Source organism: Tamandua tetradactyla, chromosome 6 (genome assembly GCF_023851605.1).
Source record: "Tamandua tetradactyla isolate mTamTet1 chromosome 6, mTamTet1.pri, whole genome shotgun sequence".
NCBI lineage: Eukaryota > Metazoa > Chordata > Mammalia > Pilosa > Myrmecophagidae > Tamandua > Tamandua tetradactyla.
The window spans coordinates 69993887-70065675 of NC_135332.1; the positions used below are offsets into that span (position 1 = coordinate 69993887).

The window sequence follows — 71789 nt, forward strand, 5'->3', positions numbered from 1 at the left end:
AGAGCCGGGCATGAGGACCTCTTTCCTTTTGGGGTGGCTCCAGCCATCTTAGAATCTGAGTTCCGTCCTGCTGAGATGCCAACCTTGAGAGGTCGAACCGTTCATCTCCTGCTGCGGGCGGGGTGGGGTAGGACCAGACCCAAGCTGTGCCAGACTGACAAAGCGGTCCTCTCCTCTGGGGTCCCCCAAGGAGAAGTTCCCTGGTAATCGTCAGCAGCCCACCCCCACAGCCCCAGTGGCAGACCCCAGAGCCCTGCCAGCTCTGCCTTCTTGCTCTGCTGAACAGGTTGCCATGGCAACGAGCAAATGTAAGCATCTCCATCACCGTGCCAATCATCCTAAGACTGCCAGAGCCTGGCCCCAAACTCAGCCTTGGGGTGGGAAACTCACCGTGGTGTCCCCCTACAGAGGCAATTAAACAGCAAAGAGAGAAACTGGGAATGGGGGGGGGGCGGGAAAATGGGTCAGAAGAAATTGCATCCAATGGCTGTGTCTTCTGCAAGTCAAATCCTGACCCTGCGGTGAGAATTATTTGCTTGATGGGGGTGAGGGTTTGGGAGAATCCAGACTGTGATGCTCGCCAGATTTTATTTGGGGGGAATCGGTGGTTCCAGGCTGTGGACCTGCCTTTGAGCTTGCAATTATCTGGCCCTGCATGGCTGCTTCCGGCCCAAGTGACCATTTTGCACTGTGGACTCATGGGGTCCAGCCAAGGGAGGGCAGCAGCCTGCAGCCGGGCATCACTTCACTTCTGCACACAATTTGACACCCTCATCCAGGAGGAAATAAACTGAAGGGAGGAAGGGTAGGGCTTTCCTTCCGGTAATCTTCTCCTAATCCACAATTTGTGAAGAAACGTGCTCCGCCCTCTGGTCCCTGGCTTCCTGGCTGCCGGTTCACAGGCATAGCCCGCCCCCTCTGCTCACCTGAAGTCAGCTGCCTGAATCCCATGTGGGCACTGGAGTGATAGAAAATAGTACAGGAGAACAAGGCTTTTGCCTTTGGGTCCCCTGTTTTTGCCAGACACATACTACATAGAAGAGTGGCCTTGACTTGTGTTCTGCTAAGGGGGCGTTGTAGGTCACAGTGTTGGGGTGCCCAGAAGGGAGGGGCAGAGCTGTGCTGTCTGCCGCCAGCTCTTCCAAGCAGCCAGGTCTGCTTTTCTCTTACTTAACTGGCTGCCTCATCAGTCTGGGGTCCCGGTCACACACACTCAGAGAGACTGGATCTGGCAGCTGAAAGGAATTAAAAGGGGGTCCTTTCTCCACCCTTGCAATACTTTTCAGAATTTCCTCCTCTGCCTCCATGCAGTCTTGAGCTCACCAATCTCTCTGACACCTGTCAAGCACAGCAGCCATCCCTCTCTCTCCCTCTCTCTCCTCCTCCTAGGTCTCTCACACCCATCCTGTATCTCTTTCCTCCTTTTTCTGATTGATTCTCCTCCTCAGGAGGGCAGGAACCAGGCTGGCAAAGAAGGATCCTTCCCAGAAGCAGGGGATGGAGGAGAGGCTCTTTCTCTTTGTGGTTAGTGGGGCAGAGCTGGCGGGGAAGGGGGATTCCAGGGGATGATTGGCATCCTGGTGAGATAACATATCTTTCCCCCATCACACCAGATTTCATTTGAAAATTGGATTCTGCAGCCAAATAGGGTCAAAAGCCACAAACCAGTGTAGAGAGGTCTCTGTCTAGACTGGAAGCCGAATTGAGGAGGATAAATTAAGGGAGGTGCAGTAGCTGGGGAGGCAACAATGGGGTTGGAGCCTGGGTCTTTGGACCCTCAAATCTGCGCTCTTTCAACTGCACAGCACCACCTCTGCAGCAAACAGAACAGATGAAGGCAGCTTGTAATAAGTGCATTGAGAAACATGAATGCAAATTTCACGTGGGACTAAAGATATGGACCACACCTTCCTTGGGAAGAATGGAGATCCTCCATGGAAGAGCTCACGTTTGAGATGGCCTTGAATGGTAGGTGAACTCCTACCCCTGGGAGACAAGGCAAGGGTCGAAATACAATTGGGGGGGTCACTCCCAAAGAGATGAGAGCTGCGTTGAGAACAACAGATGGGCAAAATCAGTCGATACTTGAAATAGCCCGAGGACTTGAGTATTTAGAAGCTGGTTCTAAAGCTAAGAAAGAATCATCTTCTAGTTTGATGAACCCATGTCCTCATAGGTTTGGATGTCCATATTTGGCATTGTCCTGTATCAGAGCCTCTCTGTATTAGTTCACGCTGTCACTGGGCAGTCCGAGGCCCTCCGACCTGATTCCCTCAGAGAAAGGGAACCTCCCTCTACAGCAGCCCCGGTGACCAGTGGTGAACACCCCCAAACATTGATGTTGAAGTATATTGCCAAGGAAGGGGACCAGAGGCCCTGGCATGACTGGGGGTGGGGGCCTACCCCCCAACACACACACACAGTGTCCTTCCATGTCACTGTCATGAGGACGAGAGGGCGAGACCTGCTGGCATTGTCTTCGTTTCCTAGTGTTGCCGTAACAAACCACCACAAACAACCTAGGTGCCAGCAGGGCTGTGTTCCCTCCAGAGCCTTTAGGAGGGAAGACCCCATTTCTCACCTCTTCCACCTTCTGGTGCTCAGGCATTCCTGGGCTTAGGGCAGTGTTACTCCAAACTCCGCTGGCATCTTCCCCGGACCTCTCCCTATTCTCCTGCGGTCTCTCCCCTATGTCTCTTATAAGGGCATGTCATTGGATTTAGGTCCACTCAGATAAGCCAGGATGACCCTGTCTTGAGATCTTTAAGTTCATTACACCTGCAAAGGCTCTTTTCCCAAAGAAAATCACATTCTGAGCCTCCAGGTGGACACGGGCAAAGCTTTTGGGGGGACATTCAACCATGGAAGAGGCTGATCTCTGCCCCAGCCTTCCTGAGATGGGGGGCAGGGCTATGTCTACCTACCCTCCGCTGGTGCTCTCACCACCTTGGACGGCCCAGTCTACCCAAGTGTCCCTTCTGCAGGACCCCAGCCCACCGTGCCTGCCCTTTCCAGGCAGCACCCCATTAAAACACCTTGCACCCCGATACAGCCTTCTGTTCTCAGATCCCAGAGAGTAAGCATATTTCTGTAAATTCCAAACAGTGGATCCGATCTGGGACATAAACAGCTGCAGGTTTGAAGCTCAGCTCAGAGCTGTGCAAGCCGTGCATTTAAAGGCCAAATTATTCTCTCCAAGTCTTCCTCTCCCCATCTATAAAAATGGGGATAATAAGACCTCATGCTCTTTTAAATACAAAAGAATAGTTTCTAAAACACATTTCCCTTTACCCCCATCCCAGCAATCTCTCTCTGCTAATAATAGACTTAATTATTTAAATTTAATTTGTTAGCAGCTTGACATTTAATTTGAAAAAACCCGATGAATTATTAACATATAATAAATAATAAAATTTAATATCTATTAACTTGGGTTTAAATATATAAACTATTTAATTTCTTAATTCAATGCCTTTTTTTATTATTAAATAAAGCCGAGAGGAATCACTCAAAAACAGGCATGAACGCATTCTTGTCAAAACCCACATCCCCTGTTTTCTGTTATTGAAAACAGCACAGGAATGGGTGGCCTGAGGTTCTCGTGACTACTGATTGCGTGTAGGGGAAAAACAAAAAAAGGTTTGGTCTTGCTTCCCCAGACCAGACCCAGGAGGAGCTGCGGGACCAGAGGAGGAGGAAAAGTCGCATTTTAGCTATATCATATCACCCACAAATAAATTCTCCCAGGGCAGGCGGCGAAGGCAGCTGCAAAGTGGGTGGCCTCCCCCCAGGGCCAGGGGAGGGGGGCGGCTGTCTTACAGGGAGTTAGGACTGCATAAATAGAGGCACTTCATTTTTTTTATTTGAATATTAATTGGCATTGATATACAGCACGTGTTTAGTTATACCGGCAATTGCTGTTACCAAGGAGGTTTCGGGACGGTGCACTGACTCCTGTAATTCAGATGAAGAGGTTCTTAAAAGCACAAGCACAGCCCCCAGATCTGGTTGGCCCTGCCCTGTGGATGGGTGGCCGTGAACACCTGCCTTTCACAGGTTGTGCTGAAGCTGTGACCCCAGGACTGACCCACGACCTAGTGAGGGAAGCGTGGGGGTGGGTGAGTCCCGGGAGTCCTCTCACCCTCTAATTCTAACCATTGCTTGGCTCAAGGGTTTGAGATGAGCAAGGGAAGGTGTCCACCTGTTTTCTTGCCATTTCGGGATGCTCGGGGATCATATTGCCCTCGGGGGGAGAGGGAAGCAGGTGGACATATGTGCCGGGAACCCCGAGCAGGGCCCATGAGGGCCGTCTGGGCAAGGAGCAGCCTGCAAGGCCGCAGCAAGGTCCCCAGGGAGCCAGGGAGAGGACTGCGGCCAAGCGGAGTGGACTGTGCCAGGATCTCCTCCGGGCAGCCCCCCGACCGGGCCACCCCGAAGGCCACCTCACCAGGTGACTGTCAACCTCCCCCTCCAGGCTGAATGCTCCACGAGGCAGCTGCCTCCACACTCACCTGGACATGCCCAGGCCCACACCCAATACCTGGCCTCTCATAGGTGCTAGCAAAAGCCTGTGGAAAGAACGAGAGGGGTGTGGGAAGAAGGGACACTCAGAAGGAATGGAGAGGCCAGAGCCCAGGAGCCTCCAGAATCTGAATGAAGTAAGAACTCACCAGGAATTGGAACTGTTATAGGAAGGCATAAAAGATAGGAGGAGGGAGCCTCCTGCAAGCTTCTCTGGGTGAGTCTGCTACCCTGTAGCCCCCTGTTATGGGTTAAATTGTGTTTCCCCCCCCCAAAAAAAAAGATATGTTGAAGTCCTAACCCCGTCATGTCAAAATATGGCTTAATTTCTTTGGAAGCGGCATCATTGCAGAGGAAATCAGTTCAGTTAAGATGAAGCCACTCTGGAGTGGAGGAAGGGGACCTAAATCTAATGCCTGGTGTCCTGGGAAGGAGTAGAGAAGAGACACAAAGGGACAAAGAAGAGGAGGCAGATGCAGACGGCAGAGCTGCAGCCACAAACCAAAGAGCACCGAGGGCACAGGCCACTGGCAGCAGCCACGCAGGGGCCTCCCTTCCAGACTTCGACCCCAGACTTCTGGCCCCCAGCATACCCCCGCTATGGCAGTGCTGGGAACCAAAGAACCCCCTACCCAATGTCTCCTTAAGTCTTGGCCGGTGCCCCCAAACCCAGCTTTCCCCTTTCTCCCTCCATGGTGCCCCCACCCAGCTGGCTGGGCACCGGGTGGGCTGAAGGTGAGGGGAGAGAGAGCCGAAGGGCTGCAGGGCTGGCTGGGGAGCTGGTGCAAAGCTGCCTCCCCCCGTGCTAATTCTCTCACCTCCACACCTCCTCCCGCCACCCCAGCGCAGGCTGAAGGATCGAGAGGAGCTTTAAATGGGGGAGAAGGAGCATTTCTGATCTCATTTTCCAGTATTTCAGCTGTGCCATAATCTATTTACCACACAATTTGTGTCACTTTGATAAGCGGCAGCTTCAAGACTGCATTTATTAAAATCAAGAGCGGGGACAGCTTTCAAGTCTCCCAAGAGTTGTAATAAATGTTCAAGATTAGTCCTTACGGTGTTTGCCATGGTTCACATCATAGGCTCCATCTCGGTGACAAATGGCCACGTCCTGGGCAGGCTGCTTCTGGGTGATGGTGGTGAAGGCTTGACACCTGTCCACGTGTGGGTGGGGGAGGGGCAGGTTGTAGGAGGAGCTTTGCCAGGCATGGAAAGAAGAGTCCGAGAGCTGTGTTCTTGCGTCTATGATATTTGGGGATGCACTCTCTTAAAGTGACGCCCTGGTCAGGTGATACCCCAAAACACTGACTGCAAGCCTTAGAAACAAGCCGAGCCTGCAGGCCTGGGGGTCAGAGGTGGCAAGGACAAAAAGGATGTACAGGGGGGCTGTCCTTCCTGAAGGGGGTCCTCAGAGCTGGTGGGACTCTCCCTAGATGCCCTGGGCAAAAATGCTGGGGAACCTGCCCAGCCCCACAGAGGAGAAGCTGAGGGAGTAGGGATAAGTGGTTCCCAGGAAACAGAAAACACAAGGTCTCTGGGTGGGCAAGGCGGTGAGGCAGCTCTACGAGGCGGGCTTTCATTTCGGAGAAGATGCATCTGAATTTTGTCTGTGTTCAGAAGCTGGTGAAAGGAAGTTCTTTATGTTTTACAAAAAGTTTTGGAAACAAGCACTCATCTCCTTTGAGAGAAAAGTCTTAGCAGAGACCTAAAGCTCATGTAGCTCATGTGTTTAACTGCCCTTGTGTGTGTGTGTGTGTGTGACAGAGAGACTCTTAACTGAAAAATCTGCAAGAAATTTGAGCTATCCATTCACAGCTCTCAATGTTTCCCAGCAAAAGATCTTCCCCAAAGGACCAAACAGCAAAGAAAGTATTTTCCTTTATTATCCTTTACTCTAGTTACGTATATATTGAAATGAGATGTATACTTATTTTACGTTTCAGCAAAGAACATGTTTTATTGTTTGATTGTGAAGGAACATTTTCTGAGTGTAGAAATTTTGGAAACTATAGAAAAGAATAAAAAGAAACTCTCTTTTTTAAAGAGTTCCAACAATGGGTGATAGTTACATGGGAGTTGGTTCTTATTATTCTCAATAGTCAGGGGCTATAAAGCCCCACTAACACTTAATAGTGGAAAATGACTACTGCTCTTAGAGGAAATAGGGTTAGGCTTCTGCCTGACTCTGGGCACAACATTTTGTCAACTGATCAATAAGTAACCTTGTTGGATGTGCATTTATGTTCAGAAACACCTTGCTTGTATGTATTTTTGATTCGCTGCTCTGTGGCCATCAGTGCAGTAGCTCACACCTGGACGAAGCTCATCTAGCACACGTGTTTCTCCATGAGGCATGTCACAGCCTCCTTGCACTTAGGAATGCTAGACAGCACTTCAGCACTACACTTGGTGCAAACAGCAACCAACAAACAAGCACAAGAATGTGAAAAACTTAGCATTAAATATACCCAGAAAAGGACACAGCTACCACTTGAGAGCTGGAGCAAGAAGACCGAGTGCTGTCTTACCTGACTGCAGCAGCCAGATACTGTTTGTCTAGGGGGGGCCACCCCCACAGTGGCAGCACTTCGAGGGGTGATTCCTACACAGGCCAAGTCTTGGAGTAGACCCAGGAGTCTGGGAGGTGCAGCTCGTGGCTGCTGCTGCAACTCACAGCTGCCCTTGAAGCCCAGACTCCATGGTCAAAGGTGTGCTGCTGTCCTGTGGTCTGTCCTTGGGCGGCCAGTCCCATTCAAGTTCTGGAGGTAGGTTAGGATCCACTTCAACGCCGAGAACCACAGCAAAATGCAGTGGCCAAGGACTCACCAACAGGCCTCAAATTTACAAGTGGCGAAGGAACAGCTCTGTTCCATCATCCTAGTGGTGCTATCCGTAGACGAAGGACGACCTCAGCCAGCATTGGAACCAGGCCCCACTTGGACCTACTGAGTCAGTAGATCTCTGCATGATGAAGAAGCCGCCCGGTCAGCCTGTGCACACTGAAACTGAGCTTTGAATTGTGGGTTTGGAGAGGTCAAGAGACTTGACCAAAGTCATCCCGCCCACAAGGGGCCAAGCAGGACTGCCTCTGGCATCCTGGCTCTCTCCTGGGAACACAGAGATGTGTAGATGGGGAAGGGGCTGTGTCACCTCCAAGTACCTCAACTCATTCCCACGCCCTCGATTTCTTTTTTAAATAAGCTTTTTATTTTAGGATAGTTGAGGTTAAAACAACAACAATAGCACAGAAAGTTCCCATATACCCCCCACCCGAAGGTACATTTCTCACAGTGAAAGAACCCAAATCATTATATTGTTATGAACTGAAGCCCATGCTTTATTCAAATTTCCTTCATTTTTCTCTAAAGTCCTTTTTCTGTGCCAGGACCCCATCCTGGATACCATTTGATGTTTACTCATCACGCCTCCTTAGGCTCCCCTGGGCTGTGACAGTTTCTCAGACTTTCATTGGGTCTGATGACCTCGGCTGCTTTGAGGAGTGCTGGTCAGTTATCTTGTAGAACATCCCTCAATTTGGGTTTATCTGATGTTTTTCTCATGACTGGTCTGGAGTTGTGGGTTTGGGAGGGAAGAGCACAGAGGTAAAGTATTGTTCTCATCATACGCTATCTAGGGATATATACTGTTGACATGACTTATCACTGTCATGACAAACCTTGAGAAACTATGAAGTAGCTTTTTGCTCCCTTTCCTACTGTACTCTTTGGAAAGGACTCACATTTGAGGAATGAGGAGTTGTGTTCCACCTCCTTGGAAGGGTAGTATCTATAGTAATTATTTAGAGCTCTTCATGGAGGATTTGTCTATACTCCCCTATTCATTTATTTATATCAGTGTGGACTCATGAAAATTTATTTTATACTTTAGGTTATAATCCAATACTACATGATTTATTTTGTTGTTCAAATCATCCAGCTTTGGACATTGAAAGCTCTTTCAGTTGGCTTCTGTGTTTCTTTGGCATACCTCTATCAATATGGGTTTTTTTGTTTTTTGGTTTTTTTTTTTTTTGAGCACTTCCTTACTTTCTGGCACTATAAGATGCTCAAGGCTTTTCTTGAATATTTCCTACCCTTGTCCTAGAATCTCTCCCAGGAGCCCCGGTTCCTTTTATCAGAGAATGGTATTAGAGACTGTGCCAGTTTGAAACTATTATATACCCCAGAAAAGTCGTGTTTTAATCCTAATCCAATCTTCTGAGGGCAGCCATTTATTTTAATCCTGATCCAAAATTGTAGGATGGACTCTTTCGAATAGATATCTCCATGGAGATGCGGCATGCCCAATTGTAGGTGTGGCCTTTTGATTAGATGGAAATGTGACTCCACCCATTCAAGATGGGTCTTGATTAGTTTACTAGCATCCTTGCAAGGAGCAGACATTTTGGAGAAACCTGAGATGCAGGTGCTTGGAGAACAGCTGCTTCAGAACTGACAGAGACACGGATGTTTGGAGGTGCTTGGAGTGCCGACAGAGAGCGGATACCTAGACATGGGCAGAGTCCAGCAGACACTGCCGTCTGTCTTCCCATGAGATGCTAAGCAAGCCAGACTCCAGAGTTGTGTCCTGGAGTAACTAAGTGAAGGCCCACAGATGCTTGGAGAGGAAACCACTGGCATCAGAAGCTGGAAGTAACAGAGTCAGGAACAAGGGACCAGCAGACACCAGCCACAAGCCTTCCCAGATCAGCCTTCTTTGAGCCAAGCTATCTTTCACTGGATGCCTTAGTTTGGACATTTTTATAGTCTTAGAACTGTACCTTGTAATGTAATAAATTCCTTTTATAAGAGCTACTCATTTCTAATATATTGCATTCTGGTAGTTTTAACAAATTAATAAGACACCAAGAGCTGGGGGCTGAGTGTACGCACTGATTGGGTGGCTGTTTCTTTTAGTCCTACTCAGCCAACAAAACCAAAAGGGATGTGTTTATACTAACCACTATTTTTACATGTATCTATAAATATTTCTAAATGTAACTAATTGTATCTACATTAAGCTACATAGGAATCCATACTGATGTCTTCAATTCTACTCCATAGCCACATGGGCTGCTCCAGTCTCAGCCTCTTGCTTGTCTGTAACTTTCCACTCCAACAATGGGAAACCAGCCCCCACCATCCACTGCCCATTCACCTAACTGCCCACTTCCAGTTATGTGTTTAGTCCTGTCAGAATGGTAAGCCTGTGCCCATCTGGCAACAGCTTTATCAGCCAGAGTTCAATACCTGTGAGCAATTCCTTTTGCCTTTAGTCTTGCTGACAGTACTCAATTCCAAAGTTGCTGAGCCAGCATCTTTCCCCCCACCCTGTTCAAGTGAAGTCGTTTCATACATTTATGATACAGTTAGATTATTTTGTCATACATTTATGATACAGTTAGATTATTTTGTCACAGTCTGCATTCCATCCTGGAATCTCCTAACCTCCCAAATGATTTTTTTAATTTGCATACATTAAGGTTCACGCTTTGTGCTGCAAATTTCTGTGGATTTTGACAAATGCATAATGTCATGTATTTACGACTACAATATCATACAGAATAGCTTTATCACCCTAAAAAGACTCTTGTTCTCCCCTTTGTTTTGTTTTTTAATCAGTTATATTGAAGTACAACTTATATACAATCTTGTTTTTTCTTCTTAAATGTACAGTTCAAATCATTTTGGCACATGTCTACATCCACATTTAAATCACCTTCAGAAGTTTCATCATGCCACTTTGTAAATAAATATCCCCTCCCTATCCCAGGCAACCACTGCTCTGTTTGCTGGGCCTACAGTTTTGTCTTTTCCAGAAATTTGTGTAACATGAATAATAGATTACGCTAGCTTTTTGTCTGGCTTATTTCACTTAGTCTAATGCTTTTGAGATTCATCCAAATTGTTGCATGTATCAGTAGTTCTTTCCTTTATCACTACAGAGTAAACTTCCTGAGTATGGATAAACTTCATTCTGTTGCTCTAGTCACTAGACATTAGATATTTGTTTCTAGGTTGGGGCTGGAAATGAGCATTCTTTCATGGGTCTTTGTGTGGGGACATATTTTCATTTACCTTGGGTGAATACCTAGCACTGGGATTGCTGGGTCATATTAGAAGTGTACATTTAGTTCTATAAGAACCTGCCAAACAGTTCTCCAAAGTGGCTGTACCACTTTACACGCAACTAGCAATGTATAAGAGATCCCACTGCTCCACATTCTTACCCACACTTGGAATTGTCAGTCTTTTACTTTTAGCCATTGTAGTAGCTATGTAGTAGTTATTTTCATCTCCCTGATGATAAAGCATGCTAAGATCTTTTCATGTTCTTGTTGATCTTTTTAGGGTATTAGAAAATTTAAATGATGATATATGAGCAAGTCATGAACCAAATATTTTAGAAGTTTCTAGTGTAAACAGTGGAGTTCTTCTCCCGCCTCCCTGTCTGCCTCCTTCCTCTTAATTCTTTGGGGTAGAACCTTTCAGGCTGTGCTTCTCCCCAAGTCAGCATCCAGAGATCTACTTTGTTCTTTGGAACCCCTGTGGCTCCTGCAGGGGCCAATTCTCTACTAAGTCCCCTCAACCTAATGCCCTTCTTGTATCTCCCTCTTGCTCCACCCTCTTGTCCAGCCCATCACCAAGACCTCTTAGGCACCCTTTCTCTCCACCTTCTCTGCCACTATCATCTCTTACATGGACGGTAGCCCCAGCCTCCCAACTCACCTCCCAGCTCCTTCTAACCCATTCTTCATAGAGCAGCCCAAGTGAAGTTTTCAAAATGCATTTTGATCATATCCTTACTCTACACTTAAATCCCTCAATACCCTTGCTGGCTACTCCATAGCTCTGAAGGTAGACTAGATGCCTGTGACACCCAGCATGGTGGTACGGGTTCCTAGAGCACCCTGCTTGCCTACTGCCCACCTTGGCTCTTAGCTCTAGCCGTGCCTGCCTACCGTCAGGTCTGCTCCCTTCTCGGCCTGGGCCCAGGCTGGGAATGCCTCCAGTCCTCCTTGCCTGGCTCACTCCCACCTTTCCTGAGCTCTTGCCCCAACACAGCACTTCCTCAAAGAAGCCTTTCCTACTCCCCCCACCTCCCACCCACTCCCCAACACCTGGAACCCGAGCCCTTCTTCCTGCCCCGTAGCCTTCCCTCCTGACTCCCATCACAGCTGCACTTTCACATGGACCTGGGGATCCTCTGATGCACGTCCAACCCCCTACTACAAAGACAGCCCCCAGGGGAGACCTGCACTTATTTTGCACTCTGACCCCAGCCCCTGAGGGCTGGCATGTACAGCAAGGCTCGGGACTGCTCCAATGGACACTTGGCTCATTCCCAGTTGGAATGGACCTCCCTTTTGCACCCTTCTGACCACTAGTCATCCCTTGCCTCTTATTCCTCCAGGGCTCAGGTTCTGCCGGGACTGCGGCCAGCCTTGGGCAGGTACCACAACAGCCTCACCTGCAAGAGATCTCTTGCAACTCAGAAGTGTGGGAATCATGGTCCAAAGAGGGGCAGAGGGCCACGGGCCAGCCCCATCTTTCTCACTCTGGGACCTATTGGCCAGCTCGCCTTCGGCTTCACTTCCCAGCGCTTCACGCACACCCCACGGGGTCATACTTCTCAATAATGTTCTCATCAGTTAAACCTGCTTTCAGGATCTTGCTTCTGGGACACCTAGGCTAAGACCCCAATTTTTTATTCTCACCCTTGGCTTTTTACCCATTAAGATGCTCAGACGTGGCAGGCCCACTACCCAGCCTTTGTTTCAGGGGCGAAGTACCCCAAGTATTTCCATGGGGGTTTCTCCCTATGAGAATCACTCTAACCACAACTCCTGTATTTCCTTTGAGCCTGTTTTCTGTCCGTGAGCCATTTCTTGCCCCTATTTCTCACCACCCTCTTCTCTCCCCTCTCCTGGCTTTTGAAATTGTCTTTCCGGCCTCCCTGCGGCTGGTGTTTAGACATGCACATCTCCGCACCTGCTTTGCATGAATGTGTGACCTTGGGCAGAGCCGCTCACTGCAGGATGGATGTGTTGTGGCTGCATTTAATCAGCAGGAGCAGCCCGGGCCTGGAGAAACCCAATTCCCCATCCCCTGCTCCGAGTGGTAATGAACTTCTGAGAAATAGCTAATCAATAAATTGAACAAGTAACTTGGCTGCTAAGCCTCTCCATCGGGACCTTAATTACAAGTGCAGAAATAAATTGGGGGGGGGGGGGTAGGTAGCAATAGCAGAGAGGCAGGGTGTGGGGTCTGCCATTAACCCCTGGTTACTTTAGTGAGGGCAGCATTCCGGGGGCGGAATAATGTCCTCCTCTCCCGGGAGGGAGGCTTGGGGGTTAAAAGGCTGGAGTTTGATTTCTAGGAGGAGCTGCTCCAAGCATCTTCTGGTTCTCCTATCCACGCTGAGCTGGGACTGCAGAGGTTTTCCTAGTTGGGCAATCCCGGATGTCTCCGAGGCCATCCTAAGCTCCCTGGGACTCCTGGTTTGGAGGGACCTGCCCCATGCACATTTGGGGCACCCCATGGTGTCTGCGGGAGTGGCACACTGCGCCCCTGGAGGCAGTTCAGAGGAGGGGAGGCTGGCGACTATGGGGCTGAGGATTCCATCCTAATCCCCTCTAGTCCTGACTCTGCAGAGCTGGGCCTCAGTTTCCAAATCTCTATCCTGGGAGTCCCAACACCTGCTTCAAAGACTAATAAGTATGAGATGTCCTAGACCCCCAGGGGGAGCCCACAAATGTGGGTTTATCCTCTGCCACACCCCCTCGGTCATCCACCCTTTCCCCTCTAAGATTGACGCCCCCTGGGAAGTCTTCACAGCAGAGCTGCCACGGAGCCTGCGAGGCGCTGAGACACCACGGCCGCCTCCCCCCCAAGGTGATTCAGGGCGCCCCAGAGCCAAGGCCGCCACCTACCAACCTCCCCCCCACCCCATGCCCCCTCTTCCCACACCCACAGATGCTTTCTAACCGTGCCTTCAGTACTCCCTGTCCCCACAGGCTGGGCAGATGCTGCAGGGTAGGAGCTGGAGTCCTCGCGGCCTTGGCAACCCCAGGCCACCCCCGCCTCTCTTGGTGCCCACGCTGCTGGGCCCTGGGCTGCCAGGGGGCGCAAAAGGGCAGTGCCCTTGGCTAGGCCAGTCGTGAGAGAACGATGGTGAAATTATTTTGAAAACCATAACGCGCCTCGCCTCTCGGCTGTGAGACTGGTGATTGCAGCAGCCACTCCCCCACCCCCACCCCCAGCACCCCCCACTCCCGGCCCCCTCCGAGGTCTCGCGCTCACCATCCGAGAAAGGAGTGCTACCCTGGGCTGAGACCAATGGAGGTGCGGGAGGGGAGGAGTGGGGCACCCTGCCCTCCTCACCCCCTTTCCTCCAGGAGAGCTGTCACCTTCAAGTAAACATTTTATTTTAAGGAATTTTGGACTGTGGTAGAAAAGCTTAAAGTCAGAGAAGCGAAAAGAAAAATAAATTCCATGCAAATCAGTCTAAAGCCCAGCACCTAGCAAAGACTGCTAGCATTGTGAATGTGCTAGTATGATTTTCTCAGGATTTTTCCTGTTCCAAGCTTTATAATATAGGAAGGGGTGTGTGTGTGTGTGTGTGTGTGTGTGTGTGAGTGTGTGTGTGTGTGTGTGTGTGTGTGTGTGTGAGACAGAGAGAGAGAGAGAAGCAGGCAGCAGCAGGAAACAAGATGCATCCACTGTAGTTTGTGGCAAGCTGCCTGCTTGGGGCGGGAATTTTCCATGGCAGTAAATAAATCTCCTCTGAGAGGTGACAGGCTCCAAGAGGACATGAGCGAGGTGCCAGCGTCAGCTCGGTGTTTACTGCACAGATAGAATATTTACAGCTCTGTCTTCAGTGGAAGATGGGCTCTTCCAAACCCCACAAAGGTCACCGGAATGTCAGGAGAATTTATGGGTGTTTTATAGCACATTTGTGCCAGCGAGCAAGGCGCCGGGCTCCTGTCGCTCCGTGGACACCCAAAGACGGAAAAGAGGGAGCAGCTGGCCGGACTGAGGCACCCCCTTCCTACTCATTTATGCCAGTGTGTTTTCTGTTTGTCTGGGCGCGTGTAGAACATATGCTACTCTCGGGCAGGGGAGGGGAGGTTAAAGTGTGTGAAACGGAAGGACAATTAGAAGAACCGTGAATCACCATTCTCCTTTTGCTTCTACCGTGAGAGCTCGTCACGGATGTCCTGGCCTCACCTGTGAGATCCTGCACTGATCAAAGCCGGTTGTGTCCTGGGTTGGTGAGACTCTTGCCCAGTTCCAGAACTGGTACTAGGTAGAAACCCCAGACACAGAACCACCCATCACTGGAAAGGGAGCCAGAGCCCGGAGAATTTTTGTTTGATGTGCTTGCCTTTTAGAACTATTTTTTTTTTAATTATTTGCACGTCATCTCCTGTGCAGCTCAGAGGGGAACTAGGTTTGGCTCAGCTCTGCGGGGGTGTTCCTCAGGAATCCTCTCCAGCCGGTTTCCAGGGAACGCGCTGCGTGTTTTCTAACATCTTCGTAGAGCTCTGCCTGCTCCCTGGCTGAGTTGTGGATTTCTTCAGTACACACTGGACTGAAGCCTCTTGAACTCACTCATGTGTTTATTCGTTCATTTGCCCAACACACTCCTGGGCAGCACAAACGGTCTGAGTTCTCCAGAGTCACCGTAACAAAGCATCACAAACTAGAGGGGCTCAAAACAAGAGAAATGTATTCTCTTGCAGCTCTGAAGGCAGGACGTCCAAAATCGAGGTGTGCGGAGACCGTGCTTCATCTGAAAGAGTGAGGGGTGTGGGCGGGGGCGCAGAGCCTTTCCTGCTTCTTCTAACTTCTGACGTCTGAGGGCTGTCCTTGGAGATTCTTGCCTGTGGCTCCCTCGCTCCAGTCTGTGTGTCTCTCTTCACATGTCGTTCTCCCCCGTGTCTGTCCATGCTTCTCCTCTTCCTTATCAGGACACCAGCACATTAAATAGACGGTCCAAACTCACCAGGTAGGACCTCAAGTGAACTTCACTCAGTCTGGAAGACCCAGCTTCCAAACAGGGTCATGTCCTGGGGGTTAGGACTTGAACATAACTTTTGGGTGGGGGGGGGGGGACACAAGTCAACCCATAACACATAGAAGTCAAGGGTTCGTGAGACTACTTTCAGGGGTCTTATCTTATTCAAAAATAAGACACAGCTCCTGCCTGAGGACTTTATGTCTCAGAAGGTGCTAGAACCCACCTCCATCACTGATTCCAAAGTGGGCAACTGTGTCCTGGAGCCGCAGATGGTGCTTCTCAGGTGGTGCTTCAGAAGCCACGGTGTCAGCTCAGGTGCCCAGCTCTGTCCCAGTGCAATATCCAAATAAGGTCCTCCAGAGGCATTTGCTGACTGGTCCAGGAGTAACCAGGGCCTTGTTTGGATATTTGATGAAATGTGGATATGGACTGTGGCTTAGACAATGAAATTGAATCAAGGTTAAATGTCCTGCTTTTGGTAACTGCACTCTGAGGTTATGAGGCAGGTTAGATAGGGAAGGAGGGAGGGGGAAGTGGCCCTAAACCCCACACAAAAATTTGCTTTTGACACACATTCCCAGCCCCTGCACACCCAGCCCCTGCACACCCAGCCCCTGCATACCCAGCCCCTGCACACCCAGCCCCCCACACCCAGCCCCCACCCACGTTGACTTCTGAAAAGAAACAAGGAAAAAGTGCAGTTCCTCAATCCCTTATTAGCATAGCCAGAGGGGGAAATCCTTATAACTCAATGATCCTGACCTCAGCCTGCTTCTCCTTTAGAAAATGCCCACGCTCATCCCCTTCTAGCGCGTACCTTCACTACGTGTTAAAGTTTTAAGTCGTACCCACTGCCCAGTCTTGGACTTGTACACTCTAGCTAGTCCACAACTTCTTTCCTGTATCTGGGTAAAGACGCTTCACAGCATCAGTCTCTGGTTGGGGTTTAGATTCTCTGAGAATTCCCCTGGCTCTCGGGCATCCAGCTGAGAATTTCTGGGGTTCTCTGACATTGAGCTTATCAAGCTATTTGGCTGTACACACTGACTAGCCTTTGAATTCTTTCCTGAAAATGAATCAAGAACCTTATGATGCCAGCTTTGGTTGTGGTCTCAATTTCTCAGAGAACTTCCAGGGCTGTCCGGCTTAACTTATATAAGAAAATGTCTTTATTCTTAGCAAAATGTACTTTAAGTACGTAGAAGTCAGGTGGTACATTACCTCCAACTTATCCTCAAAAGGTTCAGGAGAAAAAAATATCACACACAGAGTAAGAGAGAGACGGGTGATAAAGCATAAAATAGGAACAACTGGTGAATCTGGGTAAAGGGGACACAGGAGATCCTGGTGCTATTTTTGCAGCTTTTCTTACATTTGAAAATTTATCAAAACATGACAAAGAAATTCAATAAACCGTGCAGCTTGAGGTGCTGGCTTTGAATTTTTGAGCTCCTTTGTCTTGTAAAGTTGATCTGTTTCTTCATGAACTTTCAATAAAACCATTATTAACAGTATTTCAAATGAATACCTCAATCAATCAGGCCACCAAGATTGCTTTTGCTCCTTTGCTGTTTCTCCTGTAAGTACTCAGATAGCAAGAGAAACTCAGACATTTGACTCTGCCTGGCCAGCCAAAGCACTGTCCCAGCCAAGGACTGAATCAACCCTCTCCTCTCCCTCCCTCCTTTCTGTCTGTCCTTCTTTTTCTTTCCTTCTCTTTGTCCTTCCCCCTTCACCCCCTCTTTCCTCATTCCCTACTTTCCTCTCTCTTTCTCTTTAACCTGTCTCCCTTCTCTCCAATTTTCAATTCTTTTCCAACACCAGATTATCAGTATTTTCTGGTTTTGTTCTATTTTTATTTTTTTGGCATAGCTTCCAAGCCAATAATTACTTTGATGTGAAAGAACTTCCACATCCTGATTTCTTGACTTTTTTTGCCTCCAATTTTCCAGATAGAGGTGGAAGAAACAGTCTTGGAAGTGTTCAGTAGGAAAAAATAGCAGACTTGAAATTAAATATTGTAATGATGGAAAACAGTAAGCAGCTCCACTTGACAGCTCTGACAGCTTTTTGTTCTAGAAAACAACATTTATGATGTCAGTACTATAAGAGAGTGTATTTGAATTAAAATAATTACAGCTGATAGCACAACAAAGATTCCTTGTAGTCAATCATTTTTCACAAATACCCTGGGTAGAACTTTCCTGATGGCGGGAAAAGTCTTTGTCAATGGAAGGAAGCAAGTAAGTGCTTGCTGCAAATTCTTCCAGAAACTCAGATGTCCTCCTGGTCAGAATGCTTTGCTTCTAGAAGCAACTCATATGCGGGAGAGAGAAGGCCGCTGGGGATAGTGTCTGTGGATGGAGTGGACAGGTCCCTTCACGTCTGGGGTGCATTGCACCCCTCCTAGGCAGTCACCTTGCCTGAATCGATGCCACCATGCAGCAATTAATGACCCAAGTTCATGCCTTTATCTGCTGTCTCTCTTGAAAGTCTGAATTTGAGGTTCCAAATAATCCAAATTCTGTGGCCGAGACGGTCTGATGTTCAAAACCAACTTCAACCCCATAGGTAGCCCCACTTCCAGTTTCCTCCTGTCCTTTCAGGTCTGAATTTTTTCTAGCATCAAAAAATGCCCCCAAGAGGGCCGCAGCTTTGAACCCAGTTAGGCCTGAGGAAAGTTGCTGTGATTGGAATTGGAAGGTATGAAAATTTCCTGGAGTCTAAAGAGTGGGGGGAGAGAAGGAGCAGGAAGAGGGCCCGGAGAGGGTGGAGGAGAGAAGGCCGAGAAAGGTGGGCTTCCTGCTGCCTGAAGCTGGGCCCTGGCAGGTGGGAGCGCCTCCCTCCTGCCCCCTCGGCTCTGGGCATGCAGCCTCTGAAGGTTACCATGGGTCAGAGCCCTCCACAAAACCCAGCATTCTGCTTCCATGCCCTCCCCGCGACTCCACACTTTGCAATTCAGTTCATGATATCCCTGGTCTCTGGAAAAGCGGCTCTCCTACAATCACAGCTCCCCTTCTCTTCCTCTCTCCTCCCCTTCCTCGCACAAATATTTACTGAGTGTGTCAGGAGCTCTGCCACATACTGGAAGCAATCCCCAGTCCAAGAGTCTGTGCCATGGCATACAAGTAAGTGGCAAGGGCAGAGCCCACAGGCCTAGAGCTCTAGAGCCCTCAGACCTCCAAGGACACCTGGCTGTGTCCTGTGAGTAGACGAGGGGACATCTGTCATCCCCTAGGTGGTGGGGCCTCCCCCAGTGTCCAGCCGGCAAGTGCTGAGTAAATTGTTTGCATTATTCTTGTTATCACAACACCCTGATGCTCATTCTTTCATTGGTCGTAAACTGTACTCCTCGTGCTTTCAGAACCTCCAGCTCTTAGCTCTCAAAACTAAATACTGTTCCTTTGGAGAGCCAAGGAAGTTGCCCAGGAAGACCAATAAAATAGAATAAAAATGAAAACTTCCAAAGATTTTTAAAGGGCAATCTAGGAAAGATGTAGGATGGTGATAATAATGCAAGAGACGATTGTTCAAGACCATTCCACAAGGAGGCACGGGTACTTTGAATCCATAATGAACAACGGAAAAGGAATAAGGGAACTATCAAGTGGAAAATCAAAGCCCAACTTCCACATGTGGAAACGGTCCCATATGAGCCCGTGATTTAGGAGACAGCGAATAAATCAGGGGGAAAGAGCCTCGGCTGGAGCAATTTTGGATTCTAATCAGCTTTTGCCAGTTGTAGTGGAGAAAGCTGGACAGATGCTGATGGTGGGGAGAAGGGAATGAGCCACACATTTCATGATTTTTTTGGACACCCTTCCCTCCCCCCTCCCCCCACTGCTGGGTGTCACTTCCCTCCCCCCCTCCCCCCACTGCTGGGTGTCACTTCCCTCCCCCTCCCCCTCCCCCCACTGCTGGGTGTCACTTCCCTCCCCCCTCCCCCCGCTGCTGGGTGTCAACAGGCATTAGTACATTGGAGGGTGATAGGGAATTTCAGGTTATTTTTGCTGTGTAACAGACTACCCCAAAATTTAGTGGCCTGAAACAACACCTGTATTGTACTTCTGGATTTGGGGTCCAGGACTTGGACAGTGCACAGAATAGGTGGCTTTTCTCTGCTCCACAATGTCTAGCAGAGAAGGCTTGCTAGCTGGGAACACCGCGGCCGCTGGGCTCTTGGCTCCCACAACCACTGGTTGGTGCTGGCTGCTGGCCACAGACCCCTCCCCCCCGCCCCCCATGAGCTCTTCAAATCACTTGAGCTTCCTCACGCCATGGCAGCCTCAGCACAGCCAGACTATTGTGTGGCTGCTCAGGGCTCCACAGGTGAGCATCTGGGTGGAAGGAGACTGCTAAATAGACACTGAAAGACTTGTCAGGACTTTGGAGAGGGATCATATGATGACAGCAGTGGGACAAATTGAGGACGGGCTGGCTAGGAAAAAAAAGGAGAGAAACAGGCACCGACATTAGATCTCAGAAAATTGGGTCTGGAATGTCATGCTGCATGAAATGAGAAAGTAAAGATCAGGACCCTCGGCTCCAACCAAGGAACTTGAGAACTTTTGCTTTTGACAACAGGTAGATCAAGAAGGAAATTAAAAGGAGAGAGAGAGAGATGTTGGGGAGACCCTCAGCAAAAGGCAAGGCCCCCAGCACCTGAACTGAGTCTTACCTCCTCTAGCAGAGAGGGGGGCCCTGACTTTTTATTCAAGGAGGGGCTGGAGTAAAAGCGTTAACTGGACCCTCCCAACCCTCCCAGATCTCTGCTTCGGGTTTACGAGCTACTGAACCCCTGGGTGTCAGAGCTGAGTCTTTCTGGGGGGCACTTTCTGAGCACTCATGGTGCTGGGTGCATCCACATGTCCTTGGGTCTCCCACAAACCCACGAGAGAAGAAATAGCATCCACATCCCACAGATGGGGAAACTGAGGCTCAGAAGAAATAATTACCTTCTCTAGGGCAAATAGCCCATCAGGAATGGAGCTGTGTGGTTCCAAATCTCCCACTGGCATTTGTTTTTTGTTTTATAGCCTTAAAAGATAGATATAGATTAAATATAGACATAGATAGACACACACTTTTTATTTTTAAATAATTTCAAACTTACAAGACAGTTGCAAAAATATTACAAAATCTATAACAGAGAACTCTAACATAGCCACCACTCAGACACCCAGGTTCACCAACTTTTAACATTTTACCACATAATTCTATCTATCTATTTCCCTCTCTAGCTAATCTATTTCTTGAAGATTTGAGAGCTCCTTGAACACTAAATACTTCCATGTACATTTCCTAAGAACAGAGATGCTCCTTATGTAACCACCTGAAAAACAGTTATCAAGTTCGAGACATTTAACATTGATGTAAAGCTCACAGTCTGCATTCCAGTTTTAGCATCTGTCCTAATAATTCTCCTCCACTATTATATCCAGTCCAGGATCACCTATTGCCTTTAATGGTTAATGTCTCTTTAGCTCCCACTTGCTTTTGACCTTATGCTAAATTTTTTATTAGCAGAATCTGGTGTGCCTGGAGCCAGCGTCCCTGGGCTGGAAAGGACAAACCATGGCCTGGCCAGATCTGGAATTGGGAGTCTCGGCACTGCTTCTCCACGGTAACCCACCTGTGAGCAACGAGCGCTCGCTGCTTCCCATACGTCACTGGCTAGAAGAGGCACTTTCTCTCCCTCAGATAATGTCTCTGAAATCAGAACTTGTCTTGTTAGATTGAACTTGGTGAAATGGCTGGTATGGTATGTCAAAATCCCGCAATTACATATGTTTCGTTTCTAATACATTTAAAAATATTTTAAGGACACCTTCACCAATTTGATGTGCCTCTCTTTTCTTTTTTTATGTAGGCAGAAGAGTGATATGTGATAAAATCTGTCTTAAAGAGCTCTTCTGATAATAACTATTAAATAGACATCATAACTAATAAGAAAGCAATGTGTCATGCTTTAATTGGCTCCATTTTTTCTTTGTTTCTTAATGGCACATACAATTAAAGCAGAGCTTGCAACTGAAGGTTTCTCAGATTCAGTGGTAGGCGGCATTTAACATTCATTCGTTCGTGCAGTAGGCATTTGTTGGTGTGAGCTGTGTGCAAGGCTGGGGGCCAGGCCATGCAGAGGATGCAAACTCGAGTTTGACAGAATTTCTGCCCTCGAGCTAAGGTCTCATAGGAGACATAGGCAGATAAATAAAATAATGATGACATAATTGAGAAGCTCCTGAAGTGACAGGCAAAGCACCTCTGAGTGCAGAAAGCATGACAGTCTTCCCAGATGGGCCAGCATTGAAGGGTAGGAATTTAGCAGGTGGGTGCAGTGGGGGGCAGTTGTCCCAAGCCTGAGTGACCACATGGTCAAAGTCCAGATGGCACCCGAGAGAGCGTCGTTTGGAAACTCTGGGCTTGGAGCTCTGCAAACACTCAGCCGCTGACTTGGCCACCTGAAGCACTGGGTCAGCCCCCAGCAGCCCCTGCGGTCCCCAGGGGCCCCAGCCACGTGTCCGCGGCCTCGGGAGCAAGGCTGTGAGATGAAGTCCAGGAGGACAATCTCCTAGGGGCGGGGTGGAAATTCATGCCACCACTTGGCTCTGTGGGCCACTTGCCTGATTGGAGACGGTGTTTGCGGTGTGAGGGCAGGTGCAAGGAAAAGGGGAACGTTGTGGTTTTCTCCCAAGTTTCACCATCCTGGGGAGAGACTTTTAGATTCCACGCTCTGACTCAGGGAACCCAGACTGATTTCCCTTTTCCTCACTGCCGTCCCAGCGCCAAAAATTGTACCCACAGGGACTCCAGGTGAGGTGGAGCAGGGAGCCGTGTGCTGACAATTCAGAAGTAGGTCCACCGCGAGGGATGATTGCCTAGAGCAGCTAAGAAGTCCATCCATCAATCCATCCATCTGTCTGTCCATCCGTCTGTCCATCCATCCATCCACCCATCAAGAAATGCCATTTGAGCAGCCAATATATGCTAGATGCTGTTCTAAGCAAGGATACCCAGCAGGTATCAGGGCAAGCAAAGTCCTTGTTTTCATTCTGTTGAAATTCTGGAGAGAGAAAGCAGGCAAGACACCAACCAAATGAACCATTTTAAATAGTGGTAAGCATGCTGAGAAAAGATAAAACGAGGTCAAGTGGTGGTGAGAGGCCAGGGAAGGGTCTTCTTCAGACCGGTGAATCAGGGTGGCCAACCCCTCTCCTGGGCAAAGCCTGTGGGTCCTGGGGGCTCCTGCAGGTTCTGGTGAGGGCTGTAGGTTTTGTCCTAAACCGAGTGAAAAGCCACTGAGGACTGACTCTGGGTGTGGGGGCATAGGGGTGTGCACTTCCACCCGGGACCTAGCTGAGGAGCGTGTGGGTGTTTACCGGTAGGTGTTTATTCAGAGAACGGTTTAATTATAGCGGTACCGTTCACCGGCTTCCATTAATAATGCAGTACATTCCAGCGGCAGATTAAATTCCATAAAGGTGCAAATTGCCCAGGAAAGCGAAGTCAAGTCGTGGTTGAGGACATTTGTAGGTCTTTTATTAGACAGAAGCTCACGGCAGTGGCAGATGGGCTCTTCCAAACACATGCATATGAGAAAACCAGGAACTGCATCCATTATCTGATCAAAATCATTTAAAAGAAACAGGCTGGGGGGAGCTTGGGCTGGGGTGGATTTTGGCCCATGCTTTAGCACCTGTGCTGGCTGCCCATCCAGAGTTGTAGCTAATGTGCCTTTAAAAACTTTATTTTATTAGCAGCATTAGAAGTGCACCATAAAGCAACGTTAGGCGAAGAGCTGGCTGTTACTTGACCCGGATAGCTTCTGACTCCAGCCACATGCTGCAAAAAGAGGTCACAGCTAAAGGCTGTCCTGGTCCCATGGCCTTCCCCACAGGAAAAGCCCACACGAGAGAGCAAGTCCCCCACTCCTTGGGGATCCCTGTCCTGGCTCTTGGTTGGAGAGGCGTGAGCCCAATCCAACCAGCTCTGGCCATTCCCTCTTGGTGCAGGGGATTCTAAGGAGGGGCTGGCGTAAAATGTGAAGGGTGGGGGAGCAGGCTCAGCTCAGGTTGGTGGCTGTGAGCTGACCACCTCCTGACATGCGGCCATGCATCTCTGTTTTATTCTTTGTATCTCCCCACACTGGAGCTGAGCCTGCTATAGCCTGGGTACTTAATGAATATTTGTCAAATGAATGCATAAGTAAATGAACTCCCAGCAGCTGAAGACTTGGAGACAAGAGGAAGAGGTGAGGAGGGAGGGGTGATTTTTAAATGTCCAGTAGGTACAGTAGGAAGGGACGCTCAGCGGAGAAGGCTGTCCCTCCCTCATGCAGTGTCCAGGTCCAGACTGGCATGAACGCGGGGTGAGTTCAAACACCCAGACCTCCGTGTGGGTAGTCAGGAGGGTCCCACCTGTGACGAGAGACGTGGGCTGATCAAGATTGCCCACTCCCAGACCTTACTTCCCTGTCCACTGGCGATTCTAGAAATTCTGCCCTTCAAGCTTCCTGCCTTCAGCAGAAAGTTTCTATCCCTGTTGCAACACAGCCTCGCTGGAAATAGGAAGGCATAGAGCTTAAGCTGTTAATTTCTTTCTTTCTGCCCTTGGGTTCAACAAGCATTCATTTGCAAATCATCAGCTCCTTCTCCTAAGGAGGACCTATGCAAGAGAAGAGGAAATGGACCTGCCCACAGGTGGCCTTGCTCTTGTTGGAAATAGACATAAAACCACAACCACGGTGGCAGCTTCTGGAAGGCAGGGTAGGGTGGGGTGGGTATGGCCAAAGCAATCAGGGGCGCCAAAAGGGGAAATGGGGGTCCCAGCCCAGCTTAGAGTGGGCAGCTGCTCTCTGTCCAAAGGTGGACTGGCTTGATCTCCTGCTTGAGGTTCTTGGCAGATGGGCTGATGAAATGCAATAAAAGACAAGAGGCAAATGTCATCCATAACACACATCCTTGATGTATGATCAGAAACAAAATCATGGGCAACCCAAGCGGCTGTTTGAACTCAGTGTGGGGACAGCTGTAAGGAGCAAAGGTGATTGTTCTTTGTATTCAGCTTTCAGAGAGCCTGGCTTTCAAATGTTCACTTCCTAATTAAGAGACCCAGAGTCCTGTTTTATTGGCAGCCACAGTGGGTGGCCTCCCCAAGGGGTACCTATGATCTGGGGTAGCAAGAATGGAAGAAAGGCAGGGACTGCGGCTGCTTCCCGCCCTCCCCACAGCCTTCCTGGGTTCACAGCTCCATTCGTTTATTCAGAGCATCAGATTGTCGGCTGCCTGATTGCACGGCCCCCTGGTTCATTCATTCATCCATTCATCCATGCACTCTTTGTTTTTCTCATACACTGACTGATTCATGACTTCCTTGCTCACCGTCACAGCTGACCTTTAATGAGCTGCTTATGTGCCAGGCACAGGTAAAGTAGGAAAGATAAAGACAACAATTCCATCCTTGGTGAGCTCCTCAACCCATCCTCCTTAATTGAATCACATCCTGGATCATGGCTGGGATCACCTGCAGCCACCTGGAACACACACAGAGCCCAGCACACCTGGGACACAGCTACCTATCTCCCCAGATAAACGCACAGACGCCTGTGGGGGCAGACTGAACAGAAGTCCTCTGTGTGCCTCTTTGCAAGTCTTGCAATTGGGGGGTGTAAGTCCTCCAGCTCTGTTCTTTTGCATGATTTGGGGCGGCTATTCTACATCCTTTGCCCTTTCCATATAAACTCTAGAATCCACTTATCAATTTCTACCAAAACACACACACCATATATGCAGCAACAACAACCCTATTGGGATTTTAACTGTAGATCAATTTAGGGAGAATTAACATCTTAAAATATTAAGTTTTTCAATTCAATATTATGCTATGTCTCTCTATTTAGGCTCTCTGCAATGCTTTGCAATTTTCAGTATAGAGTTCCTACCTATCTTTCGTTAAGTTTATTTCTAAGTATTTCATCAGTTTAATCCTAATGTAAATGAATTGTTTTTAAATTTTCATTTTCTTAATATTTCCTGCTAAATATATAAATATTCGACTGATTTTAGTTTATTGACTTTATACCCCCAATGTCTCTATAAATTCATTTATTAGATCTGGTAGTTTCAAAAAATTATTGGGGGTTAGATAGCCTTCCCCAAAGAGAGAACCTCTCAGCCATTTCTTTGAGGCCACCTGCTGTAACTGGGCGACCATCCGCTCCCTCACCAATCCTGAGGCTCCTATTTGTGGAAATGGGTCCCTTCCCTGATGGCTGCACCCAGAACACATGAGATCTGAAGGCTGCTGATTGGTGGGACTTGTAACTCTGTCTTCTGGTCAAGCCATATAGATCTGGGGTTGGGTATCTAACATTAAAGCTTGCTTTTATTTAAAAAAAAATTATTCCTTTGGATGTTCTGTATAAACAATCATGTCATTGGTTGATGAAAGACAGTTTTACTTATTTTACTTGAATCTGATGTCTTTTATTTCTTTTTCCTGCCTTATGACATTGGCTGGAAGTCATTCTTTTCAAAGTTAAATATCATCCTTGCCTTGCTTCTGATCAGTCTTTCACCATTAGGTGTGAGGTTACCTTTTTTGTAGAGGCCCTTTATCATGTTGAGAGAGTTTCCTTCTATTTCCATTCTTCTGAGAGTTCTGATCAAGTTTTGTGAACTTTATCAAATGCTTTTTCTGTAACTGCTGGGATGAGCGTACAGTCTTCTTCTTCAGTCTGTTAATAAGTTGAATTGCATAAATTGATTTTGGCATGTTAAAACAACTTTGCCTTCCTGGGGGAAGTCCTATTTTGGCAGGATGTGTAAGCATTTTTATGTATATACTGATGGAATCATTTTGCTAAAAACGTTTAAAGATTTTTGCATCTATATTCACAAGAGATATTAGGCTACAGTTTTCTTTCCTTGTAATATCTTGGCCTTGTTTTTCTGTCAGGGTAATGCTGGACTCATAAAATGAGTTTTCTCTTCCATCTTCTGGGAGTGTTTGTGCAGAATGGGTAATATCTTCTTAAATGCTTGTCAGAATTCACAGTCAAAGCCATTTGGGCCCGGATTTTCTTTATAGAAAGGTTTTGACTACAATTTCAAATTAAAATATATATATGTATGTATGTATATGGTTATTCAAATTATCTATTTTTTGAGAGTGACTTGGTAGTTCACATTTTTCAGGGTATTTGTCCATTTTATCTAGGTTGTCAAATTTGTCGGCATGATATCATTCATAATATCCCTTTATTATCTTTTTAAATTTTTGTTGTGGTGTTCCCTCCTTCATTCCAGATACTGACCATCTGTGCCTTCTCTAGATTTTTATGATCAGTCAGTTTTTATCAATTTTAATGATCTCATCAAAGAACCAACTTTCGGTTTAATTGATTCATCTCTATATTTTTGCTTTCTATTTTATATAATTCTGCTCACTTTGGATTTAATTTACTCTTCTTTTTCCAGGCTCTTAAGATGAAGCTTAGATCACATGTTTGAAAACTTTATTCCTTTCTAATATTATTAGCCTTCAGTTCTCTAAATTTCTTTCTAATCAAAGCTTTAGGTGCATCCTAGAAATACTGATATATTATGTTTTAATTGCATTCTGCAGGAAATATTTTAAAATTTTTCTTGTGATTTATCCTTGACCCATCTATAATATAAAAGTAAGTTGTTTAATTTGCATGTATTTGGGAATTTTCCAGACATCTTTCTGTTATTGGTTTCTAGCTTAATTCTATTGTTGTCAAAGAACATACTTTGCATGATTTCAATATTTTTAACTGATACTTCTTGTCTTTGAATAGTACCTATCTTGATAATTGTTCCATGTGCACTTAAAAGGAATGCGTCTTCTTTTGTGGTTAAGGGGAGTGTTCTTTAAATACCGATCCAGTCGTTGATTGATAGAATAATTCAAGTCTTATATATCGCTACTGATTTGCTGTCTCTTTGTTCTATCAGTTCTTGAGTAAGGGATTCCAAGATCTCTAACAAAATTTTGGACATTCTGTTTTTCCTCTCAATTTTATCAGTTTTTGATTCATATGTTCTGAATCTCTGCTATTAGATGCAACTAGATTTAGTATTTTTATACCCTTACAAATGGACCCCTTATTAGGAAATGTCCTTCTTAATTTTGATAATATTATTTGAGATGAATTCTACTTAATCTGTTATTTATATAGCACTCTTACTTTCTTTTGATTAGTGTTGACTTAGTATTTCTTTTCTCCATTTTCAAAACTTTTAATCTATCTGTATTCTTTAAAGTGAATCTCTTGTAGATAAGATAATAATTTGTCTTTTTAGAAAATCCAATCTGATGATCTTCGCCTTTCATTTGGAGTATTTTGACCATGTTCATTTAATGTGATTATTGATGATTGGACTGGAATCTATCATGGTACTGTTTGTTTGCTATTTGTTCCATCTGTTCTTTATTCCTTTTCCCTCCTTGCCTGACATACTTTATGGAGTTTTAAAAATGATTCCTTATTACCTCCACCATCTTTTTTAGTCATTGTTCTAGGGTTACAATGTACATCTCTAACTTATCACGACTTACCTTCAAATAATTTTACACTTCACATATATATTAAAAACTTCACAGTTTTACAATATTCCCATCTCTCCTTCTATCCTTTGTGGTTTTATTCTGATATATTTTACTTCTACACATATTGTAAATCCATTATATGAAACATAAGAGTACAAAAATATTAAAAATACTTTTTATTTACCCACTTTTTTGCCATTCCTTCTGCTCTTCATTCTTTCATGTAGATCCAAATTTCATCTGATATCATTTTCCTTTTGCTTGAAGGACTTATATTAAAAATTCTCATTAAACAAATATGCTGGTAATGAATTCTCTCCAGTTTTGTTTTCCTTCAAGAGATTTTTGCTGGGAACAGAATTTTAAGTTCTTGGGGTTTTTTTTGTATGTTTGTTTGTTTGTTTTCTTTCAGTATTTTATAGATGTCACCCCCATTGTCTCCTGGATTGCGTAATTTTATGTGAGAATTCAACTGTAATTCTTGTTTTCTTGTCTTTTATCTCAGGTTGTAAGATTTATTTCTTTATGGCTATTTTCCAGCAATTTGTTTATGATGTGATTAGTGTATTTCCTTTATTTCTTCTGGTTGAGTCTCTTGGATCTGTAGGTTGTTTTATAGTTTTCAACAAATTTGGGACATTTTAGTCATAATTTTTCAATATTTTTTTCTTTACTCTCTTTCTCCTCTTCTTCTGAGACAATTGAATGTATTTTAAAGTACTTCATATTGACACAGAGGTCATTAATGCTTTGTTCAGTTTTGTGTCTTTTTACCTTTTGTTTCTTTTAGATAACTTCTATTGGTATTTCTTCAGACCTGCAAGTCTTTTTTATCTGAAATTCTAATCTATCAATATCACCCAATGTATTTTTCATTTCACTACTTTATTTTTTTGTAGACATTTGATTTTACTCTCTTTTACATTTTCCATTCCTCTTCTCATCATATTCATGTTTTTCTCTGCTAGCTACTTTTTGTTTTGTTTTGTTTTGTTTTGTTTTTGTTAGTTGTTAACATTTTATTCTTCTAATGGTATCATCTGTGTCATTTTAGGACTTTTTCCTCTTGCTTCTCCTGGTTTGAAGACGTTTTTTCCAGTTTCTCTGCATGCCTTTTCATTGAACACTGAACATTTTACATTATTTTACATTATTTGAGGCTGTTCTGTTATATTGATTTATGTATTATTGGACAGAGCTTGGTCTAGACCACAGTTAAGTTACTTAAAATCACTTTGGTCTTTTGGGGGGATAGATTTTGAGTTTGATAGAGTAGATCCAGAATAATGTTTACTCTAGGGTTAACTTGGTTCCAAATTTCCCTGAAGGCAATGCTGCTGGTTGCCCCACGTAGTAGGAAGTGCTTTCACTTTTTCTGGTGGAAGGTGGGCAATTCCCAGCCCTGGGTGGGCATAAGGGGGTGTTCTGTGTACCACTTTTTGGTGATTCTTTTCCTGCTGCAGCTGGTTACCATGCACACATGCACAGAGCAGCGCTCAAAGGGTCTCGGAAGCTCCTCTGCAGATTCCTGGAGGTCTCTCTCTAGGCAGTGCCTTCCTTTTGGTGTTTTGCTAGATAAACTCTGGCTGTTTGGCATCTCCAAACTGTGAATGCTGTCTCTTCAAGCCAGTGAGACTGTCTGTCTGGCTGTTCGGATTCCCCTTCCCTGCAATGAGACATGGAAATGCTCTTTAGGCAGTAAACTAGGGCAATGCCAGGGCTCACTTCATTTGTTTTCCTTCCATCAGGGATTCACTATGATAAGCTTTCTAACTTGAGCATAGTTGTTTAATATATTTTGTCCTGTTTCCTAATTGTTTAAGGTGGGAGGGGTAAATTCAATACCCGTTACACCATCACAACTAGAAGCAGAAATCCCTGTTTTACAATTTTATACTCTCACCAACAATTTATGTGGATTACTTGCTTGTAACTTTGGCAACATTAATTTTTCCAAGTTTTTTGTTTTGGTTTTTGTTTTTTTTCCCCCATTCTAATGTGATCAGATAATTTTTCTCTATTGGTTTTTTTATTTAATCCTATTTTGGAGATTAAAATAGAATATCCCATTATGTTTCAACCTTTGAAATTTATTAAGACTTGTTTTACATCCTAACATATGTTCTATCATAGGAAACATTTTATGTGCACATTGAAAGAATATATATTTACAGTTTTCAAGTGTAGTGTACTTTAAATGCCACTGAACTTAAACCCTTGGTCAATTTATTCCAATATTCTATATCTTTACCAATTTATTCTACAATAAAAAATCAATTACTGAGACTACAACTATAATTTTTAAATTATCTATTCTCCCTTTAGTTTTGCCAGTTTTCCTTCATACATTTTTTTTTTTTTTTTTTTTTAAAGGAAGGAAAGACAGAGAAGGAAGGAAGGGTAGAAGGAAGGGAAACATCTTTAAACATTTTCTTGTTTTTATTATATTTTGTTTGTTTGTTTGTTTTTTACATGGGCTGGGGCCGGGAATCGAACCGGGGTCCTCCGGCACGGCAGGCAAGCACTCTTGCCCGCTGAGCCACCGCGGCCCGCCCTCCTTCATACATTTTGAAACTCTGTTTTTAGGCTCATATACACTTGGGACTTTTATATCCTTTTGATCAACTACCCTTTTTTGATTATGAAATGTCCCTCTTTAGTGCTGGTAGTTCTCCTTGTCTTGCAGTCCACTTTGTCTGATATTAATATAGCTACTCTGATTTTCTTATGTTTCTTATGCTTTATATATATTTTCCATCCTTTTACTTTGCTTATTTGTGTTTGTATTTAAGGTATATCTCTTGCAGAGAACATATATTTTGTGTCCTTTTTAAAATTTGCTACTCTGGCAATCTCTGCCTTTTAATTGGAACACTTAGATCATTTGTATGTAATGTAATTGTTGATAGTTTGGATTTAAGTCTCCTGTTGTTTTATTTATTTTTACTTACCTCATTTGTCTTTTTTTCCCTCCTTTCCTGCCTTACTTTGACTTACCATGGTATTTCTTAGTATTCCACTTTATTTCCTCTACTGACTCTTTGGGTTGTTTTAGTGGTTGCTTTTGAGATTACAATATTTATCCTTAACTGAAAACAGGTTACCTTGAAATTTATCATACCACTTCATGTGTAATGAAAAAACATTCTATTTCCATTTAAAACCATATAAAAATATTTTAAAATTTACTTTCACATATTTTATGTTTAAACTCCGCAATGTATTTTCATTAATTTTTGCTTGAGTCAATTGCATTCCAAGAAATTAAGAAAATAGTAAAATGTCTTATATAGTTTTCCTTATATTTACCATTTCAGACATTCTTCATTCCTTTGTGTAAATCCAATTTACCATCTGGTATCATTTCCCTGTTGCTTTAAGAAATTCCTTTGACATTAATATATAATAAAAATTGCCGGTGATTAATTCCCAGCTTTTGTTTATCCAAAAATATCTTTATTTCACTTTATTTTTGAATGGCATTTTCACTGATTATAGAACTCTCAGGTAGCAACTGTTTCTTTCAGTACTTTAAAGATGTTATTCCTTTGTTCACTGGCTTCTAATTTTTCTGATAAGAAGCCACTGGTGATGCTTATGGTTTCCCTATACGTAATGTGCCTTTTTCCCCACTTCTGTTTGGTTTTAAGATTTTTTCTTTATCTTTGGTTCACAGCAATTTGACTCTGATATGCCTGGAGGTGGTTTGCTTTCTGTTTATCCTGTTTGGGGTCTATTGAGATGCTTGGATTTGTCACTTGATATTTTTCATCATATTTGAAATTTTCAGCCTCTTTTCTTTCAGATGTTTTATCTGTCCCATTCTCTCTTCCCTTTCCTTCTAGATGTCTTACTAGCACATATGTTAGATTGCCTGATATTGATCCACAAACCACTGAGGTGCTACTAATTTTGTCCATGTTTTTTCTCTGTGTTCTTCAACTTACAGTGTTTCTATTAACCTTGCTTTCAGTTTACTGATCTTTTTTCTGCACTGTCTAGTCTACTGTTAAGCCCATTCAGTGCATTCTTCATTTCAGATTTATTTATTTATTTATCTATTTTAGATGGGCAGAAAATTTATTAAGTACCCATGCAGAGAAGGAACAGGTGACCCTCCCACAAAGACAGAGGTGAGGGGTGAGAGGCCCAGGCAATATGAGGCAATCTGCTTTGATAGATTTTTGCTCCTTTTGTAATTTTTATGAACTATTTTACTGCCCTCCCTTTTCTCTTCTTGGCTGGTGCTTGACCATAGATGTCTCACTCAGGTGGGATTGGTTGACTCCACCCTTCTCCCTGCCTTTTGATTATGAAATGTCCCTCTTTAGTGCTGGTAATTCTCCAGCACTAAACTCCCCCTGCGTGCTCACTCAGTGGGTCTGTAGGTCCCCAGATGCCGTTAATTGCAATTCTTCTCAGAGATTTCTTTCTTCTTATGGCCTGGCTACTTCTAGGGATGTGCCCTTTGCTCAGTCAGCCACTGCCCTAATTCTAATCCTGCCTCTACTTCCCCCTCGTAGAGCTCCAGTTCCCCTTAATCTTAGGGGAATTTGAGCAGCTGGTCTGTCCTCTGTAGCCATTTTAAGCTGTCAGTGGGTCGTGGTTCCCACTTGCAGGAACACGGAAGCCTCTGGCTGTGCTATGAGGATGGCTGGTCAGGCATGGGGGACAGCAGTGCAGCCTCTGGCGGGGAGGAGCTGCTTGAAAGACTTTTAGTCTGGAAGAAGCAAACTGGGTGAGAGATTGCAGTATACAGGGTCTGAACAGGAGGAGGAGCACAGTGGTGATCAGGGTATTCTTTAGAGTTTTCGGGAATTCTGTTGGTTGGGGCTTGGCATACTGCAGTAGTTTACGATAGCTGCTGAAATTTGCTTAAGAGTAACTTTTAGAATGACTTCCTCACTCTGTTTGAAATGCCTCAGCCACTGAAATTTTATTTCCCTTTTTTGCTTAACTAATTTTACAATGCACGGGCCAGGCTCATCTTTGGGAATGATGTCTCACTTCACTAGGAAGACTTCTATCCCTGGAAGTCATGTCCCACATAGGGGGGAAGGTAGCAAGTTTTTTTGGAATTTGGCAACAAAAGAGGTTCTCTGCGGGTGACCCTTAGGCATTAATTATAAGTGGGCTTTGTTTTCCCACTACAGAGGTAAGTTTCATAAGGGCAAGCCTCAAGATTGAGTGCTTAGCTTATTTTATTGGGACCCCCTATTGCTTAAGAGAATAGCAAGAATTTCCCAGGTGGGGAAGTTTAATAGTTCTATGTTTTTCTCTAGTCTCTTAAGGGACTTTGCAAACATGTTCATTTTTTTATTTAAGAATCTTTTTTTCTTAGGTTACATGTCAAATAAAGCTGAATTAGGTTGTTTAGCTAAGCTGATTTGACGGGTTAAATTAGATAGTGTGCTACAGATAATTTAAATTTTGGAAGCTTTAGAGCAAAATAGTATAAATGACAAGTAAATTAGGTTGTTTTTATGATCTTTAATTTTTTCTAAGAATAACTAAAACCATGACTAACAATATCTAATATCACACAGATCAGTATCAGGATATAACACAGACAGAGCACTGTCAAGTTTTTAGGAATTTTATATGATCTCTAAATATATGAATAACATTTCACCCATGCAAATTTACCTAACAGGAGGATAGAAACTCTCTTTTAATTATTGTAACACTTCTTAAACATTTCCTGTGTAATGTCAAACTGTATTTGCACCTCACTTTTACAAGGTGAAAGAACAAACCCTTTGTAACAGTTTTCCTTTAAGAGTGAGAAGACCTGTCATCTGAAATGAAGGATAATAAGATCAACATAAACATCAACAAGGATATTATTCTGATCTGATATATTTTTTAAAATCTTATATTTTCTAGACAGAGAACTCAGATGGTCAAGAAAAACTTTTTATAATCCTCCATTAAGAGCAGACTAACAATTTATATTATTTTAAAAGAGAAAACACACTCATTCAGGTCTTGTCTAGTCCTTTTATTTTAGGACAAAATTATACTCCCTTAGACAAGCTTATCAAATTTTAGTGAGCATTGATTACAATCTACAAAATTCACTTTCTCAAACTCTCCCCAACTTTCTATATCCATTTAGGGCTTGCAGTGAGCAAATGACTACAAACTTTGACTTTCATACTAGGAATCTGTTCACAAAATTAACATACTATAAGACTGGGACAGTTGGAGGTTAGTAAGGCCTGCTGCTGAGGCATTCTTAGAGACATGGGGACTATTTTGAAACCCTTGGGGCAGCACTGTCCAAGTGAATTGGGTAGGAATCCTATCCTTAAGCCCCTGTCATTCAAAAGCAATCAGGTACTGAGAGTCAAGGTGAAAAGGGTGTTCTAGTTTGCTAGCTGCCGGAATGCAACACACCAGAGGCAGATTGGCTTTCAATAAAGGGGGATTCTATTTAGTTAACATATAGTTCTTCAGAGGACTAACTTTCAACTGAGGCTCTTTCTTACACGGGAAGACAGAGCGATCTCTGCTGGCCTTCTCTCCAAGCCTCTGGGTTCCAACAACTTTCCCTGGAGTGATTCCTTTCTGCATCTCCAAAGGCCTGGGCTGAGTTGCAAGTGCTGAGATGAGGTATGCTGAGCTGCTTGGGCTGTGCTATGTTGAGCTCTCTCATTTAAGCTCCAGACAATTAAATTAGACATCATTCATTGCAGTAGGCACGCCTTCTAGCCGACTACAGATGTAAATCAGCAACAGATGAGGTTCACGTACCATTGGCTCATGTCCACAGCAATAGATCTAGGCACCTTCACCTGGCCAAGTTGACACCTGAATCTGACTACCACAGAGGGATACAAAAAAGAATGCATTTCTAAGATCTAAGACTAAGTACCTGAATGCACACAGGGGCTATTCAGTGGGTTTACCCAGAGATGATTTCATCCCATACAGAAGGGTCTATTTGTCCAAGGGTCTCCTTTGGGTTGCCCTGAGGCCTCGATCTAGTAGGAACCTTAAGGAAAACAAAGGGTAAACACTAGCCCTGTTTACTAGTCTTAAGGTGGCCCCCAGGGAGTGAATAAGATCCCTCCCAGGAAGTGGGGTGGGGCATTCAGGGATAATGAGGAGTTGATGGGATGCTAGACTGTCTTCTAGGCTATAAAGGAGAGGGCTAGTGAAAGTTTTAGTTTTGGCTTTACCGTCAACTCCCATTAACTAGGTAAGTCTGAGGGAGGTAGGTCTGCAGTGCAGTTCAGTAAAAGTGACTCTAGTATTAATTAAGAAATCAATAATCTGGGTGGGCCACGGTGGCTCAGCAGGTAAGAATGCTTGCCTGCCATGCCTGAGGACCCGGGTTCGGTTCCTGGTGCCTGCCCATGTGAAAAAAAAGAAAAAAGAAATCAATAATCTGACCTACCTTGTTGTAACCAAGAAATTAGGATTTAAGGGGTGATTTTGATTACTGAGTCATTATATATCTATTCTATTTTGCTTTCCAGTGTATTGGAGTAGACAAAGGGGAATACTTGAAATCCCTAAACTGTCATTTAGCTGCCCTGATATCTGAAATGTTTGTAAAAGTCCTTACCTTGTGTTGTTGTACCCATAAGAGCTGTTACTCCCTTCATCCAGTCATTTTCTTAAAGTAACTTGTAGGGTAAAGGCCCTAATGCTAGTGAAGAGTTTGAAATCAGCCTTAACTAGTTTCAGCCCCTTACATTTGTGTATTATATCCGCTGGACTCTGCTATTGAAAAGACAACTTGCCTCCCCTCCTTTCTGCTTACAATGATAGCACTGCCTCATTTTCTGTTTAAATTTTTTTTAATTTTCTAGAACATTTGCATCACATTTTATTGTATAGTATAATATATATACAAAGCAAAGCAATAAAAAAGTAGTAGTTTTCAAAGCAGTCTTCAACAAGTGGTTACAGGACAGATCCCAGAGTTTGTTATGGACTACCATATGATCCTTTCATGTTTTTCCTTCTAGTTGCTCCAGAATAGAGTAGACTAGAGAGGTTAAATACTGTTTTATCATCACAATCAACTTTTTTTCCCTTCTTTTTTTGTGAACAATAACATATATACAAAAAGCTATAAATTTCAAAGCACAGCACCACAATTAGTTGTACAACATATTTCGGAGCTTGATATGGGTTAGTTTCACAATTTTAGGTTTTTACTTCTAGCTGCTCTAAAATACCGGAGACTAAAAGAGATGTCAATTTAATGATTCATATTGATTCATATTCATTTGTTAAGTCTATCTTCTATGTATAATTCCACCATCACCTTTGATCTTTCCATACCTCTCTTTGGAGTTGTTTGGGTTATGGCAATTCTAAATTTTTGATATTGGAAGGGTCTGTCACTAATATGGGGTAGGGAGATGGAACTATCTGAAGAGTTCTGGAGAGGCTGGGCTAGGTTTCAGGACTTATCTGGACTAGAGACCCATCTGGAGGTTGTAGGTTTCTGGCAAGTTACTCTAGTGCCTGGAGCCCTTGTGGAATCTTATATATTGCCCTAGGTGTTCTTTAGGATTGGCTGAAATGGTCCTGGTAGGTTATGACAGGTAGCCAGGTCTACCTGAAGCTTGCATAAGAGCAACCTCCAGAGTAGCCTCTTGAGTCTATTTGAACTCTCTCTGTCACTGATACTTTATTAATTACACTTCTTTTCCTGCTTTTTGGTCAGGATGGAATTGTTGATCACATGGTGCCAGGTCTGGATTCATCCCTGGGAGTCATCTTGCATGTCGCCAGGAAAACTTTTACCCCTGGATGTCATGTCCCACTTATGGGGGAGGGCAATGATTTCACTTGCAGAGTTGGGCTTAGAGAGACTGAGGCGACATCTGAGCAACAACAGAGGTCCTACAGAAGTAACTCTCAGGCATGCCTATAGGCAGTCTAAGCTTCTCTGCTACCTACATAAACTTCACAAGAGTAAGCCTCATTATCGAGGGCATGGCCTATTGATTTGGATATCCTCAAAGCTTGACACAGTATCAGGGAATTCCCTGATGGTAAGGTTTAATAGTTCTATATTTTTTCTCCTCTCCCTCAGGAGACTTTGCCAATACATTTGATTATCTGCTTAATATACTGTAGGATGTTACTAGGCATTACAATAATCTATACAGGATTAAAGGACCTCTTTCTTATTCTGTGCTTCCTGTGTTTCAGTTGTTCAGGTGAGCTTTACAGATAGGTTGAATTAAATTATGCACTACAGAAAATTTCGGTTCCAGATCAAATAAACCTTTCTTCCATTGGTCTCAAAAATATGTGTAGTTCTAAAATATAGACACTGTCTTCCTTACCCCTATGTTCTGAATTACTTTATCTCCAACCTGTTCGGTTTCATTCTTATGTCTAAATATCATGTTATATATATATATATAAAGCAACCTCTCAAAATCCAGTAATAATAATCACCACTTCAGACTTAATGTGTATGTCTAAAAGCTTACAATCTAGGACCCTGTATTCTTACAAGCATTTTCTAAAGGTGACCACACCATTGTTGTTTTTTTGTTTCTGGCTTATTTTGTCTCACCAGATGTCCCACAGGTTCATTCACACCATTGCATGCCTCACAACACTGTTCCTTTTCGTAGCAGCACAACCTTCATTCATAAGTATACACCATCATTTGCCAACCTACTTCTCCATCAGTGCATCCTTCAGCCACCTGCATTCATCAAGCATCATGTAAAGGGCCCAAAGTCCACAGTCCATCAACGTTCTCAAGTTTAGACAATTTCATTGTTCCCAAGAGACAGAAAACCGATAAATACATCCTCGCCAAAAAGGAAATCTAAAGCTCCTTTTTGTCCCTCACCCCGTCACTTACCTCTGCTGTTGCTGTGGCAGTGCTGATGGTTTCTTTTGTTTTTTTTTTTTAACATGGGCAGGCACCAGGAATCGAACCCGGGTCCTCTGTCATGGCAGGCAAGCATCCTTGCCTGCTGAGCCACCGTGGCCTGCCCTGATGGTTTCCTTTTGAACATAGCTCATAGCATGCAATAGCAGTTTTCCCCCTGTACCCTATATGCAAACACTCTTTATACAAGAGTCATATCTTTGAAATAATTCTTATGAGAACTCATTCATATTTCTACTGTGAGTCAGTGGGACATGTAGGTCTATACAACCCCTTTCAATCTTGTTCATCTTCAATTTGGTAATATTACTTCTAGACACACTAGAGAATTACCTTCGTTCTATCTACTCTCTTACACTGGAGTTCAACCTCATTAGCTAACGGTTCACCCATCTCTAGTTTCTATGTATCTCTAAGTCCCCTATATTCTCTATTATAAGCCTCTGATTAAACCTTTATGCTGGTCATAAAAGTGGAATCATACAGTATCTATCTTTTGTGTCTGGCTAATTTCACAAGACTCATCCATCTTGCCATGTGCTTCAAGATGTCTTTTTGTCTTACTGCTGCATAATATTCCATCATATGTATATACCACATTTTGTTGATCCACTTGTCTATTGATGGACATTTGGTTTGTTTCCATCTTTTGGTGATTGTGAATAATGCCGGTATGAACATTAGTGTGCAAATGTCTGTTTGTGTCATTGCTTTCAGCTCTTCTGGGTATATACCAACTAGTGGTATTGCTGGGTCATAGGGCAGCTTGATATTTAGTTTCCTAAGGAACTGCCAGACAGTCTTCCATAGTGGCTGCACAATTATACATTCCCACCAGCAGTGCATAAGTGTCCCGGTTTCTCCACATCCTCTTGAACATTTATAGTTTCCTGTTTGTTTAATAGCAGACATTCTTTTTTTTGGAGATGAAACATTTATCTAGAGAGTGAAATGAAATGTGATATTGCGTGTAAAGTACTTATCACATTACCCAGAAGATTCTAAGTGCTCAAAATGGATAGTATTGTTACTCTACATCATTGCTGAGGATTTCTTTTTTTTTTTCCACAATCACACAGTCACATTACAAAATCTATATCATTATACAATCATATTCAAGAAACACAAATAGCAGCCATTCTTATAGGTGTGAGGTGGTATCTCATTGCAGTCTTGATCTGCATTTCCCTTATAGTCAGTGAAAATGATCATGTCTTCATGTGCTTTTGAGCCATCTGTATTTGCTTTTCAGAAAAATGCCTATTCATATCTTTAGCCCATTTTATAATTGGTTTGTTAGTTCTTTTGCTGTTGAGTTGTATGATTTCTTTGTATATACAGGAAATCAAATCTTTGTCTGATACATGATTTCCAAATATTTTCTCCCATTGAGTTGGCTGCTGCTTCACCTTTTTGACAAAGTCTTTTGAGGTGCAGAAGCATTTGATTTTGAGGAGTTTCTATTTATCTATTTTTTCTTTTGTTGCTTGTGCTTTGGGTGTAAAGTTTAGGAAGCTACCTCCTATTACTAGATCTTGAAGGTGTTTCCCTACATTTTCCTTTAGAAGCTTTATGGTGTTAGTTCTTATACTTAGGTGTTTGACCCACTTTGAGTTAATTTTTGTGTAGGATGTAAGATAGGGGTCCTCTTTAATTCTCTTGGCTATTGATATCCAGTTCTTCCATGCCCAATTACTGAAAAGACTATTTTGTCTCGGTTCAGAGGTATTGGGGGTCTTGTCAAAATCAGTTGACCATAGATTTGGTGGTCTATTTCTGCACTCTCAATTTGATTCCATTGGCCAGTGCTTCTGACTTTGTGCCAGTGCTATGCTGTCTTGACCACTTGGCTTTATAATAGGTTTTAAAGTCAGGGAGTGTTAATCTACCCACTTCGTTTTTCTTTTTAAGGATGCTTTCAGCTATTCAGGGTCTCTTTCCCTTCCAGATGAATTTGGTAGTTAGCTTTTCCAAATCTTCAAAGTACGTTGTTGGAATTTTGATAGGTACTGTGTTGAATCTGTAGGACAATTTGGGGAGAACTGACATCTTAACTATATTTAGACTTCCTATCCATGAGCAGGGAATGTCTTTCCACCTATTTAGATCTCCTTTTTTTTTTTTTTTAGCAATGTTGTGTGGTTTTCTGTGTACAAGTCCTTAACATCCAAAGTTAAGTTCATTCCTAAGTATTTGATTCTTTTAGTTGTTATTTTGAATGGAATTTTTCCCTTAACTGACTCCTCAGCGAGATCATTGCTTGTGTATAGAAATGTTACTGATTTTTGCACATTAATTTTATATCGCACCACCTTGCTGAATTTATTAGTTCAAATAACTTTGCTGTAGATTTCTCAGGATCTTCCAAGTATAGTATCATATCATCTGCAAATAATGAGAGTTTTACCTCTTCCTTTCCAGTTTGGATGCCTTTTATTTCTTTGTCCTGCCTGATTGCTCTAGCTAGAACTTACAGCACAGTGTTGAATAATAGTGGTGACAGTGGGCATCCTTGTCTTCTACCTGATCTTAGGGGGAAGGCTTTCAGTCTCTCTCCATTGAGTATGATGCTGGCTATTGGTTTTTCATATATTCCTTTTATCATATTGAGTTAGTTACCTTTGATTCCCATCTTTTGGAGTGTTTTTATCAGAAAAGGATGCTGAATTTTGTTGAATGATTTTTCAGCATCAATTGAGATAATCATGTGATTTTTCCCTTTTGATTTGTTAATGTGCTGTATTACATTAACTGATTTTCTTGTGTTGACCCATCCTTGCATTCCTGATATAAACCCCACTTGGTCATGGTGTATAATTCCCTTATAGTGCTGTTAGATTCGATTTGCTAATATTTTATTGAGAATTTTTGCATCTATGTTCATTAGGGAGGTATTGGGGGTCTTATCAAAATCAAGGAACCTGTAGGTTTCCTTTCTTATAGCATCTTTATCCCATTTTTGTATTAAAATGATATTAGCTTCATAAAATGAGTTAGGTAGAGTTCCTTTTTCCTCAACTTCTTGGAAAAGTTTGAGCAGGATTGGTGTTAATTCTTTCTGGAATGTTTGATGAAATTCCCCTGTGAAGTCACCTGGCCCTGGGCTTTTCATTGTAGGAAGATTTTTGATGACTGATTGAATCTCTTTACTTGTGATTGGTTTGTTGAGATCTTCTATTTCTTCTTGAGTTAGAGTAGTTTGTTTGTGTGTCTCCAGGAATTTGTCCATTTCATCTAAGTTGTCTAATTTGTTGGCATATAATATCCTTTAATAATCTATTTTATTTCTTCAGGGTCTATGGTAATGCACCCCTTCTCTTTTCTAATTTTGCTTATTTTCATCCTCTCTCTTTTTTTCTTTGTCAGGCTTGCTAGTGGCCCATCAATTTTATTGATTTTCTCAAAGAATCAACTTTTGGTTTTATTGATTCTTTCTATTATTCTTTTGTTCTACCATTCATTTATCTCTGCTTTACTCTTTGTTATTTCTCATCTCATATTTGCTTTGGGGCTAGTTTTCTGTTCTTTCTCAAGTTCCTCCAGGTGTCCTGTTAAGTCCTCATTTTTTACTCTTTCTTGTTTTTTAATATAGGCATTTATGGCAATAAATTTTCCTCAGCACAGCCTTTGCCACATCCATAAGTTCTGGTAAGTTGTATTCTCATTTTCACTCATCTTCAGATAGCTACTGATTTCTCTAGCAATTTCTTCTTTGACCCACTGGTTGTTGAAGAGCGTGTTATTTAATCTCCTTATATTTGTGAATGTTCTTGTTCTTTAGTGATATTTAGATGCAGCTTCATCCCACTGTGATCAGAGCAAGTGCTGTGAATGATTTAAATATTTAAAAATTTTTAAAGGCCAGTTTTGTGCCCAAGCATGTGATCTGTCCTGGAGAATGTTCCATGAGCACTAGAGAAGAATGTATAACCTTGTGCTGTGACCTTGTGACCTACATATGTCTGTTAGGTCATCAAGTTATTTAACTTCTCTATTTCCTTATTGATCTTCTGTCTGGTTGTTCTATCTATAGAGGAGAGTGATGTATTGAAGTCTCCTGCTATTACTGTTGAAACATCTATTGCTCCGTTCAGTTTTGCCAATGTCTGTCTCATGTACTTTGGATCTCCTTGATTGGGAGCATAAACATTCGTGATTGTTATATCTTCTTGGAGAATTAACCCTTTAATTACTATATAGTGTCCTTCTTTGTCTCTTGTGGTGTCTTTACATTTAAAGTCTATTTTGTCCGATATTAGTGTATCTACTCCTACTTTCTTTTGGTTACAACTTGCATGGAAAATCTTCTTCCATCCTTTCACTTTCAATCTATTTGTATCCTTGTGTCTAAGATGAGTCCCCTGTAAGCAGCATATAGCTGGATTATGTTTCTTAATCCATTCTGCCAATCTGTATCTTTTAATTGGTAAATTTAGTCTGGTAACATTCAGAGTTATTACTGAAAAGATGTTTCTTGATTCCACCATCTTATCATTTTTATTTTATTTGTCAGATCTGTATATTCTTTTCCCTCTTTCTCTTTGTATTCTTTAAATTACCCTTAGTTGTACTCTTCAATTCTGTGCCCTTCTCCAGACCTCCCTCTCCTGTCTTTTTTTTTCTCAGCTGGCAGAACTCCTTTTAGTATTTCTTGTAGGGCCTGTCTCTTGTTGACAAATTCTTTCAGGACTTCTTTGTCTGTGAAAACTTTAATCTCTCCCTCAGTTCTGAAGGACAATTTGGCTAGGTACAGAATTCTTGGCTGGAAGTCTTTCTCTTTTAGGATCTTGAATGTATCATAGCACTGCCTTCTCACCTCCAGAGTGCTAGCTGGGTAGTCTGAGCTCAGTCTTATTTGATGTCCCTTGTGTAGAGTAGATTGTTTTTCTATTGCTGCCTTCAGGATTTTCTGCTTCTCCTCAACATTTGACAGACTGATTAGTATGTCTTGGGGAAGGCCTATTTGGATTTATTCTGTTTGGAGTTCTTTGGGCTTCTTTGACTTGTATATTTATGTCCTTTGTGAGGGTTGGGAAGTTTTCCCCCATTATATCCTCAACTACTCTTCCTAGCCATTTACTCCTCTTTTCTCCTTCTGTGACACCAATGATTCTTATATTTGTGTACTTTGTTTTGTCTATCATTTCCCTGAGTTCCCATTGAATTTTTTCCATCTTTTTTGCCATTTACTGTTTTGAATCTTTGAAGTCAATTATCCTGTCCTCTCTATCACTTATTCTTTCTTCTGTCTCTTCAAATCTGGTGTTGTGTGCCTCTAGTATGTTTTTTATTTGGTCAACAGAGGCTTTAATCTCTGTGATTTCTGCAATTTTTCTATTTATTCTTTCAAATTCCTCTTTATACTCTTCTACTGTCTTCTTGATCTCTTTTATGTCATTTGCAGTCCCACTTATTTTATTAAATAGAGTTGTATGAACATCTTTGATTAGTTGTTCCAATGTCTGTTTCTCCTCTGGTGTTTTAATTTGGTCATTAGGCAGCACTATATCTGTCTGCATTGTGATATGCTTAGTGATCTTCTGCTGTTTTTGTTGCATGTAAATATCTTTTTTTGTTGTTTTATAATATGCATTTTTATTGACCAAATAAATGTTCGTTGTACAAACATGAACATTCTTTTTATATAATTTTTTATTAATTAAAAAAAATTACAAGAAAGAAACGCAAACATCCTTAATACACGCTCATTCCGTTCCGCATATATAATCAGTAATTCACAATGTCATCACATAGTTGCATATTCATCATCATGATCATTTCTTAGAACATTTTCATCAATTCAGAAAAAGAAATAAAAAGACAACAGAAAAATAAAACAAAAACAGAAAAAGAAAAAAATAATTTTACATACCATACCCCTTACCCCTCCCTTTCATTGATCACTAGCATTGATCACTAGCATTTCAAACTGAATTTATTTTAGCATTTGTTCCCCCTATTATTTATTTTTATTCCATATGTTCTACTCATCTGTTGACAAGGTAGATAAAAGAAGCATCAGACACAAGGTTTTCACAATCACACAGTCACATTATGAAAGCTATATCATTATACAATCATCATCAAGAAACATGGCTACTGGAACACAGCTCTACATTTTCAGGCAGTTGACTTCCAGCCTCTCCATTACATCTTGGATAACAAGGTGACATGTACTTAATGCGTAAGAATAACCTCCAGGATAACCTCTCCACTCTGCTTGGAATCTCACAGCCATTGACACTTTGTCTCATTTCACTCTTCCCCCTTTTGGTTGAGAAGGTTTTCTCAATCCCTTGATGCTGAGTCTCAGCTCATTCTAGGATTTCTGTTCCACATTGCCAGGAAGGTCCACACCCCTGGGAGTCATGTCCCATATAGACAGGGGGAGGATGGTGACTTTGTTTGTTGTATTGGCTGGAGACAGAGGCCATATTTGAGCAACAAAAGAGATTCTCTTGGGGGTGACTCTTAGGCTTAATTTTAAGTAGGCTTGACCTATCCTTTGTGGGGTTAAGTTTCATGTGAACAAACCCCAAGACTGGGGCTCAGTATATAATTTTGGTTGTCTGTACTGCTTGTGAGAATATTAATAATTCAACTTAGGGAGGTTGAATTTTCCTCCGTTCTCACCATTCCCCAAAGGGGACTTTGCAAATACTTTTCCACTAATTGATCAAATCACTCTGGGATTCATCAGGGCTTCACTCTGGACAAACCAATAAAATCTAATGTCCTATCCAAGGTTCCATGTACTTATGTTGTTCAACCAACTATCTACATAAGTTATGTTAGGAGATGCCTTAGTCAAAATATAAATTTTGTAACAAATAAACATTTTTTTATTTAGTCTCACACATAAGTTGAAATTTTAAAGTATTAATTAACATCTATTTTCAGCACCCTGCAGTAATGACATTCCTTTGTTCTTCCTCATGCAAAAACATTTTTAAATTTGTACATTTAGTCATTATCTTTATACACTCTAGGCATTCCTAGATTATACCATCTCAATCTTTATCATCTATCTTTCTTTGTGATTTCATTTATGCCCCCAGCCCTCCTCCCTGTATCATTCTCACATTCAGCTTCATTCAGTGTTTTAACATAATTGTATTACAGTTAGGTAGTGTTGTGCTGTCCATTTCTGAGTTTTTATATTCATTCCTGTTGCACAATGTGTATCCCTTCAGCTCCAGTTTCCCAATATCTTACCCTATTTCTATGTTCTGATGGTCTCTGTTACCAACAAAATATTCCAAGTTTATTCACTAATGTCAGTTCATATCAGTGAGACCATACAGTATTTGTCCTTTGGTTTTTGGCTAATCACACTCAGCGTAATGTCCTTAAGGTCCATTCATGTTGTTACATACTTCATAACTTTATTCTGTCTTACAGCTGCATAATATTCCATCATATATATATGCCACAGTTTGTTTAGCCACCCGTCCATTGATGGACATTTTGGCTGTTTCCATCTCTTGGTCATTGTAAATAATGCTGCTATGAACATTGGTGTGCAAATGTCTGTTTGTGTCCTTGCTCTCATGTCCTTTGAGTAGAGAGAGCATATAGATGGGTCTTGTTTTTTAATCCATTCTGCCAGTCTATGTCTTTTGATTGGGGAGTTTAATCCATTAACATTTAGTATTATTATTGCATGGGTAATACTTTCTTCTACCATTTTGCCCTTTGGATTTTATCTGTCATATCTAATTTTCCTTCCTTTTACCTTTACTCATAGTCTTCCTTTCTACACTCTTCTCCACACCTCTCTCTTCTGTCTTTTCATATCTGTCTCTAATGCTCCCTTTAGTATTTCTTGCAGAGCTGGTCTCTTGGTCACAAATTCTCTCAGTGATTTTGTGTCTGAAAATGTTTTAATTTCTCCCTCATTTTTGAACGACAATTTTGCTGGATGTAGAATTCTTGTTTGGCAGTTTTTCTCTTTTAATAATTTAAATATATCATCCCACTGTCTTCTCGCCTCCATGGTTTCTGCTGAGAAATCTACATATAGTCTTATTGGACTCCCCTTGTATGTGATGGATTGCTTTTCTCTTGATGCTTTCAAGATTCTCTCTTTCTCTTTGACCTCTGACATTGTGATTAGTAAGTGTCTTGGATTACATTTTTTTGCATCTATTCTCTTTGGGGTATGCTGCACTTCTTGGATCTGTAATTTTAAGTCTTTCATAAGAGTTGGGAAATTTTCAATCATAATTTCCTCCATTGGTTTTTCTCCTCCTTTTCCTTTCTCTTCTCCTTCTGGGACACCCACAACACGTATATTCATGCACTTGATATTGTCTTTCAGTTCCCTGAGTTCCTGCTCATATTTTTCCATTTTTTCCCTATATTTTATTTTTCTTGCCGGATTTCAGATGTTCCATCCTCCAGTTCAGAAATCCTATGTTCTGTCTCTCAAAATCTACCATTGTAGGTTTCCATTGTTTTTTTATCTCTTCTACTGTGCCTTTCATCCCCATAAGTTCTGTGATTTGTTTTTTCACACTTTCAATTTCTTCTTTTTGTTCATTCCTTGCCTTCTTTATATCCTCCTTCAATTCGTCGATTTGGTTTTCAATGAGGTTTTCCATGTCTGTTCGTATATTCTGAATTAAATGTTTCAGTTCCTGTATCTCATTTGAATTGTTGGTTTGTTCCTTTGACTGGGTCATATCTTCAATTTTCCTAGTGTAATTTTTTATTTTTTGCTGGTGTCTAGGCATTTAATTACCTTAATTAGTTTATTCTGGAGATTGCTTGCACTTCTTTTACCTAGGGTTTTCTTGCTGGATGAATTTGTTGTCTATCTGTTCTTTGACATTCGATTCAGCTTTATCTGGACCTCTAGCTTAAGTTTTGTTGAAAAGAGGATAATTTTTCAGTTCTTGTTTTCTTGTTTCTTGCCCTGCTTGTATGGTGCCTTTTCCTCCCAACACTTAGGAGGGTCTACTTAGGTATTATAGACCGCAGCCGGATTTTCCCAGACCAAACTGGCCTCCTATCAGGAGGTTTTCCCTGAGGGTGAGACCCAGCAGGTTGAAAGACTTTCCTGTGAAGTCTCTGGACTCTGTTTTTCTTATCCTGCCCAGTATGTGGTGCTTGTCTGCCTGCAGGTCCCACCAGCATAAGATGATGCGGTACCTTTAACTTTGGCTGGGGGCATGGTGGAAACTGAGGAGCGGTTGTGGGCTGGTTTTAATGGCTTCAAATTACCAAGCCCTGGTGTCTGAATTCCTTGAGAGAATTCACCTTAGTTGGGCTTTACCCCTCCTCTGGGGAAGGCACAGGCTCCAGACAAGCCCTAAAATGAGTTTGTTTCTGCCTATACCTGGGGCAGTTTTAGCCTGAGGAGCCCTGCTGCTGTATGCAAAGGCAGTCAAGGCTTTGTAGAAACACAGCCACAAAAACCTCTGTTTCCTTCTTTTTTTTTCTTTTTGCCATCAGCCCTGCCCCCTTGGTGCTGGGGCAAAAATGAGCAACCTCCACTTTGACAAGGTTCACCTGAGCTGGGGGTCTATTTTTAGTGCTCAGAATTTGTTGATTAATTCCACAATTGGCGTTTGGCTGGGCTCAGCCCCTGCTGCTGGTAAAGTCTCTTTCCTTTCCCCTCTGGGAAGCAGCCTGTGGGGGAGGGGTACCAGCCACCACAGCTTGGAGAACTCACGGTTCTGGAGGGGCTCGAAGCCAGTCCAGCTGGTCCAGATTGGGGTACGCTGTGTGTCCGGTCCCTGATGTGGCCCCAGGAGCTGTTCTGTACTGTGTCTGGTTATTTAGTAGTTGTTCTGGAGGATGAACTAAAATGTGCACATTGTTAAGCCACCATCTTGGCCCAGAAGTGCATGTAAATATCTTGACTGATTTACTTTGGGAGTTGATTTCTTTCAGTAGTCTAAGGCATTGTGTTTGTGGGATGGTTGTACAGCAGGGAGCAGGGCATGGGGTGGAGCACTCAGTATGGCGATTTGTTTCAGGGCAGGTATGGGCACAGGTTGGATGTTACACTGATTCTTGTAAACGTGAGTGCCCAGTGGCCAGGAAGGATGTAGCTGTGCGGGTGCACTGGTCTGGGTGGTATAACCCTGGTGTGTGCTGGTCTAAGGCACGGGGCCCTTTGTGTGCATAGAGCTGTGTGCTATGGCAGCAGGTCAGCATCATATCTTCATGGATTGGGGGCAGATGTGACCTGGCTGCACAGGTTGGCACTTTCTCAGAACTGGAAAGTGAGGTTGATGGCTGTGCACATGCATGGTAGGACTACTGTAAAGTGCAGTTCCCAGAGCTGAATGACGTGATTGGGGGCCTGTATGCATACGTGGGCCTGGGAATGCGGTAAAGGGATGTGCTGAGCTCAGGGAGGGCAGGGTGAGGCTGTGCGACACTATGGGCAGGGGGCAGGGGTTGCTTTAGGTATGGAGGTTAGTGCCTGCAGCCTTTATGTTCTCGCAATAGCCTGCAGGGAGCAGGGAGGGGGAGATAGTGCTTGGGAGGGGTGCAGGAGAGGTGGGTTGGGCTGCATTTGGGGTGGGGGTGGGGAGCAGGTACATGCACTGGGGTCTGGTGGGGTGGGGGGGGCGCCTGGAGTGTGGGGGATGGGAGCAGGTGATGGGGTTCAGGTGCGTGGGGTGTGGAGTGAGTTGCCGGTCTTGGGGCTGCACTGGTGAGGGTAGAGCACCCAAGGAACGTGGCCTGCTTACTTCCTAGTCCTGTGTTCCAGTCCATGCACTCCTGCGGGCTCTGTGACTCCACACCTCTGCACCAGGCTCCAGCTTTCTGCCTCTCAGTTCCTTGACCTCTGCAGCCAGGGCTGCCCTATGTGGTGCAGAAGGCTCTCCCAGGTCAGCCACACTCCTGAATTGCCACCTCAGTCGCCCTCCTGTCCCCACTCCAATCTTTCCATGGAGCAGGGCTAATCTCATGCCACTCTACTCGGCCATGTTCCCAGAAGTCCTTTTTGTTTAAAATTTGAAATTGTAATGACCTCATCTCCCCTTGCTAAAATCCTTAAAAACCTTGAACTCCTTAACCTCAGAGAGACAGATTTGGGGGCCATAGGCCATCTGCTCTCCTATTACAGGCTTAGTAATACATTTTTTCTCTCTTTGAAACCCTGGTGTCTTGGGAATTGGTCATTTGAGCACATTGCACAAAAGAATCGATGGCCTTTGTCCAGTTATGCTGTCAAGTGTCACTAGGGGGGCCTCTAGGTTGATGGTCAGATGCGAAGACAGCAGAGCCGTGCATGGCCTTGGGCACCCTCAGTCTTTTTTGCTTGCATTGGCATGGCTCAAGGGGCTGTCCTGCCCCCCATTCAGGAGACAGTGTGTCACTGTCCATGTTGGTGACACCTGCAGCATGACCCTAGTGGGTTGAGGGTTGTTTCAAGTTTCTGGCACCTTCTCTGCCAGTGGCCCTCTGATCCACAATTGAAGCAAAGCCCTTGGGGCTTGCTTGTGTTAGAATTCCCTGGGATCCTCAAACCGCCCCCCTGCCCCAACTCTCATGATATGGCTAGCCCTTTAACATATGGTTCCACACAGCAGTTGCAGACCACATTTCTGCAATAACTCATTGATCCAACGTCTGCCCTCAAGTAGTCGCATCCCTATAATAAACCTCCTCGCTCAGTACTCCAGCAGTTACAACCCCGCCAAAACTATAGCAGCATTTAAATGTTAAACCCCACCAATGAAGGGCTCCCAACTTCTGGCTTGGACCCCCACTTCCAACCCAACCAACGAAAACCCATTTCCCATGCCTGCCAAATCCACATGTCGTTTATCCCCCAACTCAATCCCTCAGATATAAAAGATCCTCTAACTGCTCTCCCAGGCAGACTGAAGTCTGACTTCAGACCCCCACCATGCTGGAGGCTGAATGAATTCCTTCACCTGTGGTCAGTCTGCCTCTGAGCCTTATGTGGACCTAACAGCTTGAAGCCATGATGCGACTGACCTTGAGGGGACAGGGTACTTTTTTTTTTTTTTTTTTAGCTCAGATGCAGCTTCATTCAGTGTTTTAGCATGATTACTTTACAATTAGGTATTATTGTGCTGTCCATTTTTGAGTTTTTGTATCTAGTCCTGTTGCACAGTCTGTATCTCTTCAAGAGGGACAGGGTACTTTTAACAGCAGCTGCAATAAGCTGAGCCTGTTCTCTGGTCTTCTGCTTACTTCTCAGTGCATTCTCCTCCTCCTCGGCCTTGTCCTGATAAAAAGGCAGAAATGGCATTTTCTAAAAGGTCACTAGTGGGAGTTTGTGGGCCCATGGAGAGCTTGTGCAGCTTTCTCCAAATGTCAGGGGCAGACTGGCTGATGAAATAGGTGCCCAGCAAAATCTGACCTTCCTGGAGTCTGGGTTTGCATGAGTATACCTCTTTAGGGCTTCCACTAACCTCCCCTGGAATAGGGCCAAGCTTTCCTCTTTCTCCTGCGTGATTTTCCTTAGTTTATTATAATTAACTGGCTTGGTGGCACATTTTCTCATGCTTTTAGCCAGTAAGTTTTAAAAGGGGATTATCAAGAAGATTTTCTCCTCTAATGGAAATTGAGACATGGGTATAACATAAGTGACAACAAGTCCTTCTCATGTCCTTGTCTTGATAGAGAGCCATAAACATCTGGGCATAGGGAATTTCTGATACCTTTCCCTGTCTTTTACAGACTGGAGGACAGTATTGGAATTGAGAGTTCCATTGGAGGACCTTGCTTCCCCATCTTTTTCTTGTATTGACTGTTGGCATTTCCCACTTTGTATGGAAAAAGAAATAGATGAGCTTACAGCCTCTCTACCAACTTAATGTCTTGGGAACATGGGAAGTAAAGTCACCAGGCATCCCTGGAAAACCTTTCTTGAGAGATGTCTGGACCTATGCTTCGAGGGGGTTAGGCTAGAAACTTGAACCCCGCCCTTGCCCAGAAGAATTCCAGGACAACGCTCTCAAGGGGTCAGGGACTCAAACCCTGTTCAGCTTCTCCACCGGCCCAGTGCCTTGAGAACACAGATAAAAAAAAAGTCGCTGGGCATCCCTGGGACACCCTTCCTGACAGGTGTCTGGATCTGTGCTTCTGGAGTTTCCCAAGCCTCACCTAGAAGAATTCCAGGACAATGCTCTCAAGGAGCCTTTCCTCTCTTCTGGTCCAATCTCTTGGGAACACAAGAGGTAAAGTTGCCAGGCCTCCCTGGGGCATGCCACCAGGCGTCCTGGGGGCCTTTCTCCCCAGGTGATGTTTAGACCTGTGCTCCTGAGATGGGGGCCCTCCCTCACTGAGAGAAGTCCAGGACAAAGTTCCGGGAGTACCTTTGTCCTCCAGTTTCCTATTTCCTGAGGACTAAAAACTGAACATGCTCTAGGAGAAAGGGAAGATTTATAATCTGTCAGAATGAGCCTCAATAGAGACTAAACAATCAAGGCCCGGAAGGGAGACACTTCCTGTGGACAGTACTTAATCTCCTTGGGCACAGACCAGTGGTGACTCCCTAGAATGTCAGAAACACCTACTTTGGTACAGGAATCCTTGGCCCAGAATAGTGTGTAACAAAAGATGGAACGTCTCAGGAGGCATTGAAACCCAGGCAAAGGAGAGAAAAACAGAGGCTCTGATGGAGGCAGGGGAGAGAACCTCTGTTGAAGAAATGAAAAGAGGATGTAATCCAACAGGAAGAAGTGTCTGAAGGACAAGGAAATGCTTTCAGGCAAGTGAGGATAAAGAGGTGGACCCCGGAGGGAAATCTTGGAGACTAAGGAAAGCAAGAGAGAGAAAGAAATGGGGGACTTGATTCGGCTTCCATTGGACTCCTGCACAATGTGGGGAGAAGCCCTCAGTCAGATTCCATCCATCCTCTGAGCCTCCTTGGATCTGCATGGCTTAGAGATGGGTTCCACTCAACTCTGAGAAGGAAGGCAGAGGACTCACAGTAAACCAAGATATGTCCTGGGGTGGGGGTGGGAGGGAAAGAACATAGTCCCTAGATTCCTAGAGGCACAGAATTGCAAAACGACATAGGAAAGGATAACAATGAGCCAAGCAAGAACTAAAAGGGAAAGCACCCAGTCAGGCCTCCCGGTCAATAGCCAGGACTTACCACTCCAGACCGTTAGAGAGAAGTGTCTCCTGGCTGGCTCACCAAAATATGGTGCCAGTTTAAGGTTTAGGTTCTTGGTTGGGCAGTGAGAAAGAATTCAGCATAGAGTAAGCAGGCAGAAAATGTATTAAGTAGACATGCAGAGAAGGAACATGCAGCACTCTCACAAAGAAAGAGGTGAGGGGCAAGAGGCCACAGATATTTTATTTTTAAGTTCTAGGATTTCCATTAGGTTTTTAAAAATATATAGTTTCCATTTCTCTGAGATTTCCCATCTGTTCATTCACTATGTGTATCTTTTCATTTAAAAATCCTGGAACATTATTTATAAAAGCTGTTTTAAAGATCATGTCTGCTACTTCCAGTACCTGTGTTATCTCTGGATCTGTTTCTAATGATTTATTCTTTCTCTTATGTATTTTGTCACATTTTCCTGCTTTGTATATCTAGTAATTTTTTATTTATGTCAACTATTGTTGTCACTACATTATTGTAGTATGGTTTATTTTGTTCTTTATTTAGAGGGTGTTGAGTTTTGTTCTGAAAGATATTTAGCTTTCTGGTAACTGGCTCAATTCAGTTACGGCTTAAATTGTTAGAAAAGTAGCTCTTACGCTAAAGCTAGAGTATCCCTATTCCTAGGGCATAGTCTTCCTAAGAGTCTCAGTTAAATTCTCTGGGTGCTCAGTATTGTGTTCCCACGTGGTTGGTTAGAGCTTCAGGGTCTCCCAGCACTGTGCAGGCTATGGAATCACTATTAAGCTCATAACCCTCTAATGTTGTTTCATGTTAGGCTTCACATAGAGTTGTCTGTGCATCACAAGTTAGTATTTGGTCAAAAACTCCATGCCAATGTGGGAGGCTCCTTCTGTGCATAGTTCCCTCCACTCCGCCCTGTAAATACCAGCTTCCATAGCAACCCTGAACTCTGATCTCTTTTTTTTTTAACTACCCAGTGATACCATGGCTCTTTGTTTATGCTTCACATCTCCATGCTTCAGTTTGGAGAGCTCCCAAGCAGAAAGCCTAGCTGAAGATGGCTAGGCTTACCTTGTATGTCTTCATTCTGTCATGAATCTTAGCCTTGTACCATCTGCTGTCCAAAACTCGAAAACAACTGCTTTACTCACGTTCTCCAAATTAGTAGTTGTATATATGGCAGGAGGGCAAGTCTGATATCCATTACTCCGTCAGGGCAGAATTGTTATGTCTCTTTTTAGTCATAGAAAAGCTATTTTTCAGTGAGCCTCTATTTCCCCGCCCCATCATACTTATCTTTGCATCTGATTGGCCAGGGTTGAATCACAGGTCCATCCCTAAAGCTACTATGACATCAGTGGAATCACCATATTCAACTTTGACTAAACAAAGCTCCTGCTAGGACTGTGAGGCCCCACCCCCCTAAGCACATGCATGTCCAGTGCCTGGACAGGACTGGGTTTTCCAGAAAGGAAATGGGCATGGAGTAGTACAACCACATCTGTCTCACCGTGGTGGCCCAGCTCTGCTCTGATGTCAATTGTTGGAGGTGCATGAGTATCTCTGTTGCAACCTTCCAATAACAGACCATTTTATTAAGCGGGCTTGAGTGGGTAGTGGGTTTTCTTTTAAACAAAGGAAAAAGTTTAGCCGTACACTCCCCTTTCTCCTCCACACTTTGGAAATCTCACTTTCTCCTCCCAGACCAATGCCCTCACTAGCCCTCCCCCATCACACCAGTGACCCCCTCGGGCCCTTCATGCACCCTTATCTCTCAACTGCATGACCCTGATGGCATCTGCTCTGTCTTCCACTGCACCAGCATCCATGCCCTGCTGTCAGCTCCAGAGAACAGGAGTCTGAAACCTCAAGCCTCACATGCTGCTTGAAGGATAGCATCTCTCAGGGGTGACTTGGAGAGGGTAGATGGTAAAACTGTCTATGAACTGAAGTCAGACAGTCAGGTAGAGACTGGAGCACATGAGTCCCTCTGTACCTGAGGCCATCTCCCTACCAGCCTCTGAGTTTGGGACTGAATCCTTTCATCCGCCAAATGCAAACCCAAAGTGAAGGACCCCCAGGACCCAGGATTATGGATACTTATAACTAATGCCAAATAAACAAGACAGCATTAAATGTAATTAACCCTGAAGTCATTTACTTGTGTCTTCATTGACCTGTGTGTTCCTTAATCTTTCATGCTCTTTCCAAATCCAACCTCAGGGAGTCACCATGGTTATTGACATCTGTCATGGTGAGGACTCTGGAGGAATTAGGCTTCGGTTAAGATGTCTTCAAAAGAAATAACCAATTTAGGAAGACATGACATTCACACGGCAGGGTGAAGAGAGGCAGGGTGGAGGGGCTGGAGTGGCTGCCTACATTTTTCCTGGATCATAGAAAACATTGGTGAAGATGATGATGACCCAGGGAGATTTGTTGATGCTCACCATGTGCTATGTCCTTGTGTGGACAAACTGTTCAATCCTCTTAAAGGTAGGTGCTTATTATTAGCCTCATTTTACTGAAGGTATGGCGAAGTTAAGCAACTTCCTTGAAGACACACAGCTATTAGATGTCAAACCAAGCTTGAAGTCATGTCTATGGGAGGCTGAAGCCCTTACCTCTTGCCCCCTTTATGTCGGCCCTAGCTGCTGCTTGCAAAGTGGCTCTCGGTGGATGCCTGTCATGATCTTGGACAAGCTGCCTCTCTAACCTTCTGTCTCCTCATCTGCGAAATGGGCTAATGGTTCCTACTTGAATGAGCATTGTGAGGACTAATGAGATCATATAAACAGCTGGTTCACAGGCAGCAGCAACCCAGCTTCCTTCCATGCAAGGGTGAAATGAGAGATTTAAACCGAGCTCATAATTTTTTCTTCTAATCTCCTGAAAATGAAAGTTTGAGCAGACACTTTGCTAACTTACACATCTAATAGCTGTGTGTCTTCAAGGAAGTTGCTTAACTTCGCCATACCTTCAGTAAAATGAGGCTAATAATAAGCACCTACCTTTAAGAGGATTGAATAGTTTGTCCACATAAGGACATAGCACATGGTGAGCATCAACAAATCTCCCTGGGTCATCATCATCTTCACCAATGTTTTCTATGATCCAGGGAAAATGTAGGCAGCCACTCCAGCCCCTCCACCCTTCCTCTCTTCACCCTGCCCTGTGAATGTTGCCTTTGAGTGTTGCCAAAGCCAGGGTCATGAACACACTGAAAAATACACCATGCTAGCTTCAAATAGCCTGACTTCAAATAGATTTGAAATATTGATGACATTGGACAAAACATCTTTGGATTGGTGCCATCCGTCCTGCCTTCAAAGGTCCTACTCCCTTGCATCTCTGACCAAGCTCCTGGAGCAGCCAAAGAGCATTTTCTGAATTTCAGTTGCATGAAAGTGAACAAACCAATGAATGGATGGAAATGATGGACTGTTATTTTGAGTCTGCCATTAGAGGGACATTAGGCATGTGCCACGGTGTGCTCTGAAGAGGGTCAAAGAGTAGTGATTCTGCTGGAGACCTAGCTGAACATCAGAGTCTCGAGACCTCGCCCAGGGCCCTGCCATTTGCCCTTTCTTGGCCCCACAGAGCCCCACGCTTGGACCACTGGGCCACTTTGTCCCAATGTGCTCTGCACTGACCCCTAAGCCCAAGCCCTCTGCCCTACCTTCCTGCATTTTTTCTTCCCTTTGTGGGCTCCCCCTTTCTTGGAGAACCAGCCCCCAGCCCTCCCTCTCTTGTCTATCAGGATCCAAGTATTCCTTTAAAATATCTTGAATTCTTCTCCTCCTTTCTTCCCATCTTTTGTGCTACCCTGAGGCTGGCAGAGGCACCTCATGCCTGGATTCCTTACCAGCTTTCTTCTGACTTCAGCCTGCTCGAGCTGGCCACACTAACCATGCGTTCTTCACACCCTGCTGCTAAGTCTGCTGACCTCATCCTCATTGACCCCGCTAAGTCCGTCCTCATTAACCAGTTCCAAGCCCTGTCCCAGCCAGACCCAAATGATTCCTGTTACTTAGCAGCTAACCATTCCTTCCGCCTATTTGCACCTGAACTGTCCTGTAGCTTTCAGCACCAGCTCACTGACCCACGGTCCCTGGACTCAGCTCAGGTCTCCCACCATCCACACTCCCATGAGAATCCAGCAGTGTGCCTTCCCTCTGGAATTCCTCAGAACCTTGGAGTCTATTTTACGCCATTGGCTCCTTATTCATTTTCCTTAGCCTAAGAGCCTGTTATAAGTTGACTTTTCCTCTCCAAAAAGATGCACTGCAGTCCTAGTTCCCAGCACCTGGGAAGGTGACCTTGTTTGGAAATGGGGTCTTTGCAGCTACACCCAATGCAAGATAAGGGCATCGTGGTTTAGGGTGGGCCATAATCCAATGATCAGTGTCCTTACAGAATAGGAGGATTTGGACAGAGATAGAGGAGACCCAAATATAGGGAGGAGAAGACTCTGTGAAGACAGACCAGCATGGAGGGAAGCCAGCCCCATGCACTGGAGGAGAGACGTAGCCACAAGCCAAAGAATGCCTAAGCTTGCTGGCCGCCTCCGGAAGCTGGACAAGACAGGGCAGGAAGCCCCCCAGTCAGAGAGAGTGAGTTCCAAGCTTCCAGAACTGGAGTCAATAAATTTCTGTTGACTTAAGCCACCTAGTTTAGGGTGGTTTTTTTTTTTTCTTCATTTTTTTAACAGCATTCCTAGAAAACTAAGGCAACACCCCTGGCTGGGCAAATAACCATCAACACCAGCCTAACGAATTGGCTGAGTACTTTAATCGGGGCCTCGTTTTCCTGGCTGCCTGCTTGGATGGAAAAGCCACCTCCTCTGATCTGTGGGGTCAGGTCCCCAAAGGTGGGCGGCCACCGTGGCTTACATTAAGCCCTGCCCGAGTTTCTATTGAGTCAGGGGGGAGGGAGCGTGCAGAGGAGGCTTGCCCCAGAGACCCTGCGACTTTCTCAGCTCCTTAAAGGAGTTGAAAGGAGAGGGGAGGCTCTGCAGCTAAATATCCTCCTTCAATAATCACAACTGCTGCTGGAGGCTCAGCTCCTTGGAATGTGTTAATTTGGTAATTATTTGGGGGGAGGGCTACTCCGTACCCTCGGCCTTTTTTTTTCAATTTTTTTTTAACTGAAATATGAAATGGGACTAGGAGGACTGAGACATTCCAGCAAGGATTTAAAACTAAATAGTCCCAATACCCATTCATTGCCATCTCCCTCACACGCTGCCTCCCTTTCTCTGCACCCTCTGTGTGTGAGCTGCTCTGCTCTCTTTGTTTCTGCCCAGCATCTCCCTTTTCCCCTATCACAGAGTGGTCCCCTGAGATGCGAGTTTTGAGGTCCCAATACTGGGAGAGGAAAAACTAGAGTGGAATCCACACTTCATGTTCAAAAATGGGCTGGAGCATATAATAAATTGCTTTTAAAAATGTTGATTCCCCCCCCCCATTACTGCCTCTTTCCCTCCAGCCAGATTCCTTAGGGACAGTGACCTATCTTTTATATCCAACACTCAGGAAACCCACCGGCAACTCACTGGGGCTACATAAATATTAGGACAAATGACAGTTACGTCTCTGCTGCTGTGGCCTTACGTGCAGTCTTATTAGCGCCACCACATGCCCGCCCGAGGGCGTGTGGCCACCCCCAGCACTGACGGGCTTTGGGCTGCCCCAGGAAGCTCATGGGCTGGCCTATGCCTGGCACTTCTGAACCCGGAGCAGACGGCAGCTCCCTGGTTTCCTAGGGAGCAACCACCTTCCACAGTTGCTTGGGGATCATCTTACTTTCTTCCCCACTCATCCGCCTTTCCATCCATCTTTCTGGTCACCCATCTCCTTATCCAGCCAGCAGATTGAACACCTACCATTTGCTAGGCTCCCGTTGGTTCTAGGTGAGGGGCCCTGCCCTCAGGGAGCTGCCGGTCCAGTGGGAGAGGGTCAGCACCAAGTCAACAAATCCCTGCCCGCTCAGTATCATCCCAGATAGCGATAAGGGGCATGAATGAAAAGTTACAGGAGAAAACAGATGGAAAATGGGTTCCCTCTTCCGAGGCAAGGCGAGCGTTTCTGATAGACTACTTAATAAGTCCCCTCAGAGAAGGTACCACTCAACCATTAAAAAGGAATATCACGAACGTTTTAGAAAAAATGCAGAAGGCTATCATAACCCTCTGGAACCCACCACCCCACATATTACTCCAATACTTTGCTTTTTGTCTTCATACGAAAACGCAAAATCTGCGTGTGCCTATTCGTATCATGCTTTTTTTATTTGCTATTATGCCACAGTCATCTTGTAGCTGTGTTTACATTTTTCCATTTTCTATGTATTAATATATAATATGCATGTCCTTAAACTTGGTATCATAAATTTATATGAGGTTTGCCCATGTCTGCAAAGGAAGCGTGCATTGTACAAATTCTAAGAAAATCAAGATAAGGAAGGAAATAAAAATAATTTATAACCCTACCATTTTATATATTGGTCTATAACCTTCCCATATTATTTTTTCTTCTTTGTAACAGTGGAAAGGCACTGTACATGGAGTATTTCAGTTTCCTATCTGGCTTTTTCGTGATAACATTTTAAAGGCGAAAGGTGGTCAGACTCAGGTGGCAGATGCCGCGTAGCCTCTTCTGAAGGTCCAGAAGGAGCCTCAGAACCCACGGGCTTTCGTCGGTCCTGCCACTGACCCTGGCTCGGCCACAAGGCTCAGTCCCTCTGAGCCTGTGTTCTCTGTGCGCACAGGGGGCCCCACAGCCCTCCCAGATCCCAGGCCTGGGAGAGGAACCATAGAGGGGCAGCTGGCCGTGGAGGGTGGCTGCCTGCAGCTTTGTCCTCATGTGAAGCTGCAGAGGCCCTGAGCACCCGGGCATGGCACTATGAGTTGAACTGTGGTCCCCAAAAGACACATTTAAGTCTTAACCCCTGTCCCATGAACGGGACCTTATTTGGAAGTAAGGTCTTTGTTAAAACGAGACCAAACTGCAGAGGGAAGGCCCAAAGCCAATCTGAGGGCATCCTTTAAGAAGAGAGGAGGTGCAGACAGATGACAGAGAGACCACTCAGAGATGAGGTGGGGTTAGGTCTCCTGCTCCCACAAGCCCAGGAACACAGGGGTGGCTGGTGGGCACCCTAGCTGGGCGAGCATAGCTGACAGATTTTAAACTTCTGGCCTGCAGAAGGGTGAGAGCCCATATGCATATCTGTTGTTCTCGGCACACACACACACACACACACACACACACACCAACACACACACCCCACATGCAGACGGAGTTTGTGGAGTCTTGTTATGAAGCCCCGGGACACTGCTCTCTTTGTTTCTGCCCAGCATCTCCCTTTGCCCCTATCACAGAGCTGTCACCTGAGATGCAAGTTTGGAGGTCCCAACACTGGGAGAGGACCTGAGAGGGGGTCAGCATGAGCTCCCCCAAGAACACGTGTTGCGCCCTCCCTGATGTTTTCCCCCTGAATCCTCATCAAGCCCCTCCAAAGTCAGCATTTCTCAGCCCTTTTTATAGACAAGGAAATGGTCTCCCAGTGAGGTCAGGGGCCTGGCGGAGTAGCTGGCTGTGGCAGGGGACACAGAACTAACTGGACGCGTGTGGCCCCAGACCTTGCTCCTCCTGGCCGGCTGCAGGAGATCAACTGCCCAGCGTCTCCGGAAGGCCAGTGGGCAAAATGCCCTGGGTGTCCTGAGGGAGAACAAAGCTTTGTCTGCAGTGAAAAGGCTCAGGTTAAATTGTGAGAGAGACTCTGCCAAACTGAGTCCCAGCATTTCCTTCTCTTTGAGCTGATATCAGGCCCACCTGGAAATGAAATTCAGTGCCAAAAGGATTCGTCAAAGTGCCACATCGGGCTCTCCTCCATTCTCCCTCTATCCCTAGGCACGGGGGATTCCGAGTGAGCCCAGGAGGTAAGGCCCTAAAGAAAGCAGCCTCCTTTTATTTATTGAAAAAGCAAGACAAAAAAAATCAGCCCAGCCTTTTAGAAATCCATTTTTTTTTACTAAAAAAAGTTACACTTGCTGAATATAGAAATTAAAATAGCAGGAAGAGGTTATTGATGAAGAGAATCTCTTCTTCTCACCCCAGGCCCCCAAATCCTCCTTCTCAGAAACAACTATGGAGAATTTCCTTTATTTCCTTCCAGAATTTCTTTGTGTATACGTAATCATAAATGCTTGGGTGTATTTCTACTATACATGTTCTTCTATCTTTCTTTCCAGGTAGAAATACGCTTGACATACGCTTGACATCTTTTAATATCAGCACACCAGAGCTGCCCCAACCTTTTTTCTGACTGCATACTATTCCACTGCCTGTATGGGCACTGCTTTATGACTGCCCCCATTCATGGGTATTTAGGTATTTTGCTGTGTTTTGCTCTCACAGGGAATATTCCTGCCCATGACTTCTCATGTGTCTAAACAAATAAAACTTACCTGTAGCATAATTCCTAAAAGCAGGACAAAGCCCATCATTGTTCTGAAGGTGACAGCACTTGGAACAGAAAATGAGAAATGGAAATAAGAGGTATGCAGATTAGGAAGGACAAAACAAATCTGTCATTATCTGCAGACAATGGAATCTTCTACCTAGAACATCCAACAGAACCAGCCGGCAAATGACTAGAATTAGAGAATTCAGCAAGGTAAGCAGCTAGAAGGACATATTCCTATATGTATATAGGTATATTCCTATACTCCAGCAATAACCACTTAGAAAATGTAACAGAATAAAGAAGTGGAATTTCTGGGTCAAAAAATCCCCTAAAGCATGACCTAATTTAGGGAGCATCTGAATCAGGTGGAGAGCTTGTTAAACCACAGATCCCTGGGCCTCACCCCCAGTGTCCAATTCAGCAGGTGCAGGGGGAGGCCTGAGAACCTGCATTTCTGGCAGGCCCAGGTGATGCTCATCCTGCCACGTGGCCCTCGCATTGAGGAGCAAACACCTAAGGGTATTGTTCCTTCCCCGCTGCCCCCATCATGTGCCAGGGGAGCAAGCCCCTTCCCACTCTTCCATGGATGCTGCCTACTGGCAACACCTCTGCTGTTTTGCTAGTCTGATGGGTGAAAAATCTTATTTGATTGCCTTAATTTGCATTTCTTCAATTATGGATGAGGCAGAGCAACTTCCCACATGTTTGGATTTGGTCTTAATTTTCAGGCCACCAGATGTAAGGGAACATCCTGGGGACAAGGTGAGCGTTCACACTGCCAGATGGCAGTGCTACCTCCCATCGAGTCCTGCTCACTCCCAACCCCCAGCAATGCTTTGCCCTTTCTGGCTAGAAAAGATGTTAGAAGGCACTGAGACCTGGCCTCTGCCTCTGGGAAGAATGTCTTCTACCCACCAGCCTGGAGCCCACGTAGCCAGTATTCACAGCCCTCTTCAAAGAATTTCCAACACTGAACCACTTCTGGAATGGGAGAGGGAGCAAAGAATGTGAATCAAGAAAACCAAATTTCCCAAGCCCTAACCTCTTCACTGAAAATGCAAAGGGATGCCAGATGAGCGAGTAGGCTGAACTGCAGCCAGGCTAGCATCTCAACCAAGGACTTTATTACACATTTAGAGCAATGCTTTGACACTCGGGAAATAGTAAGATGGATCGGAGGAAGCTGAAAAAGCCACCCTGTGTGAGGTGGGGGTTTTCATGCCATTTAAATTGTGTAATTTGAGCCATGCATCCTGGCATGTTTGTTAATAAAGACACAGAGCTGAGCCAACAGATAGTGTTTTTGTTTCAGCCCATTGTCTATCTCCAGAGAAATGTTATTGGAATCATATTGCATTTTCAGGTCCGATGAAGCTGCAGTAATATAAGCATTTTATGCAAATGTATTGTGGTGGAAAGAATAGCATGTCATGTACCATAAATCTTAAGGTAACCGGAGCCCTTGTTACTTCTCAGTTCCAACACATCCTGATAGGAGGCAATTATTTGGGGCCAACAAACTGCCTTGCATAGAACTTTGTGCTTGAAACTAGAACATGTTTACTAGTACAGACTTATGGGGCAAGAAGACAGGTGGGCCTGGTGGCCACAAGTACCTCCAAGGAAGGTAATGAAGTCTCCCCAGTTCACCTTGCATGGATGCATCCTTCCATCCTTCTGTACTTCCACTCATCTGCCCATTTATTCATCTGTCTGTCCATCTATCCATCAATCTGTCTAACCATCCCTCCATCCCTCCATCCCTCCATCCCTCCATTCATCTGTCCATCCATCCCTCCATCCCTCCAACCCTCCATCCAACCATCCATTCATCTAGCCATCCAACCATCCATCCATCCATCCATCCCTCCATCCATCCATCCATCCATTCATCTATCCATCCATCCATCCCATCCCATCCAATCCTCCCTCCCTTCCATCCACCCACTCATCCTTCCATCTTCCAAGCCATCCATCTGCCATCCTGGGAGGCAAGACCTCACAGACAAGAAGGTCTGAACTTTCAATTCAGTGGGTTTCAGTAATGTCAAGTAAATTTCCTTTTGCCTCTTCTACACTATACTAGAGTAAGAAAAAATATCTATGTAACAATTCCGTAAACATAATCAAGTAGAGAACCAACCAACAGTCATGTGCCTGCCTTCATTCAGACTGTGAGGCACTCTACCTCCCCTCCCCACTGCCCCTGAACCCCCAGTATCAAGAGATACTTATTGGACACTGTGGATGATACAGAGGCAGACAGTCCAGTCTCTTCCTTGAGGAGTCAACAGACCATCAGGGATGGGAGAGGGGCCCCAGGTGACCATGGCATCTAGACAAGGTGGCACCTTGGGCACAGGGGGTGGGAGCAGCACTGCCAGTGGAGAAATGGGGAAAGCCATGGAGAGTGGTGGCCCGGGGCTGCCTGGATGGCTGGATTGATTCTGACTTTCCCATGAGGAAGGCAGCAGAGCCTCTGAGGGTGAGACATCATGAGGAAGCCCTATCTTCCTGCTCTGCTCCATCCCCCTCTTTCCTCGACTACCAAATCCCAGGACCATGGGCCTCTGATGGCCAGGTCCCTGCCCCCGAAGACTAGCAGGGGAGTTGGTCTTCCTCACCAGCGAAGCCCAAATGATGCGTTTACCTTTCCCCTCAGTGTTTCCACTTCCTTCTCAGGACCCCACAGATCCTCTCATGCCCACTGTTCCTGCCTTGTCCCATCCTCTTGGCTGGTCCTTTGGCAATGAGCCCATCCCCCAGGGATGAGGGTCTCACAAGCCCTGAGCAGTATCTCCTCTAAACCCCAGCAAAGCCGATTTGCTGCCCTGACGTTGGCAGGTTCTGAGGAGGGAGAGGGCAACTGGGGTGGTTTGTATTGTCGGGAGGCATGAGACAGGGATGGGACAGCAAGCACCTCTGCCCAGCCCACAGCAGGAAGACAAAGACCTTTCTTTAGAAGTCTTGTTGATGTTGCATAAAAAAAATAGAAAACCCTTTGCCATAGATGAACATGGCTGTTTCAAGTAGATAGGCTGAAGCAGCCTGGGAGAAATATGGGCAGTTATAAATACAGAAAGTTAGTTATTCAGCACCCATTTGTGGGCACCATCTATGCTGGTCCCAGAAGAGGGTCATGCTATGTCAGTGAGCCTCCCTTCAGTTCTCCCATGTCCCAGGCACCCAGAGAGACACTTCCACACAGCATCTCACTGCATCTTCCCCAGAAGCCTGCTCAGCAATCATCTTCCCATTTTACAGATGAGGAGACTGAGGGTCAGAGTGGATGACTAATTTCCAAGCCCACACACCTTCCAAGGTACAGAGAACCATTTAAACCCAGTCTTTCCTTCTGGAAATTCTGGGCTCTATTTCCAACATCATGCCTTACTTGGAGAGAAGAGACAAGATTTTGTTTTTCCTTGACGTGAAACAGCCACCTCTGTCACCCCAGCTCAGCCCTGCCATGGCCCAGGGATCTGGGAGGCTGCATGGTTGTCTTTCATGTCAAGAAACTGGGCTGGGAATCCAGGATGGTCCCTGTCCCACCAGGCTGGGGGCTCGGGGAGGGTGCAACCTTTTTTATCGCACTAATTTGCAGCACAACCTGTCGGCCGCCTTGTGTTTGCAAGGAGCATATATAAATTGTCCCACCAGTGCAATTAACTGTTTGTCCAGGCTAATTGTCAGTATTAAATCTTGCTCAGTCACAGTTTTAAAGCTTAATTTAAAATCTCCATCTTGAAGAAATCCATACTCCCTCCCGTCATGGGAGAAAAAATAGATTCAATGGGCTTAGTCCATTTCTGTTTGCAACAGCCCAAGTTATAACCAGATGTGTGCAGAGCGGGCGCTGGCGCAGCTCACACCTGCAGACCCCCTCGCTGGCAGCCAGTGTTCATGGCATATGTCCTTGTTGGTGAGCCCCTGGATTCATTTCGGAATTAAGAGTTATTGCTTAAGACCTCCAGCCTCTGCAGTGCCCTATGCCCGATTATGGCATAAATCTTAGCTGTGGAGCATCAAAAGAATTCATCCTCAAAGTGGAGAAGGCCCTGCAGGTGTGAGAAAGCTCCAGGGAAACCCCTCTGCTCACCAGCCAGGGTCTAAAGGGAAGGGCGGGAGAGGGGCTTCTCCTGGCAGGGATGAAGACATGTGTCCCCTGTGCAGCCTCTTCGCCCGCCCCCGGGGCCCTCTCCTCCATGGCTGGCACACACCGTGCCATCCAGCCTCCAGAGTGAGCCCCTCTTTCTTCAGACTGGCCCCTCCTTCTGCTTTCCTTCTGTTCCAGGATCCCCCCAAGAAGGAGGCAGGAGAAGCTCATGTGAAGCCAGGAAAATGCAGACAATGAAGGCAGAGAAGAGGAGAGTTCAAACGGGAAGGAGACACCCAGAGCCCCCATCTCTCCCCTTTATTGTCTCCGGGGAAAGGAGACCCTTGGCTTGCCCAGGGCTATATGGGAAGGTGCAGAGTAGGACAGAAATGAGACAGGGGAAGACGAGGTGGCAGGAGACTCTGGAACCTTTTGAAGCCAGAATGCAGGGTGGAGTCCGCCCTGGGGACAGAGGTGAATGGCAGAGAAGAGAGAGGGTCCAGGAGGCCCCCCAGGGGCCTGGCCTCAGAGCCAGAAATGGAGACTTGGAGCAGCGAAGCACAGGGGTTTGGGGAGGTGGGAAGGAGAAGGGTGCAAGGAGCAGCGCCGACAGGGCGTGGTGGATGGGGGGCTGGGCTCTGTGCTCGTGGACCACCGGGCACTGCCGTGTGCTCACATGCAGAGGTGAGCAGTGGGGGCCCCAGGCAGAGGTTGGCTTGGCATGTGCGGGAGGGGGTGCGCAGTTGGCAAGGAGGTGAGCCTCGGACGTCAGGGGACCCTTGGGCCCTTGCCATGAGGTCCAGGTGGTAGGAAGTGAGGTCCAGAGACAAAGAGGTGAGAGCGCTGATCAGAGGGAGTGTCTGTCTGTCCATAACAACCGGCTGCCCTGAGGACAAAGAGGAGGTTGGGGGCGGGGGGCAGGGGCAGTTGGCTAAGTCCTGAGTGTGAGCTCTGGGACCTGGGTCGAGGTGCCAGCTGTGCCTTGTGGCTATGAGCGGCTGCGGTGGTGTTGCAGCAGCATGGCCTCGAAGGGCAGCAGGGGACAAACGTTCCAAGAGATGGGGGGGGTCAGCCTCTGGGGGACAGTCAGGAGGCCGGGCTCAGGGAGGCGCCTCCTGGTTGTGCTGTAAGGACCCAGGGTGCAAGGCCCCTGCCTTCAGTGGGCCAGGCCTGCCTCAAGGTGCTCCACGGTGGCACCTGCCTTAGTCCCTCGGATCCCATTCACGGTGTGTGTGTGTGTGTGTGTGTGTGTGTGTGTGGCATGCGCCCCCCAGCCATGGGCCTTCCATAGACACCTCTGAGCCGTAACCCACCTCCCCGCCCTGGTGTTGCTCCATGGGGTCAGGCTGAGCTGAACCCCCGATCACATCTTGCTTGCTTTTTTGCCCGTGACCTGTCCTGCTCTGGCCACGCAGCCTCCCCGGAGCTCTTGCTTAATAAATTGCCTGCTCAGAAATCCTTGTCTCAGGTTCTGCTTCTGGGGGGCCCAACTTGAGACCCACAGAATTATTTCTGCAGGTACCTGTGGCCCAAAGTCATCTGCATGTGGCTGGGAGTGAGCACCTCCAAGCAGCCCCAGCCGAGCTCCTTGGTATGGCCAGGGGCTTCATCCCCACCCCTCGCCAAAAGTGGGGAGCTCAGTGGAACTCGGAGCACTTTCTCTGAGTCCTACAATGGGGAGGGCTTAGAGAATGGACTTCCCACTCCTGGCTTTGCTTCCAGCACTACAGTGGGGCAGAGGGAGCAATCCCTATGAAAGACCTTTCTGCTCTGACTCAGTTCTTATGCCCGCCCTCTGCTGTTGCAGCCAGCAGGAGTTTGTGAAGTTCGACCCCTGACCCGGCCAGGGAGCCCAGCCCCTTGAGGGCAGGAACCCAGCTGCTTTGCTGCCATCTCCCTCCCTCCCGGGCTTGGCATGGCAGTGTGTGGAACCTGCCGTCAGCCTCCAGAGCTAGCGCGAAGGGAGCCCTGAGCAGCAAGCACTGGGCAAGCGGCCACCCATCCGATGGGCAGCTCCACCGTGACAGCCTGATGTCCTTGGGTCTCGGGATGGGGGAACACCTCGGGCCAGGACCCTTGGGCAGCTCCTGGGGAATGGAGGGACCTGGAGTTTAACAAGATCCAGGACTGCGCCCACATGGGAACTAGAGTTTTTGGAGCACAGGGGTAAGTGATCTCCTTAGACCCCCTCTCTCCAGCTACTTAAAGACCACAGAAAGGAAGAAACCTGTCCCCTGTACCAAAGAGCTCACTTTGAAGGTGGTGGCATTACTCCTCTTGACCTGCAAACTTGGGAGGAATGAAGAGAAGACCCTGAAATTCCAGGTGAGACTGGAGAGAAAATGCCTGCAAGCAGCAGTCCCCAGGGAGGCTGAAGGCAGTGGGAGGGGCGAGGCAGCAGCGCGGGAATCAGGAATCAGCAGCGATTGTGGGGTACCTGCCCCAGGGGCCCCAGGTCTGTGAAGGGCCTTGCTGAGGGCACGGGAAGGCAGGAGAGGGCAGGAGGCAGTTCCTCCTCTCCGCAGCTCTTTGGGGCAGCCACAGGTGTGTGCCCCTCACGCTCCTTTCCAGGGAGAGCCCGTCTGAGGGGAGGGGTTGGCACTGTCCACACCCAGGCCACGTGCTCCCCAGCTAAGGGCTGAGCCAGGCCACTCCTCCCCAGTGCAAGAGCCCCCTGTTCTGGCTGAATTCTGTCCCGCCAGAAGACCTGTGGAAGCCCTAACCCACAGGACCTCAAAACCTGACCTTATGTGGAAATAGGGCCTTTGCAGATGGAATTAAATAAGACGCAGTCACACTGGACTAGGGTGAGCCCTGATGCAATGTGGCTGGTACACTCATATGAAGGGACATTGCACACAGAGACAGACGGACACAGGGCACGTTGCCATGTGAAGATGGAGGCAGAGTGGGAGTGATGCTTGTGCAAGCCAAGGACCACCAAAGATGGCTGGCAGCCTCCGGAAGCAGGAGAGAGGCCAGGGGATCCCCTCCGGGTTTCAGGGGGCGCTAGCCCTGGCTGACACCCCCATTCCGAATGGTGAGACAACTGGGGCTTCATGGGAAGGGGGAGTCTCCAGGAGACAAAACAGCTGGCCTGAGGGGGCTATCCGGGAAAATGGAGCAATGGAACGCTCCCTGCAGGATTGCAGGTAAGCCACACCTTGTGATAAGCGAGTGCCAGCCCAGGAGAGAGAGTGCATCAGCAGGGACACACAAACCATACCAATCAGGGTACCTGCTCCCCACTTCGGGAGGCCCCCCAAGTAACATGGAGGCAGTGTCTGCCAATCCAAACGCTTCCTTGCTTGCTCCTGCATTTGCCTACATCAGCCCCCCTTTCAGCCCCTGGGGGCACTCCCTTCTGCCTGGGTCGTGGACGCTGCTGAGTTTACCACTAGGATAAACTCGGGAAAATTACATCTTGCCAAACATTCTACGTTCTGCTGTTACAGCGGCCCTGTAAACAGAGGCGTCCCTAACCTCTTTGCTCCCCTGTCACTGCAGCCCGTGCTCTCCCCTGCCCTCCCCCCATCCTTTGCAGGCTTCCCCCCTCCCCTGGGATCTCTTGCATCTCTGATTCCACCTCTGGCCCCCACTTCCCAGGGGACCTGACTTGACAGGTGTCTCCTCAGGGCTCACAGCAGGCAGCTGCTCCTGACCCTCACCCCACCTGCTGCCTGGTGGCCCTTCTGGGGACAGTTGACCCCTGGCCCAGCTGGGAGGCGGGTAGCTCCTGAAGGGGCTCGGGGCTCCCCATGGTGCCGGACAGTTTGCACATGCCTGGCCTCGAGGAAGCTGGCACACCTGCTGGCCAGCGGTGACAGCGTCCACTCCTATCTTGTCACAGGTCCACGTGTGGGAGGAAAAGGCCCTTTCCCTCCCCCTCAGGGCACATGCAGGTCCTTTTTACACCGAGTGAAGAGGCAGGGACCCCGCACAGAGCTCCCCGTCAGGGGCGCCAGGAGAGGCGGCTGCTCTGGCCGGGCCCCCTTCGCCTTCCTGCCCGCACGCCCGGTGGGGAGCGGAGGGGAGAGAAGGCTGCAGCGGCCCTGGGAGCTTCTGCCCAGGAATCTGGGTGTCCTGAGCAGGGCGTGGCAGGGGCTGGGGGCGGAGGGGGAGGAGAACCCCCACCCCCGACCCCAGCCGCCTCCCGTGATGTCCCAGAACAGCTGGATGAGTGCCTTCTTCTGGAACCTTCCGCCGTCCCACCTTTACCCACCTGCCCTGCCAAGGGGGACCGTGGTGGTGCCTTTTGACTTAATCAAGTTATTAAGGATAAATGATTCTCGAGCAGAGACAAATGCCCTTCCAGAGGTGATCATGGACCAGGCAGGGGGCAGAGAACAAAGGATGCTGCCTTCAGAGACACCTGGGCTGGCGGAATGATGGGGGAGGGGAGCTGGGGGGGGGAGCTGGGAGGGAGCTGGAGAGGGGGTGAGGGGGGAATGGCGGTGGAGGGGCCTCCTCCTGCACAGCCCGGCTAAGAGAAGAACGAGATGGCACAGCATCTTCCTCTTCCCTTCCTTTCCCGTCCCCTGCCCTCTCCTCCCTGCTCCTCCTTTCCCTCCTCTGCTTTCCCTTCCCCTCCCTTCCCTTCCCTTCCCTTCCCTTCCCTTCCCTTCCCTTCCCTTTCCGGGGAGCCACGGCTGTGATTTCATATGCAAAGGGAAGGTAGAGAGGCTGGCACCGAGGCACGTCCCGCTGCGTGCCATATTTCAAACAAAGAATATACAACAAAGGGCTGGCCGAAGCGGGGATTTGTCAGAATTCAGCAGCAGGAAAGATTTATCTAAGCCGAGTGGAGGGGGCTGTGACCTTGGGTTCTAGAGCTTTAAAGTGAACAGGCGGCTGTTGAAGAGTGAACAAAGAAATGCTTGTGATGATCCTTATTTAATATAATGGTCTTAAACTGTGGGGAGGGAGAATTAGGTGGCATGAGAGAATTGTTTTTTTATTCCAGGAGATGTAAGGAAGATGTAATGGAGGGAAGGGAGAAGAGGGGGAGGGGGAGGGCGAGATTGGAGAGATTTCTGAGATGAAGGGGAAGGAGAGTGAGGAGTGAGAGGCAGCAGGAGATAAACAAGAGATGCCTCTCCTATCCCTCCCTCCTCCCCTCCCTCTCCCTCCCTCCTCCCCTCCCTCTCCCTCCCTCCTCCCCTCCCTCTCCCTCCCTCCTCCCCTCCCTCTCCCTCCCTCCTCCCCTCCCTCTCCCTCCCTCCTCCCCTCCCTCTCCCTCCCTCCTCCCCTCCCTCTCCCTCCCTCCTCCCCTCCCTCTCCCTCCCTCCTCCCCTCCCTCTCCCTCCCTCCTCCCCTCCCTTTCCCTCCCTCCTCCCCTCCCACCTCCCCTACATGCAAGTTCAACCTTGTGCCAGGGAGGGGCTGGGCTCAGACGGCAGGGGAAGGAGAGGCTGCAATGCATTGAGACCCGTGTATCAGGATGTGGCCGGGACAATAGAGAGTGGCAGCTTCTCCCAGCTGGAGCAGAAGCACCTAGGAGCCCCGGCCTCCTGCAATGGGGAGGGGTGCGGGCAGCCTCTGGGTCGGTGAGAACCAGGGTCTGGGAAGGGGTGGCCGGTGGGAGGCAGAGGGGGTCCCAGGACGTGGGGCGCTCAGGGCTGCTGCACACACGGGTGCCGAGTGGACGGGTGCAAGGCGGGCCCGCTCCAGGGACCCCACCTGAATGCCAGCGGCCTGGGGCATCCCTGCCCGGGAAGTTTAAGTTCCAGGCCCTTCCCTCTTTGCATGTGTCGTTTGTATTCTTTTTCTTAGGCTCTTCTCCCAGGTTTGCCTAAGTTAGGTGCTCCAACAACCCGGGAACAAGCAGGCAGACCGCTGGTCAGCATGAGTTGTCCGAGACAGAGGGACTCTGCAGTTCTCCCTGGAGTGTGCAGAGAGCCATAGAGGGGCTCAGTGGGGGTAGGCAAGTCAGGGGTGCTGCCCCAGAGCCCAGGGCCAGCCAGGTGGACCCGGTTCCCTGCCCTGGGGAGGCCAGTCATCCAGGGACATTTCCACTAAAAAGATTCCCTGCCTCTTCAAGGCCACAGCCTAGACCACAGGCCGACTTCCCATCCCAAGAGGTGCTGTCCCTGCCCTCTCCCTAAAGCAGAGAACCCCAAACCTGGCTGTGCTGAAGCTCCTGGCCCCACCCTGGCCCCACAGAAACAGCTCTGGGGTGGGGCAGTGTCTGGGTTTCAGGAGGTCCCCAGGAGGTCCCCATGTCCCCAGCCCAGCCCCAGGCCGAGGACCAATCCTGGGGGCCACGGCAGCAGGCCCTGGACACGGCAGGGGTTCCGCCAAATTCCAGGGTGTGAGCCCCGGGGTCCAAGCCCGGGAAGCCTCAGAGGGCTGAAGCCCTTGCTCTTTTCCCGATCTGGAGGCAGGAGAATCTAAGGGACCTGGTGGGGTCAGGAAGAGGCCCAGGGTCTGGAGAGAGGAAGGGAATGGGCTCACACAGAGCGTCCAGGATATCAGTCTTGAAATATCCTCCCTTGCTCTCCCCTCCCAAGTGCCCCCCACGAGGGACTGGCTCTGAGACCATGGCACAAAGGTGACTGTGAATCCTGCAGGGGCACCTGAGCTTTTTGGTGGGAAGCAGCATGGCCCCCAGGGAAGCCGAGGCTGGGGTCAGGGGTTGACCCTGAACCTCAGCATCCTCTTCTGTAAAGTGGGGGTGAGCCCGGGCTCCTCCTTGGAGCTGCGGGCAAGTGGGGTGGGGCACCGTAGAAGAGGGGCCCCCGTAGGCTGCAGACGGGTCTTCTCACATCGCCCTCATCCCCCTCAGCACCGTCTCCAGAACGGCACAAAAGCAGCCCCCTCCCCAGACCACTGTAGGGGGCTTTACCTTCTGTCTTTTGCCCACATCACTCACAATCTTTCCATGTCCCCAAGTTCAAAGCTGTCAGACACTTCCTGGGGCCATGTGGGGAACATGCTTACAAAATTGTCAAGATGTTTTTCTTGGCAAAATTGCCAGCGCGGCCCCAAATCAGCACCTGCATCTCTGCCAGGATCTCTCTGCACCCCTGTCTCTCTCTTCCCTCGTCCTCCTCTCTTGCTCCCTGCTCCCAAGTTCCCCCAAGGTCATGTTCTTTAAGCCCTGCTGTGACCTCCTGCTGTTTGGTCTTTAAGCTGCTTTTTGGTGACTGCTTGGTCCC

General features: G+C 46.1%; 2 long non-coding RNA genes across 3 annotated transcripts; both read right to left on the minus strand.

Moving 5' to 3' along the window:
- Window positions 1-19692: 19692 nt before the first annotated feature.
- Window positions 19693-53373, minus strand: LOC143686113 (uncharacterized). 2 transcript variants are annotated; one of them, XR_013176909.1, is made up of 3 exons: window positions 53222-53373; window positions 20502-20583; window positions 19693-19984 (listed from the first exon to the last, which is right to left on the minus strand). It is a non-coding gene; the product is annotated as an uncharacterized LOC143686113 (long non-coding RNA). The 2 variants fall into 2 exon arrangements; XR_013176908.1 differs by having other exon boundaries at window positions 53142-53373.
- Window positions 53374-54206: 833 nt separating this feature from the next.
- LOC143686114 (uncharacterized) lies at window positions 54207-54813 on the minus strand. Its single transcript, XR_013176910.1, has 2 exons — window positions 54695-54813; window positions 54207-54362 (listed from the first exon to the last, which is right to left on the minus strand). It is a non-coding gene; the product is annotated as an uncharacterized LOC143686114 (long non-coding RNA).
- Between the last annotated feature and the right edge of the window lie 16976 nt (window positions 54814-71789).